The sequence below is a fragment of the Pristiophorus japonicus genome, unplaced genomic scaffold, assembly GCF_044704955.1.
Source record: "Pristiophorus japonicus isolate sPriJap1 unplaced genomic scaffold, sPriJap1.hap1 HAP1_SCAFFOLD_715, whole genome shotgun sequence".
Lineage (NCBI taxonomy): Eukaryota > Metazoa > Chordata > Chondrichthyes > Pristiophoridae > Pristiophorus > Pristiophorus japonicus.
The window spans coordinates 37733-109006 of record NW_027254630.1 but is presented as its reverse complement, the minus strand read 5'-3'; the positions used below and the strand labels follow the sequence as shown (position 1 = coordinate 109006).

General features: G+C 49.3%; 2 protein-coding genes across 2 annotated transcripts; both read right to left on the bottom strand.

The window, feature by feature from the left end:
- Positions 1-125: 125 nt before the first annotated feature.
- LOC139256367 (small ribosomal subunit protein eS17) lies at positions 126-8988 on the bottom strand. The gene is made up of 5 exons (XM_070874209.1): positions 8889-8988; positions 7263-7414; positions 5477-5582; positions 2449-2514; positions 126-252 (listed from the first exon to the last, which is right to left on the bottom strand). The coding sequence occupies exons 1-5, from the start codon at positions 8889-8891 to the stop codon at positions 178-180; spliced, it is 402 nt and encodes a 133-aa protein (XP_070730310.1). The 5' UTR covers positions 8892-8988; the 3' UTR covers positions 126-177.
- Positions 8989-27478: 18490 nt separating this feature from the next.
- On the bottom strand, positions 27479-43655 carry LOC139256369 (uncharacterized protein CFAP97D2). The gene is made up of 5 exons (XM_070874210.1): positions 43563-43655; positions 40336-40416; positions 37471-37589; positions 34327-34510; positions 27479-29204 (listed from the first exon to the last, which is right to left on the bottom strand). Exons 1-5 carry the CDS (start codon positions 43653-43655, stop codon positions 29109-29111), a joined length of 573 nt encoding a protein of 190 aa, XP_070730311.1. The 3' UTR covers positions 27479-29108.
- Between the last annotated feature and the right edge of the window lie 27619 nt (positions 43656-71274).

Here is a 71274-nt window from a genome sequence, read left to right as displayed (position 1 = left end):
ACCATTTTAATGCCATCTGTGGAGAATCTCCATTAATTACTTTGCAGGTCACCCATGCTGTCCCCAAACTGCAGCAAGGTGGAAACTGCAGACGTTCAATGCAATGGAACCTAAACAGGCACGCAAACCAGCAACTTCCTTTGTCTTTATTATTAGAACAATGTGGTACAAATAATTTTAGATTCTTGGGGTCCTGAAGGCCATTCCTACCGAAGGCTGTGTCACCTGCAGATTGGACAAGCTGCCAAAGTCCTGCAAAAGAGAGGGAGAAAATCCATTAAACTCAAAGACAGGTAAAATCCATACAACATACTGCTCGATCAGCAAGGCAGGGATCTTGCATCTAACAAGGCTATATGGCAGGGGCTTGAATTCAATAACTGCCCTGTTAGTGAAGAGTTACAAAACAGGCAAGTTATAGTTATAACTGAGTTAATAGGAGTTTTAACTTTGTTAAAACTCCAATTAACTCAGTTCACTCCATGAATCCCAGGGAATTCCAAGACGCCCGACAGTGGTGAGTTTTCATCTCATGCTTTTCACGTCTCCCCTTAAATGTGGTCCTTTTCATCCTACTTTCCACCATCCGTTTGAGGTAGCAACTTAACCGACTGAAAATAGATCCTAAAAATCTATTGTGCAGTCATAGCCCAGAATTAAGGGGATGCTTGACAATGTAAAATCCAAAAAAAGCACTTTTGCAGGATGACATCGCGACTTGCTGAGTTGAGATCTGATCTGCAGCACACTGAACTAAATCTACAGGGCAACAAATTAACCCAGGACAACCACGGTCTTGACTGCAATGCAACCTGGAGATCCTTGATGGGCAAATTACATTTTGCATGGAATGCCTCCATTTGAGACAGCGGGGATGAGACTAGACAGTAAAGCTTGTGGAACAGAATCCAGCCGCAGGAGGGAATGAATCAGTAAGCACTTCCTGCAGTCCAGGCACAAAAAACTAACAAGGTTCCCCATAGAGAAATTTACAGCACAGGAGGACATTCGGCCCATCGTGTCTGTGCCAGACGCTAATCCCACTTTCCAGCTGTTGGTCTGTAGCCCTGTAGGTTACAGCATTTCAAGTGCACATCCAAGTACTTTTTAAATGTGGTGAGGGTTTCTGCCTCTACCACCCTTTCAGGCAGTTCCAGATCCCCAGCACCCTTTGCATGAAGAAATTTCCCCTCAAATCCCCTCTAAACCTCCTACCAATTACTTTAAAGCAATCTTCACAATGTTCAAACCTAGACAAGTACTTGAACATTTAACACGACTACATTTATTTATTATTTACACATAGTGCATCAACTCAATTTTAAACATGAATGACTGTTTCCACACTGCTTAAAATTGAAGTCATTACAAGTTAAAAATGGGCTGGGCCCCTGACTTTGAAGAAATTCTTCCCAGTGGTGCAACAGGCCATGTGCCCCACAGCAAAGGGCAGCAACTGGTTACGTTCCTGCCTACGTGAAGCAAGCGGAGAGCCAAGTGATATTTGTACTAAGTTTATAGTACAGGTGTAATGCCTAAAATCTGGAACCCCTGGCACCGAGGCCGTTCTGGATTCCAGGCTTTCGATTTGCTTCGACGTCACAAATCCGGAAACACCTGGGTTCGGGCAATTCCGGAACGTCAGAAGGCGGGGCGGTGGAGATTTCCCGCCGAAGAGCTGTTCGGCCCAGCCGAGGAAGTTGCCGTCAGACGGGCCCCGCCAAAGTCGTTGTCGGGCTGGCGAGGAGGCCCCGAGGTAAGGGCAGCAGTGGCGAGGTGAGGCTGGAGGTCGGCAGGGTTTTCGTGTCCGGATTCCGGACAACCCTGCCACTGATAAGTCCGGACCTCTGGATTCTCGACGCTGCACCTGTATACCCCAAGCTCCAGTGTATACTTCGGATCCCCAGGATTCCAATGCACGTTGGATGGGTGGCAGGAGTCTGGAGCCACATGGGAATCACACAGACTAGGAGGAGAATCCAGCCATTGATTGGAATCTCGACCCAACCTGTCCCACTTCACTGCGTATCTGGACTCCATCCCAGGACCACTTGCTCTCTACTGCGCTACACCACAGAACGACGCTCAGAAATATAGCCAGCATCGCCCCCTTTACGCTGCGCAGTCACGCAGCGCTCCACCAGGGATCCCACGCAGCTGGCTGCTCAATGTAAAAACCACACGTGCGCCGTATTCGGAATGGCCCGCCCAACCCATTTCAGGAACATGTACGTCCGTCCGTCCGTCTTTCTTTCTTTCTCCCTTCCCCTCTTTCTCCCCCAGGACACTTCACGTGTACACCTGGTAGATCAGACAAGGCATTCACTTCACAAGACTGATGCAGCCGTTGGCACGTCAAGAAGCCGCATCTTCTGGAGGGATTTGAGTCACCAAGACTAGACGAATGACATTCTTAACATGGTGAAGCAGCAAGCTCCCATTACTCACCAGCAACTTCAGCATCTCCTTGGTATCTGGGTCCACCTCAATCATCTCCTGGTCCAGAGCAGAGACCTGAAAGACACAGAAACAAAAAATCAGGAAATGGGCCAGACACTTCTCCCAGTCACACCAAAGAACACTATTTTCTCAAATTATTCCTCATCAGTCCACTGGGCTTGACTGCTGGGATCAGGCCCCACCACTGACTTGAGCACACAATCTAGGCCAGCACTCCAGTTCAGTCTTTTGGATGAGACGTTAAACTCAAGCACAGATAGACGCAAAGGTCCCATGGCACTAGACAAAAGCAGGGAAGTTCTCCTAACCAGCATTCACTCCCTCAACTACAAACAGATTATTTAGCCATTCATTTCTTGTTTCTGGGACCTCCCTGTAGCTGCTAGATTTGCCTACACAACTGTAGCTGCCGACAAAAGGAAACCATTGAATGCAAGGCGTGAATATACAAATACTTCTCTCAAAAGGAAACCTGGTTTGCAATGTTACCTCATTCACTGGAGACACCAGATGCACTGTTCCCATCAGTGTACTGCGCCAGGGAACTACAGGTACCAACTAAAATTGATTACATCACTAGCCATTGTTGGCAGGTCAATCAAAGGATATAACCCCAGCCATGCTTTCACCCATTACATACAGCCCCCATTACATACAGGCTCAACAACTCCAAACCACTGCAAGATGAGCACTTCAGTGCAAATTTCCATCTTCAAAAACAATCTACATTTCCGTTTACTCTGATCATTTGACAAGAAAGTATACACGGAACATAATCAATCAGGCCAATAAAATTTGAAATACTAAACAGGAACAGTTAGTTTGTTAATTACAAATCATCAATGTATTAGGTACAATGCCCAGAGAGAAAAATGAGTGCATTATTTCTAGGATTTAATAACTATATATTGTATAACTAATATATTAACTATCAGCTTCTTCACCACAGCCCATACTTAAAGAATTTTGCAGGGATCCACCAGGAAGTGTGGTGGTTGGGAGGGGGGGTGGGGGCATTAGGTTTGCTTAATAAGATATAATATAACAAACTGAGTGCAACAGGCAGTGGGAATTGAGCTATAGATCGGGATGCATCACTCTTGATACAGGGTAGACCATCAGAGTCCATAAATCCTGTAACAGTGCTAAAGATCTAATCAATGGTTTCCTAGCAGGAAAAATTTGATAGGCTAGGACTGTTTTCTTTGAAACAGAGGAGGCTGATTGAGGTGTATAAAATTATGAGGGGCCTAGATTGAGTGGAGAGGAAGGACATATTTTCCCTAGCAGAGGGGTCAATAACCAGAGGGCATAGATTTAAAGCAATTGGTAGATAGAATAGAGGGGAGTTGGAGAGAGCTTTTTTCACCCAGAGGGTGGTGGGGGTCTGGAGCTCACTGCCTGAAAGTGTGGTAGAGGCAGAAACCCTCACCACATTTAAAAAGTACTCGATATGCACTTGAAGTGCCGTAACCTATAGGGCTACGGACACGATGGGCTGAATGGCCTCCTTCTGTGCTGTAAATTTCTATGATTCTATAACTTTTAATTGAGTAGCACTGTGTTTTGCTATTCCAGCTATAAGATATGGACAGTGCCTGTACTGGAAGTGTCTACAGGGCTGGGAAACCAAGCTCAGCATAACAAAGCAAGATATGTATTGTACGATTGAGACACAAATGCAGACGAAATATTTGGGTTCAGATACTCTGTCACGTCGATATAGTATCTGTATTTAATTTGAGGAGTTTGTATGCACTTTACCAACAAGCCAATACCAGCTCCACATAGGAAAAATCTTAACACTAGGGATGCGCCGATAGACAGAACAGTCAGCCTCCACTGACCAACCTCGAAACGCAATAAAGAGAAGACAGCCCAAAGGTACCACAAATTGGAGGAGAGAGAGGACAGAGTAGCAATGTGACGTTGTCTCATTAATTCTCCATGCTACAACTCACAGCAAGAAAGTAGGGCAGGTAATCTGGAAGGGTGAGCTTAAATTGGGCTGAAGGGCCTTCTACATCCAAATCTAACCTATGATTCACCTTATTCCAAATAAATAGAAATCTTGAACACTACCCAGTAATTTATAGGCAAGTTGAAGTATTTTGCCTAAAGACTTCCTGTTTCCTTCATCTTGTTACTTAAATACAAAACCCAACTTCTAAACATTCCCAAGCAAGTATACAGATGCAGCAGCAGATAGTACAACATGTATGTATATAGCACCTTTAATATAGTAAAACATCACATGGCGCTTCACGGCAGATAAATTTGACACCAAGCCACACAAGAAGAAATAGGGGCAGGCGACCAAAAGCTTGGTCAAAGACGTAGGTTTTAAGGAGCATCTTAAAAGGAGGAAAGAGAGGCGGAGGTTTAGGGAGGGAGTTCCAGAGCTTGGGGCCCAGGCAGCTGAAGGCACGGCCACCAATGGTGGGCCAATAGATAGTGGGGATGCACAAGAGGCCAGAGTTGGAGGAAGACAGGGATCTCTGAGGGTTATCAGGCTGGAGGAGATTACAGAGTTGGAGCCGAGCATTTGAACTCGAGGAAGAGAATTTTAAATTTGAGACATTACTGGACGGGGAGCCAATGTTGGTCAGCGAGCACAGGGGTGGTGGGTGACCAGGACTTGGTGCACGTTAAGAAGCTAGCAAAAACATGGACGAGGGTTTCACAACAAAAACAGAGTGGAATTTGGTGAAAATGTCCTTCTGTCAGGAACTGACACCAAACCACACAAGGATGACCAAAAGTTTGGTCAAAGAGGCAAGTTTTAAGGAGCATCTTAAAAGTGGAGAGCGAGAGAGAGAGAGAGGCGGAGAGGTTTAGGCAATGAGTTCCAGAGCTTGGGGGCCCAGGCAGCTGAAGGCATGGCCACCGACGGTGGAGCGATTATATTCAGGGATGCTCAAGTGGACAGAACTGGAGGAGGGCAGTTGGGGTTGTGGGGCTGAAGGAGATCAGAGATCAGAGATAGGGAGTCAATCATAAACCAAGGTAGACGCACCTCTGGGACATAGTTGTCCCTCCTCTCTCGCTCCTCTTCCTGCAGTTTGATGGAGATGCCCCGGACAGGCCCCCGCTGGATACGCTTCATTAAATGTGTCACATACCTAGGGAAATGACACACCAGTTATTGGACATCTTAAAATCGCTATATCAACTGCTGTGCCTGCACAGGACGAGGCGGCAAAACGTCACAAAAGGGGTTTGACAATAGCTCTCAACCAAGACAGTGTAATTATAATTTGAGGACATTTCAAGTTAACTATTAAGCTGACTGAATTGGAAGTTATTGCCTCTTCCAGATAGCAACCAAACTGGAAATTTCCAGCACTTTATAAATGCCAGATTTTTCAAACTCTCATTTAGTTTTTACCTCAGTGTTAATTTAAATCAATAGATGGTGAAAATTCCTCAAATATAATTAATACCAACATACTGCAAGTTTTCCCCCGTACCACTGAAGATGGGCAGTGCATGGAAACCAAAATGATTCCACTCAACGTATTGCTCCTGTAAGGAAGCAGGATCACCTCATTTTTCCTTGGATATTCCGATGCAGTAGGTGGGATCATTAAATGGGGATTAGGACCAGTGTACAAGACCCACTGTTCAACGAAGATTGGGCAATACAGTGGATGGAGTCGTATCATGAGACATGGTCACAGTGTGACTACAAGGACAGGGAGGAAGAGAACACCAAATGAAAATCCAGGCCATTGCTTCGACCGAGTACTTCCCTCCAATTTGGAGAGGTTGACTCAAAGAATGAGCAAGTCCCTCATCCGATCCTGGGCTTGCTTTGAGTTAGCTGAACTCAATAAGATAGAACATGATGCTGCTACAATTGGCCTTAATGCTTTCTCTCAGCCCCATTAAAGGGGGCGGGGAACTAGCCAGGATCGTACAGGTTTAAAAGTCGAGTGAGGACCAGATTAGGAGTAATCTCTTTCTCTGCTCTTGCAGAACATAAGAATTAGGAGCAGGAGTAGGCCATACGGCCCCTCGAGCCTGCTCCGCCATTCAGTATCATGGCTGATCATCGACCTCAACTTTACTTTCCCACCCGATCTCCATATCCCGATTTCCCTAGACCCCAAAAATCTATCTATCGCAGCCTTGAATACACTCGAGATTCAGCAGCCACAGCCCAACACAGTACAGCAGAGAATTCCAAAGATTCACAACCCTGAGAGAAGAAATTTCTTTTCATCTGTCATAAATGACCAACCCCTTATCCTGAAGCTGCTTCCTAGTTCTAGACTCTCCAGCCAGGGGAAACAACCTCTCTGCATCTACCCTGTCAATCCCCTTCAGTATCTTATGTTTCAATGACATTACCTCTCATTTTTCTAAACTCCAGAGAATATAGGCCCATTCTACACAATCTCATCCCAGGAATCAATCTAGTAAACCTCCATTGCACCACCTCCAAGGCAGGTATATCCATCCTTAGATAAGGATGCCAAAACTGTGCGCAGTACTCCAGGTGTGGTCTCACCAATACCCTGTAGCAATTGCAGCAAGACTTCCTTACTCTTGTACTCCAACCCCCTGTCCCCACCTGATGTGTGGCCCACAGGTGAATATAGTCTGCCAACACTCACTACCAAGGCTCACGCATGAATGGCAGCCATTTTGCGCAAGATGACAGAGGGCACTGGTGGAACTGTGCATGCAGGGACATGAGTAGGCCATTCAGCCCCTCGAGCCTGTCCCGCTATTCAACTGGATCCAGCTAGGGACCAACCTGCTCCTAGGAGTGTATGAGGAGGGCCAACATTCCTTACCCTGCAATCTTGTTGCGGAGTTTCTTGCTGGGGATGATGGCGATTTCCTCGCAAACTCTTTTGTTTGTGTGGAAGTCATTGCCGAGGCGGGTGTAGTATTTCTCAATGATCACGCGAGCGGCTTTCTTGACCGTCTTAGTCCTGACACGACCCTGACCGAACAGAAATGCACAAAGTCATACTAGGCCTCCACATTCTGCAACCCTTTTCATCCGACGACCAAAGGACAGCATTTGAAGCAGTTCATTACAGTTCAAGGAATCAATCATTTAACATAACATTACAGCTCTGGGCTAATGGGTGCAGTTATAACATCGCAAGATGAGCCAGGTAAACATACTAATTTGTTTCAGATTTCCAGGTTTTCCCACAGACTAACAGCTATTGAGCGATAATTCAAAGATAAGAGGACATTTACTGGCTTCATCAAATGAGCCCTGAAATACATAATTCTTTGATAATCTACTGTACATTCATTTTCACACTGAATACTTTCAGTTAAGAGTACTGCAGACAGCCTGATGCCGACTAAGAGGTTAAATTGAGAACAAACCCAAACTGTCGTATAGAATCATACAGCACACAATGAGGCCATTCGACACATCTAGCCTGTGCCCGCTCTCCAAGAACCATCCAATTAGTTCCATTCCTCATAGCTGCAAATGTCTCCACTTCAAGTACATATCCAATTCCCTTTTGAAAGTTACTATTGAATCTGCTTCCACCCTTTCAGGCAGCGTGTTCCAGATCCTAATATCTCACCACGTTAAATAAATTCTCATCTTCCCTCTGGTTCTTTTGCCAATTATCTTAAAATCTGTGCCCTCTGGTTACCGACCCTCCTGTCACTGCAAACAGTTTCCTCCTGATTTACTCTAACAGAAACCCACATGATTGGAAACGCCTCTATTAAATCGCAGAAATTTACAGCACGGAAGGAGGCCATTTCAGCCCATTGTGTCCGTGCCGGCCAACCAAGAGCTACCCAGCCTAATTCCACTTTCCAGCTCTCAGTCCGTAGCCCTGTAGGTTATGGCACTAGTGCACATCCAAGTATTTTTTAAATGCGGTGAGGGTTTCTGCCTCTACCACCCTTTCAGGCAGTGAGTTTCAGACACCCACCACCCTCTGGGTGAAGACATTTCCCCTCAAATCCCCTCTAAACCCACCAATTACTTTAAATCTATGCCCCCTGGTTGTTGGCCCCTCTGCTAAGGGAAATAGTTCCTTTAATTGTCCTCATCTTGAACTGTCTCTGCTCTAAAAAGGAGAATTCCAGCTTCTCCACAGAACTGATGGACATTTGGGGTTCAGACTTTCCCCGCCCGAGTTCTCCATCCGCCCAGGACCGAATGAAGCCTCTTCCCGGCCGAGAAACAGAGCCCAGGCCCCGGACTACATCCGCAACATCAAAACCGCTCAGCACCCAGGAAAGCCCGAGGCCTCGTCACATTAAAGCTCGGCCGCTCTCGGGGGAACACGGGCCCCCCCACTCAGCAAATAACGGCGGGTAAAGCCAGCTGGGCGGCTGGGGGATGTGCGCCGACCGGCGCGGGGAGCCGGGCTGTCCGGTTAGCGAGCGGATGGCGGCCGATTATCCCTCGGCCCCGGCACTTTCATACCCACCATCTTGGATTCCGGTGGAGAGAAGAGAGCGAGAGCTGCTGGGAGTAGCGCTATAAGGACCCCAGCGTACGGCTGGCTAGCGCGCTGCCTGAATCACCCTGCAATAATTCCCCCGCACACTGCAGCGCCCCCCACTGCTCACAGTGCAATATCATCATCATTCATCATCATAGGCAGTCCCGAGGAATGGAGAAAGACTTGCTTCCACTCTAAAAGTGAGTTCTCAGGTGGCTGAACAGTCCAATACGAGAACCACAGTCTCTGTCACAGGTGAGACAGATAGTGGTTGAAAGAAAAGGTGGGTGGGACTGGTTTGCCACACGCTCCTTCCGCTGCCTGCGCTTGTTTTCTGCACACTCTCTGCGATGAGACTCGAGGTGCTCAGCGCCCTCATGGATGCTCTTCCTCCACTTAGGGTGGTCTTTGGCCAGGGACTCCCAGGTGTCAGTGGGGATGTTGCACTTTAGCAAGGAGGCTTTGAAGGTGTCCTTGAAACGTTTCCTCTGCCCACCCTGGGCTCGCTTGCTGTGTAGTCACCCCTAAACACTGCAGCCTCCCTGCACTGCTCACTCAGTGCAATTATTCCCCCGCCCCTCCTGCTCACTCAGTGCATAGGAGCAGCACCAATCAGGTAAGCATCTGCCCCCTTTCCTAAATGTAGCTTAGTGAATATATTACTGGACTAGTAATCCAGAGGCCTGGACTTAATGATTTAATACAATTCAAATCCCTCCACTGTCTCATTTGTTAAGTTTGCTTTAAACCTTCATTTGTTAATTTACAGGTTTCATTGGTGTGTCCAAAAAGGGGGCACATGCTTGACTGTTAATTGGCAATTGCCAGTATTTCAAAGTATCAGCAGCTGGGGAATTTAAAATCAGTTAATTAAATAATTTTCAAATTAAAAAAAAGCTAGTATCTGTAATGGTGACCATGGCAGCAGCTACCAACTTGTCATTAAAAACTCATCTAGTCCTGGGCCAATATTTATCCCTCCAACAGCATAACAAAAAAAATATTATCTGGTCATTATCACATTGCTGTTTGTGGGAGTTTGCTGTGCGCAAATTGGCTGTGACATTACAACAGTGCCTAATTCATTGGCTGCAAAGTGCTTTGGGACGTCCAGTGATTGTGAAAGGTGCTATATAAATGCAAGTATTTCTTTTGAGGAAAGAAATTTGCCACTCTTACTTGATCTGGCCTATATGTGACTCCAAAAAGAAAGAAAGACTTGGATTTATATAGCACCTTTCACGACCACCGGACATTCCAAAGCACTTTACAGCCAATGAAGCACTTTTTTGGAGTGTAGTCACTGTTGTAATGTGGGAAACGCAGCAGCCAATTTGCACACAGCAAGCTCCCACAAACAGAGCAATGTGATAAAACCAGATAATCTGCTTTTGTTATGTCGGTTGAGGGATAAATATTGGCCCAGGACACCAGGGATAAGTCTTCTTCAAAATAGTGCCATGGGATCTTTTGCATCCACTTGGTTTAACGTCTAATCGAAAGACAGCACCTCCGACAGTGCAGCGCTCCCTCAGCACTGCACTGGAGAGTCAGCCTAGATTTATGTGCTCAAGTCCCTGGAGTGGGACTTGAACCCACAACCTTCTGACCTAGAGGCGAGAGTGCTGCCCACTGAGCCACAGCAATGTGGTTGACTCTTAACTGCTCTCTGAAATGGCCTCGCAAGTCACTTATTCATGTAGGTGGCTCACCGCCACCTTCTCGAGGAAATTAGGGAAGGGCAATAAATGCTGACCTGGCCGGCAACGCCCGCAGTCCATGAATGAATTAATAAAAAAGACTGTAACTTAACTAAGAATTAAAGGGAAGCTTAATGAATTAAATTAGAATTTTATTTCCCTGAGGTGATGATGCACTCCAGTCCCACTGGTCACGGAAGGCCTCGAGCGTGCCAATGGACACTATGTTCCCCATGGGCACCCGGGTGCAAATATAGCCGTGGACAAGAGGCAGGAGTTGGGCTGAATGGTTCCCTTGACCGCCCGCTGTCGGTCCTGTTAATGGCACCTTGGCCGGCTGCAGACTCTTGCTTTATCTGATTGAACTCGAAGCTTGCAGTACAAGGAATAATGACTATTAAAAATAACCTATAACTATTTTACCCTCCACAGCAGAGTTTCAAAATAAGATAAACAAGATAAATCTTTTTTAAAAATCAGTAGTTGTGAATGTGCAAATCAAAATGTACTTTCTAATGACATGGAAAAGTGAAATTTTTTATGCACAATATAATTTTATACAGGAAGACCTTCTTTAATCTGTGATGAACTTCAAATTTATGCACTAAATATAGGTGTGCGCATTGCATAACAGCACTGGCCTGTCACTTCTGGGATCTGATTTTAAATCTAATCCAGTTTAATGGATTGAACTCTGTCTGCTTCTAGCTGTAAGGGTCCGATGTTAAATGGGTTAAAGCAGTCTGTATCCAGTTATTACTGCATATACTATGAGCCTACAACTCTTTTGATAGGAGACAAAATTAACCAGTTAAGTCAAGTGCCCCCCAATCCGGGGGACACTCCAAACATTTTTCGAGGCCCTTTTTTGTGTGTTTTTTTTTGTATTCTATGAGCCTACAGTAAAAAAAAACAGCCTATAACCTGGCACTAATTTTTCCATTAGCCAATCACATTACAGAGAATCTACAGCACAGAACATTGTCATTCAGCTCAACTGGTCTAAGCCGGTGTTTATACTTCACACAATTCTTCTGCAAATGGCAATTGAAGCTAGATCAATTGTTAATTTTAAATCGGAGATTGATCGTTTTTTGTTAACCAAAGGTCTTAGGGATATGGGCCAAAGGTGGGTATGTGGAGTTAGGTCATAGATCAGCCATGATCTCATCGAATGGCGGAACAGACTCGAGGGGCTGAATGGCCTAATCCTGTTCCTATGTTTCCACTCCAATTCCTTTTTCTCGTCACTCTATTCCTTTCCTCATGTATGCAATCAAACCTCCCCTTAAATGCATCAACGCTATTTGCTTTAACAAATCCAAATGGCATGGAGTTCCACATTCTCACACCATTCTCTTTCAAAAGAAATTCCTCCAAAATTCTATATTTGATCACATATTTATGCCCCTTGTTCTGGAGTCGCCAACAAGTGGAAATGGTTTCTCCGCACCCATCCTAAGTATGTGGCCTCCTCATTCCTCCTACTGAAATAAACCACCTCACACTTTACTGGACTGCATTTCATTGGCTACACATCCACCCATTCTGTAAGCGTATTTAAGTCTGCCTGTATTTCGGTGCAATCCTCCACATTATTAGCCACACTCTCCCAATTTGGTGTCATTTGCAAATTTCGATAACACACCTCCAATTTCTGAGCCTAAATGATTTTCATATGGTGAACAGCAGTGGTCCCAGCTCAGAAACCTGTGGCACACCACTTCCCACTTGTTGCCACTCCTTCCACTGTTTTCTGTTTGTAACCATCTTTCAATCCATTCTACTCTCTGGCCCCTGACTCCACCTTTGTCATAAGTCTCTCGTGTGGCACCTCATTTGAAGGCCTTCTGAAAGTCTACATATACCACATCCACTACATTGTCCTGTCTACTCTGTCTGTTACTTCTTCAAATAATGGAGTAAGTTTGGATAAACATGACCTTTCTTTTAAGAAATCCGTGCGCACTGTTTAATTACATACTCTCAGTCTCTGGATGCTTTGTTAACTGATCTTTTGAGAGTTGATGTGGCAGACAGAAGATTCTAACACTGGTAAGTACGCAGCAGAACTTGTCCTTCTGAGGTTAGTGCTGAGGCATTTTGTTGGGGCAGAATAGAGGAATACTCTCTGCATCTGTCATGGAGCGATTAGGGACATACATGGACCAAGTATAGTAGACACCACAAGTCGCTGGAGAAATACCACCAACGATGTCTCTGCAAGATCCTGCAAATCCTCTGGGAGGACAGACGCACCAACGTTAGTATCCTCGACCAGGCCAATATCCCCAGCATTGAAGCACTGACCACACTCGATCAGCTCCGCTGAGCAAGCCACATTGTTTGCATGCCTGACACGAGACTCCCAAGCAAGCGCTCTACTCGGAACTCCTTCACGGCAAATGAGCCAAAGGTGGGCAGAGGAAATGTTTCAAGGACACCTTCAAAGCCTCTCTGATAAAGTGCAACATCCCCACCGACACCTGGGAGTCCCTGGCCAAAGACCTCCCTAAGTGGAGGAAGTGCATCCGGGAGGGCGCTGAGCACCTCGAGTCTCGTCACCGAGAGCGTGCAGAAAACAAGCGCAGGCAGCGGAAGGAGCGTGCGGCAAACCAGTCCCACCCACCCTTTCCTTCAACGACTGTCTGTCCCTCCTGTGATAGGGACTGTGGTTCTCGTATTGGACTGTCCAGCCACCCAAGAACTCATTTTTAGAGTGGAAGAAAGTCTTCCTCGATTCCGAGGGACTGCATATGATGATGATGATGATGGCGAGAAATTCAGTTGAATTGCGCCAATTGTTGGTGCCCGAAAGAGGCGCTAAGCGCATACCAGCTGTGCACTTATCAGCGCCTCTGGGGAACCTGAGTGCAGGTGTAGCGGTGGCACAAACAGTTAGCGCTGATACAAGATTCCCGAAACAAGCGCTCTATTCCGAGCTACGACACGGCAAACGAGTTGCAGGAGGGCAGAGAAAACGCTTCAAGGACGTCCTCAAATCCTCCTTGAAAAAGTTTAACATTCCCACCGACTCTTGGGAATCCCTGGCCCAAGGCCGCTCAAAGTGGAGGAGAAGCATTCAAGAAGGCGCCGAACACCTCGAGCCTCTTCGCCGGAAGCACGCGGAAACCAAGCGCAAACAGTGGAAGGAGCGCACGACAAACCAAACACCCCACCCACCCGTCCCTCCAACCACTGTCTGCCCCACCTGTGGCAGAGTCTGTAGATCCTGCAATTGTCTCATCAGTCACCTGAGAACTCGTGTTAGTGTGGAAGCAAGTCATCCCCGACTCCAGGGGACTGCCAAAGAAGAGGAAGAAGCGCCACCAACTTGGTGAGTGTGCAACGCCCCGTTAGCACCCAGAAGTGAACTTCACCTGCCTTACCGCCTGGCGCTAATCACGGCAGCAAAAGCAGGCTTTCCTAACTGTTAGAGAAGCTCCCCGGAGGGCTAATTAAAGGGATGAGCAGTTCGGTCACAATCAGGTAAGAATCGGAGATGTGATTAGACTTTCTCTCCATTAATTTCACTTTCTTTGCTGTCTAACACTCTTCCTGATGTTCAAATTAGCTCCCTTGCATTTTTTTCTAAGTGTTCAGGTCCTCCAGCTAACCTCCCCTTTAAGCGCTAGGATGCAGGTATTACAGCCCCGGAATTTCATTAGCATTTAGCGCCCTGAGAGGGATCGCTTCCCTTAGTGCTCCACTCCCCTCTTGGGCGCTAAAAATCAATATCCCGGTTGAAGGCGCTAAACACCATGGCGCACCACCTTGCCGTCGGAGGAGGCGGGGGTCCCCAATGGAGTGCTCTCTACGCGGGAGTCCTCCCTTTATTTATTGGGGACTTGGCCTGGAGGGTGGTGCATGGAGCAGTCCCATGCAATCGGTTTTTAAGTCGGTTCACGGGCTCCCAGGCCGCCTGCAATTTTTGCCGTCTGGAGGAGTCCGCGTTTCACGTGTATGTAGAGTGTGCGAGGTTGCATTCCCTGTTCCATTATTTAAAGGGGCTGCTCCTCAAATTCTCGTTGCACTTCAGTCCCACACTCCTGATCTTTGGGCACCCTGTGAGGAAGGGAGCGGGCAGGTCGGAAGGCCTCCTCGTAGGACTGCTCCTGGACATGGCCAAGGTGGCCATTAACCAGTCCAGGCAGCGGGCGGTCAAGGGGTTCGTTCAGTCTGACTGCCTGCCTCTCTTCCACGGTTACATCCAGAGTGTCCCTGGAGATGGAGCACGCGATGTCCACTGGTACGCTCGTGGCCTTCCGTGAGAGGTGGGCACCGGAGGGACTGGAGTGATCATCACCCCCGGCAACCAAATTTTAATTTGATTATAGGTTTTCGCTACAGTTTTAAATTGTTAATTTGTGGGTTCTAATTCCAAAAGGGGGCATTTGATTACGTTTCTACTAAAATAGTTGGAGGTATTAAACATTGCCCGGTGCTAAAGTTAGTGACCAGATGGTGTCACTGTCTCAAACCGGGCTATGCCGAATTTTTAGCCCAAAGACGTTCTCTTATGAATCCATATCCAATAGATATTCTGCGTTGTGTCTCAATATTCTATAAAGGGTAGATAGAAAGAAACTATATTCTCTGGAGCTGGAGTCCAAACCAAAGAGGAATAACCTTAATATTAGAGCCAGCCCATTCAGAGGTGATGTGAAGAGGGACTTCTGCAAAGGGTATTGGAAATCTGGAACTCTCTCCCCCAAAAAGCTATTGTGACTAGGGCGTCAATTGAAAATTTCAAAACTGAGATTGCTAGGTTTTTGTTCGGCAAGGATAAACATAGAAACATAGAAAATAGGTGCAGGAGTAGGCCATTTGGCCCCTCAAGCCCGCACCGCCATCCAACAAGATCATGGCTGATCACTCCCTCAGCACCCACCTCCCGCTTTCTCTCCATACCCCTTGATCCTTTTAGCCATAAGGGCCACATCTAACTCCCTCTTGAATATATCCAATGAACTGGCATTAACAACTCTCTGTGGCAGGGAATTCCACAGGTTAATGCCTCCAGCTCCTGACGGTCCGTGTTGCGGAATTGGAGCTGAGGGTGGATTCACTCTGGAGCATCCACGATGCTGAGAATGACGTGAGTAGCACGTGTAGCGAGCTGGTCTTACCACAGGTGAAGGGTCCACAGCCAGCTAGGGAATGGAAGACCAGCAGGAAGAGTAGTGCAAGGAAGGTAGTGCAGGGGTCCCCTGCGGTCATTCCCCTACTAAACAGATACACCGCTTTGAGTACTGTTGAGGGGGATGACTCATCAGGGGAGGGCAGCAGCAGCCAAGTTCATGGCACCGTGGCTGGCTCTGCTGCACAGGAGGGCAGGAAAAAGAGTGGGAGAGCGATAGTGATAGGGGATTCGATTGTAAGGGGAATAAATAGGCGTTTCTGCGGCCGCAACCGAGACTCCAGGATGGTATGTTGCCTCCCTGGTGCAAGGGTCAAGGATGTCTCGGAGCGGGTGCAGGACATTCTAAAAAGGGAGGGTGAACAGCCAGTTGTCGTGGTGCACATTGGTACCAACGATATAGGTCCAACAAGACGAATTTAAGGAGGTAGGAGCTAAATTAAAACGTAGGACCTCAAAAGTAGTAATCTCAGGATTGCTACCAGTGCCACGTGCGAGTCAGAGTACCAATCGCAGGATAGCTCAGATGAAAACGTGGCTTGAGTAGTGGTGCAGCAGGGAGGGATTCAAATTCCTGGGACATTGGAACCGGTTCTGGGGGAGGTGGGACCAGTACAAACCAGACGGTCTGCACCTGGGCAGGACCGGAACCAATGTCCTAGGGGGAGTGTTTGCTAGTGCTGTTGGGGAGGAGTTAAACTAATATGGCAGGGGGATGGGAACCAATGCAGGGAGACAGAGGGAAGCAAAAAGGAGACAAAAGCAAAAGACAGAAAGGAGATGAGTAAAAGTGGAGGGCAGAGAAACCCAAGGCAAAAAACAAAAAGGGCCACTGAATGTAAAGGGGCTGCAGGAGGGATCAAAACGAAAATGCATGGTTTAAAAACGAGTATTAAAACACTTTACCTAAACGCACGCAGCATTCGAAATAAAGTAAATGAGTTGACGGCACAAATCATTACAAATGGGTATGATTTGGTGGCCATTACTGAAACATGGTTGCAGGGGGGCCAAGACTGGGAATTAAACATACAGGGGTATCTGACGATTCGGAAAGATAGACAAGAAGGGAAAGGAGGTGGGGTAGCTCTGTTAATAAAGGATGATATCAGGGCAGTTGTGAGAGACGATATTGGCTCTAATGAACAAAATGTTGAATCATTGTGGATGGAGATTAGAGATAGTAAGGGGAAAAAGTCACTGGTGGATGTAGTTTATAGGCCCCCAAATAATAACTTCATGGTGGGGAGGGCAATAATCAAGGGAATAATGGAGGCATGTGAAAAAGGAACGGCAGTAATCATGGGGGATTTTAACCTACATATCGATTGGTCAAATCAAATCGCACGGGGTAGCCTGGAGGAGGAATTCATAGAATGCATACGGGATTGTTTCTTAGAACAGTATGTTACAGAACTTACAAGGGAGCAAGCTATCTTAGAACTGGTCCTGTGTAATGAGGCAGGAATAATAAACAATCTCCTAGTAAAAGATCCTCTTGGAATGAGTGATCACAGTATGGTTGAATTTGTAATACAGATTGAGGATGAGGAAGTAGTGTCTCAAACGAGCGTACTATGCTTAAACAAAGGGGACTACAGTGGGATGAGGGCAGAGTTGGCTAAAGTAGACTGGAAACACAGACTAAACGGTGGCACAATTGAGGAACAGTGGAGGACTTTTAAGGAGCTCTTTCGTAGTGCTCAACAAAAATATATTCCAGTGAAAAAGAAGGGCGGTAAGAGAAGGGATAACCAGCCGTGGATAACCAAGGAAATAAAGGAGAGTATCAAATTAAAAACCAATGCGTATAAGGTGGCCAAGTGGGAAAATAGAAGATTGGGAAAATTTTAAACGACAGCAAAGAATGACTAAGAAAGCAATTAAGAAAGTAAAGATAGATTACGAAGGTAAACTTGCGCAACACATAAAAACTGATAGTAAAAGCTTTTACAGATATATAAAACGGAAAAGAGTGACTAAAGTAAATGTTGGTCCCTTAAAAGATGAGAAGGGGGATTTAATAATGGGAAATGTGGAAATGGCTGAGACCTTAAACAGTGGAAGACACAAAACCCATGCCAAAAATTGCTGGTCACAAGAATGTGGGAAGGGAGGACCTTGAGACAATCACTATCACTAGGGGGGTAGTGCTGGACAGGCTAATGGGACTCAAGGTAGACAAGTCCCCTGGTCCTGATGAAATGCATCCCAGGGTATTAAAAGAGATGGCGGAAGTTATAGAAGATGCATTCGTTATAATCTACCAAAAGTCTCTGGACTCTGGGGAGGTACCAGCGGATTGGAAAACAGCTAATGTAACGCCTCTGTTTAAAAAAGGGGGCAGACAAAAGGCAGGTAACTATAGGCCGGTTAGTTTAACATCTGTAGTGGGGAAAATGCTTGAAACTATCATTAAGGAAGAAATAGCGGGACTTCGAGATAGGAATAGTGCAATCAAGCAGATGCAGCATGGATTCATGAAGGGGAAATCATGTTTAACTAATTTACTGGAATTCTTTGAGGATATAACAAGCATGGTGGATAGAGGTGTACCGATGGATGTGGTGTATTTAGATTTTCAAAAGGCATTCGATAAGGTGCCACACAAAAGGTTACTGCAGAAGATAAGGGTACGCGGAGTCAGAGAAAATGTATTAGCATGGATAGAGAATTGGCTGGTGAACAGAAAGCAGAGAGTCGGGATAAATGGGTCCTTTTCGGGTTGGAAATCGGTGGTTAGTGGTGTGCCACAGGGATCGGTGCTGGGACCACAACTGTTTACAATATACATAGATGACCTGGAAGAGGGGACAGAGTGTAGTGTAACAAAATTTGAAGATGACACAAAGATTAGTGGGATTAGTATAGAGGACACAGAAAGGCTGCAAAGAGATTTAGATAGGTTAAGCGAATGGGCTAAGGTTTGGCAGATGGAATACAATGTCAGAAAGTGTGAGGTCATCCACCTTGGGAAAAAAAACAGTGAAAGGGAATATTATTTGAATGGGGAGAAATTACAACATGCTGCGGTGCAGAGGGACCTGGGGATCCTTGTGCATGAAACTCTTTTGGAGTTTACCTGTAAAACATAAAACATTAAACCGTGCCACCCGCCCTGGATGACACAGCAGACATTTACAAGGCCCTTTTTTTCTTTTTTGTGGTTTTTTTTTGTGTTTTTCTTTTTTTTTCTTTTTTTTTGGGCGCTAAAATCACATTTTTTCCAGTGCCCCCTATAAAAGGGGAGGGGGACACTAAAACAAATTAAACTTTAAAACGTAAAATCAAATTAAAATTTGGTTGCCGGGCGTGATGATGCACTCCAGTCCCTCCGGTGCCCACCTCTCGCGGAAGGCCGCGAGCGTACCGGTGGACACCGCGTGCTCCATCTCCAAGGACACCCTGGACCGGATGTAAGAGCGGAAGAGAGGCAGGCAGTCAGGTTGAACGACCCCCTCGACCGCCCGCTGCCTGGACCGGCTGATGGCACCCTTGGCCGTGCCCAGGAGCAGTCCTACGAGGAGGCCCTCGGACCTACCCGCTCCCCTCCGCACAGGGTGCCCAAAGATCAGGAGAGTGGGACTGAAGTGCAGCCAGAATTTCAGGAGCAGCCCCTTTAGATAATGAAACAGGGGCTGCAACCTCGTGCACTCAGTAAAAACATGGAACACGGACTCCTCCTTGAGCATGAATCCCAAAAAGTTAGTTTGCAGGTGCAGCAGGTAATTAGGAAGGCGAATGGAATGTTGGCCTTCATTGCGAGAGGGATGGAGTACAAAAGCAGCAGGGAGGTCCTTCTGCAACTGTATAGGGTATTGGTGAGGCCGCACCTGGAGTACTGCATGCAGTTTTGGTCACCTTACTTAAGGAAGGATATACTGGCTTTGGAGGGGGTACAGAGACGATTCACGAGGCTGATTCCGGAGATGAGGTAGTTACCTTATGATGATAGATTGAGTAGACTGGGTCTTTACTCGTTGGAGTTCAGAAGGATGAGGGGGGATCTTATAGAAACATTTAAAATAATGAAAGGGATAGACAAGATAGAGGCAGAGAGGTTGTTTCCACTGGTCGGGGAGACTAGAACTAGGGGGCACAACCTCAAAATACGGGGGAGCCAATTTAAAACCGAGTTGAGAAGGAATTTCTTCTCCCAGAGGGTTGTGAATCTGTGGAATTCTCTGCCCAAGGAAGCAGTTGAGGCTAGCTCATTGAATGTATTCAAGTCACAGATAGATAGATTTTTAACCAATAAGGGAATTAAGGGTTACGGTGAGCGGGCGGGTAAGTGGAGCTGAGTCCACGACCAGATCAGCCATGATCTTGTTGAATGGCGGAGCAGGCTCGAGGGGCTAGATGGCCTACTCCTGTTCCTAATTCTTATGTTCTTATGTTCTTAACAACTCTCTGAGTGAAGAATTTTCTCCTCATCTCAGTCCTAAATGGCCTACCTCTTATCCTAAGACTATGTCTCCTGGTTCTGGACTTCCCCAACATCGGGAGCATTCTTCCCGCATCTAACCTGTCCAGTCCCGTCAAAATCTTATAGTTTCTATGAGATCCCCTCTCATCCTTTTAAACGCCAGTGTATAAAGGCCCAGTTGATCCAGTATCTCCTCATTTGCCAGCCCAGCCATCCCTGGAATCAGTCTGGTGAACCTTCGCTGCACTCCCTCAATAGCAAGAACGTCCTTCCTCAGACTAGGAGACCAAAACTAAACACAATATTCCAGGTGAGGCCTCACTAAGGCCCTGTACAGCTGCATTAAGACCTCCCTGCTCCTATATTCAAATCCCCTAGCTATGAAGGCCAACATACCATTTGCCTTCTTTACCGCCTGCTGTACCTGTGTGCCCACTTTCAGTAACTGATGAACCATGACACCCAGGTCTCGTTGCACCTCCCCTTTTCCTAATCTGCCGCCATTCAGATAATATTCTGCTTTTGTGTTTTTGCCCTCAAAATGGATAACCTCACATTTATACTGCATCTGCCATGCATTTGCCCACTCACCTAACCTGTCCAAGTCACCTTGCAGCCTCTTAACGTCCTCCTCACAGCTCACACCATCACCCAGCTTAGTGTCATCCGCAAACTTGGAGATATTACACTCTATTCCTTCATCCAAATTGTTAATGTATATTGTAAAGAGCTGGGGTCCCAGCACTGAGCCCTGCAGCACTCCACTAGTCACTGCCTGCCATCCTGAAAAGAACCCGTTTATCCCGACTCTCTGCTTCCTGTCTGTCAACCAGTTCTCCATCCACACCATTACATTACCCTCAATGCCATGCGCTTTGATTTTGCACATCAATCTCTTGTGCGGGACCTTGTCAAAAGCCTTTTGAAAGTCCAAATACACCACATCCACTGGTTCTCCCTTGTCCACTCTGCTAGTTACATCCTCAAAAAATTCCAGAAGATTCGTCAAGCATGATTTCCCTTTCATAAATCCATGCTGACTTGGTCCGATCATGTCACTGCTTTCCAAATGCGCTGCTATTTCATCCTTAATGATTGATTCCAACATTTTCCCCACTACTGATGTTAGGCTAACCGGTCTATAATTACCCGTTTTCTCTCCCTCCTTTTTTAAAAAGTGGTGTTACATTAGCTACCCTCCATTCCATAGGAACTGATCCAGAGTCGATAGACTGTTGGAAAATGATCACCAATGCATCCAATATTTCTAGGGCCACTTCCTTAAGTAATCTGGGATGCAGACTATCAGGCCCCGGGGATTTATTGACCTTTAATCCCATCAATTTCCCAAACACAATTTCCTGCCGAATAAGAACATCTTTCAGTTCCTCCTTCTCACTAGACCCACTGTCCCCTAGTACATTCGGAAGGTTATTTGTATCTTCCTTTGTGAAGACAGAACCGAATTATTGGTTCAGTTGGTCCGCCATTTCTTTGTTCCCCATTATAAATTCATCTGAATCCAACTGCAAGGGACCTACGTTTGTCTTTACTAATCTCTTTCTCTTCACATATTGATAGAAGCTTTTGCAGTCAGTTTTTATGTTCCCTGCAAGCTTCCTCTCGTACTCTATTTTCCCCCTCTTAATTAAACCCTTAGTCCTCCTCTGTTGAATTCTAAATTTATCCCAGTCCTCAGGTTTGTTGCTTTTTCTAGCCAATTTATATGCTTCTTCCTTGGTTTTAACACTGTCCTTAATTTCCCTTGTTAGCCATGGTTGAGCCACCTTCCCAGTTTTATTTTTACTCCAGACAGGGATATACAATTGCTGAAGTTCATCCATGTGATCTTTAAATGTTTGCCATTGCTTATCCACCATCAACCCTTTAAGTATCCTGTGCCAGTCTATTCTAGCCAATTCACGCCTCATACCATCGAAGTTACCTTTCCTTAAATTCAGGACCCTAGTTTCCAAATTAACTTTGTCACTCTCCGTCTAAATAAGGAGTTCTACCATATTATGGTCACTTTTCCCCAAGGGGCCTCGCACAACAAGATTGCCAATTAGTCCCTTCTCAATACACATCACCCAGTCCAGGATGGCCTGGTTGGTTCCTCAACATATTGGTCTAGAAAACCATCCCTAATACACTCCAGGACATCCTCCTCCACCGCATTGCTACCAGTTAGGTTAGCCCAATCAATATGAAGATTAAAGTCGCCCATGATTACTGCTGTACCTTTATTGCACACATCCCTTATTTCTTGTTTGATGCTGTCCCCAACCTCACTACTACTATTTGGTGGTCTATACGCAACTCCCACTAGCGTTTTCTGCCCTTTGGAATTCCACAGCTCCACCCATACCGATTCCACATCATCCAAGCTAATGTCCTTCCTTACAATTGCATTGATTTCCTCTTTAACCAGCAATGCCACCCCACCTCCTTTCCCTTTCTGTCTATCCTTCCTAAATGCTGAATACCCTTGGATGTTGAGTTCCCAGCCTTGGTCACCCTGGAGCCATGACTCCTTGATGCCAATCACATCGTATCCGTTAACTGCTATCTGCGCAGTTAATTCATCCACCTTATTCTGAAAATGCCTCGCACTGAGGCACAGAGCTTGTCTTTTTAACACACTTTGCCCCTTTTGAATCTTGATGTAATGTGGCCATTTTTGCTTTTTGCCTTGGGTTTCTCTGCCCTCCACTTTTACTATTCTCCTTTCTATCTTTTGCTTCTGCCCCCCTTCTATTTCCCTCTGTCTCCCTGCATAGGTTCCCATCCCCCTGCCATATTAGTTTAACTCCTCCCCAACAGCACTAGCAAACACTACCCCTAGGACATTGGTTCCGATCCTGCCCAGGTGCAGACCATCCGGTTTGTACTGGTCCCACCTCCTCCAGAACCGGTTCCAATGTCCCAGGAATTCGAATCCCTCCCTTCTGCACCACTCCTCAAGCCACGTATTCCTCTGAGCTATCCTGCGATACCTACTCTGACTAGCACATGGCACTGGTAGCAATCCTGAGATTACTACTTTTGAGGTCCTATGTTTTAATTTAATTCCTAGCTCCCTAAATTCATCTCGTAGGACCTCATGCCGTTTTTTACCTATGTCGTTGGTACCTATATGCATCACGACAACTGGCTGTTCACCCTCCCTTTTCAGAATGTCCTGCACCCGCTCCGAGACATCCTTGACCCTTGCACCAGGGAGGCAACATACCATTCTGGAGTCTCGGTTGCGGCCGCAGAAACATCTATCTATTCCCCTTACAATTGAATCCCCTATCACTATCGCTCTCCCACTCTTTTTCCTGCCCTCCTGTACAGCAGAGCCAGCCACGGTGCCATGAACTTGGCTGCTGCTACTCTCCTCTGATGAGTCATCCCCCTCAACAGTACCCAAAGCGGTGTATCTGTTTTGCAGGGGGATGACAGCAAGAGACCCCTGCACTACCTTCCTTGCACTGCTCTTCCTGTTGGTCTTCCATTCCCTATCTGGCTGTGGACCCTTTACCTGCGGTAAGACCAACTCGCTAAACGTGCTATTCATGTCATTCTTAGCATCGTGGACACTCCAGAGTGAATCCACCCGCAGCTCCAGTTCCGTAACGCGGCCCGTCAGGAGCTGGAGGCGGACACACTTCCCGCACACGTAGTCGTCAGGGACACCGGAAGCGTCCCTGACTTCCCACATAGTACAGAAGGAGCATAGCTCTCCTGCCATGACTTAACCCTTAGATACACTTAAATTGTCAACAACAATGCTAAAGGTTACTTACTGATAAAAGAAAAAGAAAAACTACTCACCAATCACCAGCCAATCACTTACCACCATGGCTGTGACATCACCTTTTGATTTCTCCAATTCTTTTTTGCCTCCCTGCTGCAGCTGTACAAGCCCCGACCCTCCGACCCTGGACTCGTACTGTCCAACTGCCCGAACTCCTCCTCCTCCGACGAGCCTTTATAGGCCTCACCGACCCCGGACTCACGCTGCCCAACTGCCCGAACTCCTCCTCCGACGAGCCTTTATAGGCCTTACCGACCCCGGACTTGCGCTGCCCAACTGCCCGATCTCCTCCTCCGATGAGCCTTCATAGGCCTCACTGGATATTAAGGATTATGGAACCAAGGCGGGTAGATGGCGTTAAGATACAGATCAGCCATGATCTAACTGAATGGCAGAAAAGTCTCGAGGGCTGAATGGCCTCCTCCTGTTCCTATGTTCCCAATATTCATTACCTTCATTCCTCTATGCTCTCTCTCTCGCTCCCTATTTCAATTAGTTACAGGGTTATTTTGGTCGAAAAAACACTTTTATTTACCCCTGAAGTCAGTTAGTAGTGTTGATCACTGCTCATTGCAAAAAGACTTCTTAACCAGACTGAGTCTCATATGGTCTGAAACCTGCATCTTTATTCATGCCATGGGTGGGAGAACATGTGCAAAATTAACATCCACCTCCTGATATTGGTATTATCCACTGGAGGTCATGTAGATGCCTACCATATTCCCCTGAGTCTAACAGAAGGTGGAAAATACTACGCCATCACACCAATGTGTGCAGGGGAAACTAAGAGGCATGTTTCAAATTATAGTACATAGGAGCAATAAGACACAGCACGATAGTGACAGTGCAATCCTGAAACACAATAAGGATAGTGTCAATCCACAGCGGGTTAAATCTTTTGAGGAAGGGTATCATGTCCAAAATCTTACAATCAGCCTTTGCTTCCCACATTACAACAGTGACCACTCCAAAAGCACTTCATTGGCTGTAAAGCACTTTAGGATGTCCTGAGGTTATGAAAGGTGCTATATAAATGCAAGTCTTTCTTTTCTCTTTACAGGTGCTGAATGACCTGGTGCATATGTACCAACATCTTGTTTTCAGTTTGGGAGATAAATAGCCTTTTTCATAAATTCTTTTGCACTGTTTAGTAACTTTTGGATGCAAGTTTTTTCGTAGAACTTCATGATGCAAAATTGTGCATGGCTGAGGTGAATTTCCAATTCATGGAGTTTGAATCTCGAGCCAGAACTAAAGAGGTGAGAGCACGTTTTGTATTTAAACAATCCAGTTGGCAGTACACAGAGGTTTATCTTTTTTCTATCTGTTACAACAGCTTGGCTCAGTTAGTACCATTGAGCACATAATCTTGCCTGACACTTCAACAACAACAACAACAACTTGTATGTATAAAGCGCCTTTAACGTAGTAAAATGTCCCAAGGCGCTTCACAGCAGTGTTATAAGAGAAAACAAATACATTTGACACCGAGCCACATAAGAAGAAATTATGACGCTTGGTCAAAGAGGTAGGTTTTAAGGAGCATCTTAAAGGAGGAAAGGTTTAGTGAGGGAATTCCAGAGCTTGGGGCCGAGGCAACAGAAGGTACGGCCACTGATGGTGAGGCGATTATAATCAGGGATGCTCAAGGGAGCAGAAATTGAGGAGTGCAGATATCTCGGGGTGGGGGGGGGGGGGGCGGGGTGGTGGGAGGGGATTATGGGGCTGGAGGAGATTACAGAGATAGAGAGGGGCAAGGCCGTGGACATGATATGTCCACCTGAGCCACTGGACAAGGCAAATGGGGCACGGTTTCATGGCTTGTCCAAAGGAAGGCACCTTTGACCTGTCGTAATCCCTCAATATTGAGCTGTGTCCTAAAACTCGCACCAAGTCCCGCTCACCCATCACCCCTGTGCTCGCTGCCCGTGTCCTAACTTGATTTGAAAATAAGGATGAGAATTTTGAAATCGAGGCTTTGCTTAACCGGGAGCCAATATGTAGGTCAGCGAGCACAGGGGTGATAGGTGAGCAGGACTTGGTACAAGTTAGGACATGGGCAGCGAGCCCAGGGGGAGATGGGTGAGCGGGACTCGGTGCGAGTTAGGACACGGGCAGCGAACACAGGGGGTGATGGGTGAGCGGGACTTGGTGCAAGTTAGGACATGGGCAGCGAGCACAGGGGGTGATGGGTGAGCGGGACTTGGTGCAAGTTAGGACACGGGCAGCGAGCATAGGGGGTGATGGGTGAGCGGGACTTGGTGCGAGTTAGGACACGGGCAGCGAACACAGGGGGTGATGGATGAGCGGGACTCGGTGCAAGTTAGGACACGGGCAGCGAGCACAGGGGTGATGGGTGAGCGGGACTTGGTGTGAGTTAGGACAGGGGCAGTGAGCACAGGGGGTGATGGGTGAGCAGGACTCGGTGCAAGTTAGGATACGGGCAGCGAGCACAGGGGGTGATGGATGAGCGGGACTTGGTGCGAGTTAGGACACAGCTCAATATTGAGGGATTACGACAGGTCAAAGGTGCCTTCCTTTGGATGAGCCATGAAACCGTGGCCTCATTTGCCTTGTCCAGTGGCTCAAGTGGACTTGTCATGTTGGGAAAATCAGATGTCTTTTCTGACAGCAGCAAGAGAAAGAGCTGGGAAATACTCAGCAGGTCAGGAATCAACTGTGGAAAAACAAAAGTTAAGTCAGGCCAACTTTCAAGACTAAGACCCTTCGCCAATCCCGAGGAAGGATCTTTAGTTCTGAAACACCGATTGACTGACCAGTTTCTGCACAGCTGCTGCCTGACCTGCTGAGTATTTCCAGCTTTTTTTCCCGGTTTTGTTATCGGAGTTTCAGAGCCCATAATTTGCTTTGTGTCCATATTATTGATTAACAGGTACGATGGAAAATCTCAGTGAGCTGGTTAAACATGGGCGGAAACTGCAGAGATGGCAAGGCTAGGCTTTCCTTTGAATGTTCCCCTCTAGTTATAAAATTTAAATCTGTCAGGCCAACAACTTGCATTTATACAGCACCTTCAATGTAGTAGGACATCCCAAGGTGCTTCACAGGAGCGTAATCAGACAAGAAAAATTGAGCCAAGAAGGAGATATTAGGAGAGTTGACCAAATGCTTGGTCAAAGAAGTAGGTTTTAAGAAGCATCTTAAAGGAGGAAAGAGTGGGGTGGAGTGGGGGGGGGGGGGAGAAGCAGAGAAGTTCAAGGAGAGACCTAGACAGCTGAAGGCACGGCCATCAATGGTGGTGCGAAGAAAGTCAGGGATGCACAAGATGCCAGAATTGGAGGAGCGCAGAGTTCTCAGAGGGTTGTAGTGCTGGAGGAGGTCACAGAGATAGGGATGGACGAGGCCTTGGAGGGATTTAAACACAGGATGAGAATTTTCAATTTGAGGAGTTGGTGGGCCGAGAACTAATGTAGGTCAGCCTGCACAGTGGCAATGGGTGAACGGGACTTGGTGTGAGTTAGATTACAGGCAGCATATCACACAGTATTTCAGGTTGTGCCTATTTTTAATTGAACATGAAACATCTGACTGTCCAGTTAACATTTGGTCTGATAGTGCCTGCGCTATTAACACAATGCTGACCTTACCCTTGTATCATAAAAATAACTTCTGTACAGTGGACGGCAAACCCCTCACACACGGCCCCTTGGCTACGCCTGCTCTGGGCATTTCTCAAGCAACGCTCCCAACCTTGCTTCATTGACAAGGTGTCTGCACATAGAAGAGGTGGCCTACATGCTGAGGGGAATGCGGAGGCAGACAGGTCAGCCAAAGACACCTTTGTTCTTGGGGACTATGTGTGCGCGCTCGGTCCGTGCAGCAGAGCTGGTCTCCAGTCGTCTTGGGTAATCCTTGCCACTGGACCAAGACCTAGCTCTGTCAAGCCCGTGTGGTGGCTGGTGTGCAACGGCCACCACACGTTAAAAAAATCCAAGCGCAGGCATCTTCCACCCTTCAAGATGTAGTTCGGGATCTGGAATATTAGGTCCTTCGTTGAAACACCTGTGAACTCATTCCTTTTTGGCGTGGAAGCAAGTCATCCTCGCTTTGAGGGACTGCCTATGATGCTGATGATGTTCCTGGGGATCCAGAGGATTCAATAAAGGTGTTACAGCAATGTCACTAACTGGAAAAACAGCCCTACAAGTGTCCCCTCCTCTGAAGAGGCAGAACGTAACGTCCAATCAAAACTAAAGAAGCTTAAAACTAAATCATAATATTGTGATCACTGTCAATTGAACAATGTATGTCCTAAGGTTAAGGAGTGATTTGATCGAAGTTTTCAAGATAGTAAGGGGAACTGATAGGGTAGACCGAGAGAAACTCTTTCTGCTGGTTGGGAAATCTAGGATTAGGGGCTATAGTCTAAAAATTAGAGCCAGACCTTTCAGAAGTGAAATTAGGAAACACTTCTACAAAGGGTAGTAGAAATTTCGAACTCTTCCGCAAATGGCAACTGATGCTAGATCAACTGTTAATTTTAAATCTGAGATTGATAGATTTTTGTTAACCAAAGGTATTAAGGGATATGGGCCAAAGGCGGGTATACAGAGTTAGGTCGCAGATCAGCCTTGATCTCATTGAATGGCATAACAGGCTCGAGGGGCTGAATGGCCTCCTCCTGTTCCTATGTAAGGTGCCCACGGTCGGACAAGGGCTTGTATGTACCACATGTTCCCTCACCAATGCCACCCAGGCACAGACAACATGGCAGAAGAGAGGCGGGCAGCCAAAGTGAAGCATTTTAGGTTGTGTGCAGGGAGGGATTTGATGACCATTTTTGGCCCTACAAAACGTCAAACCTTTAGGAAATATGAGAGCAGTCCAATGGGATGGTGCCACTGCTGCAGCCCAATCCACAGCAGACTCATCCATCCACTGTTGGGTTGAATGTAGATTGACATCGGTCAATGGGGAGCCGCCTGTGGTGCTCAGTGCCCCCCTCAACCCAACGCAGGATGAAATGCAGAGAGAGAAAACAAGAATGTCTGAGAGACTTAACTAAGAATGTGTGGTAACAACAGGATAGGCTTGGGCAAATAGCAGGTGATATATCTGGATGGAGAAGGGCCTGGAGTTGCTTCTTAACTGGGCGCCCTGTTGTTGACCTCTCTCCTCACTGCTGCAATCTTCTCTGTTCTTGGATTTCATCAGAAGTATCATCACTCATCGAGCCTCCGACTTCTCTGATGGGTGCTTTCTTCCCACTTTTCTGTGGAAAATAATAAAGATTTCTCTTTAATAATACATTCATACCGATTTTTGTAACGACATTGTATGCCAGGTGGCTGTGCATTTCATTACTGGAGTAATTACCTAGTGTAACATATGGAGATATCTATGTTATCATATCATAGAATCATACAATGACACAGCACAGAAGGAGGCCACTTGGCCCATTGTGCCTGTGCCGGCTCTTTGAAAGAGCTATTCAATTAATCCCATTCTCCTGCTCTTTCCCCATAGCCCCGCCAATAGGTGATTACATTGTCAATTGTGATTATAAAAGTAACATTCCAAATTGTATATAAAATATGTGAAATGTATCTTTTCGAAAGCTTGCTACAAAACGCCATGCGCTGGCCTAACTGTTTGCAGCACCCTTGTCTCTTGAGTCATAAGGGTCATAGGCTTACGTCCGCTTGAACACTCGGCTGACACTCCAGTGCTGCAGTGTCAGAGATGCCTCTTTCGGATGAGACGTTAAACCCGTCTACCTGTTTGTCAAAGATCCAGTGGCTCCATTCATTGACGAACTTCCTCAGCCTCAACTAGCTCACCCAAAACAGGTTTACTGCTCAGTGTTCAGTTCCACTCTTCTCTCTGCCATCTGTAACTCACTGCCACTTCTCTTCTAGGAATGCTCACCTTGAAGAAATTCTGCTCTTCTCTCACATGGCTGTAACGCTTTACACCTCATCTGAACTCGGATTGCTAGCTCTGGTTGAATGTATTCTTGGGTTCAAGTCCAACTCCAGGGACTTGAGCACATAAATAAGAACATAGAACATAAGAAATAGGAACAGGAGTAGGCCATACGGCCCCTCGAGCCTGCTCCGCCATTCAATAAGATCATGGCTGATCTGATCATGGACTCAGCTCCACTTCCCTGCCCGCTCCCCATAACTCCTTATTCCCTTATCGTTTAAGAAACTGTCTATTTCTATCTTAAATTTATTCAATGTCCCAGCTTCCACAGCTCTCTGAGGCAGCGAATTCCACAGATTTACAACCCTCTGAGAAAAGAAATTTCTCCTCATCTCTGTGTTAAATGGGAGGCCCCTTATTCTAAGATCATGCCCTCTAGTTTTAGTCTCCCCCATCAGTGGAAACATCCTCTCTGCATCTACTTGTCAAGCCCCCTCATAATCTTATATGTTTTGATAAGATCACCTCTCATTCTTCTGAATTCCAATGAGTAGAGGCCCAACCTATTCAACCTTTCCTCATAAGTCAACCCCCTCATCCCCGGAATCAACCTAGTACACCTTCTCTGAACTGCCTCCAAAGCAAGTATATCCTTTCGTGAATATGGAAACCAAAACTGCACGCAGTATTCCAGGTGTGGTCTCACCAATACCTTATATAGCTGTAGCAAGATTTCCCTGCTTTTATATTCCATCCCCTTTGCAGTAAAGGCCAAGATACCATTGGCCTTCCTGATCACTTGCTGTACCTGCATACTATCCTTTTGTGTTTCAGCATAAGTACCCCCAGGTCCCACTGTACTGCAGCACTTTGCAATCCTTCTCCATTTAAATAATAACTTGCTCTTTGATTTTTTTTCTGCCAAAGTGCATAACCTCACACTTTCCAACATTATACTCCATCTGCCAACTTTTTGCCCACTCACTTAGCCTGTCTATGTCCTTTTGCAGATTTTTTGTGTCCTCCTCACACATTGCTTTTCCTCCCATCTTTGTATCATCAGCAAACTTGGCTATGTTACACTCAGTCCCTTCTTCCAAGTCGTTAATATAGATTGTAAATAGTTGAGGTCCCAGCACTGATCCCTGTGGAGCCCCACTAGTTACTGGTTGCCAACCAGAGAATGAACCATTTATCCCAACTCTCTGTTAGTTAGCCAATCCTCTATCCATGCTAATATACTACCCCCAACCCCGTGAACTTTTACCTTGCAGTAACCTTTTATGTGGCATCTTGTCAAATGCCTTCTGGAAGTCCAAATACACCACATCCACTGGTTCCCCTTTATCCACCCTGTTCGTTACATCCTCAAAGAACTCCAGCAAATTTGTCAAACATGACTTACCCTTCATAAATCCATGCTGACTCTGCCTGACTGAATTTTGCTTTTCCAAATGTCCTGCTATTGCTTCTTTAATAATGGACTCCAACATTTTCCCAAAGATGTTAGGCTAACTGGTCTGTTGTTTCCTGCTTTTTGTTTACCTCCTTTTTTAAATAGGGGCGTTACATTTGAAGTTTTCCAATCTGCTGGGACCTCCCCAGAATCCAGAGAATTTTGGTAAATTACAACCAATCTAGGGTGACACTCCAGTGCAGAGCTGAGGGAGTGCTGCACTGTCGGAGGTGCCGTCTTTTGGATGAGACATTAAACCGAGGCCCTGTCTGCTCTCCCAGGTGGACATAAAAGATCCTATGGCACTATTTCGAAGAAGAGCAGGAGAGTTATCCCCGGTGTCCTGGCCAATATTTATCCCTCAATCAACATAACAAAACCTGGTTATCTGGTCATTATCACATTGTTGTTAGTGGGAGCTTGCTTGTGCGCAAATTGGCTGGTGGTCATGAAAGGCGCTATATAAATCCCAGTCTTTCTTTCATAAACAAAAGCATAGAGACCAGTTGGGCCGAATGGAATGTGTCTGTGCTGTAATTTCTATGTAAAATTGGACTTGTTTGTTTACAAAATAGACTGATTGCACTTTAAATGTAATGCCTGAGTTGTCAAGGGCTCTGGCGCCACCTGATAAGGCGCTTATCACCAATGCAAGTTTCTACAGAAAGTTCATCATGTGCTGTGCACAGATAATGGGCTGTATCATTCCATCAAGATTATCTCAGGCATAACACAACCGCCTGGTGGTTTTTGGGCTCTGTAACCCGTGGAGCTGCTGTCGTTCCCGGTGCGGTCCCTCCCGCTGCGCTGCTCCCATGTCCTGGCTCCAGCACTGGCGGAGAACTCTGCAAACTTTGCCTGTACTTTCTCTGGCTGCGTGGACACTTGCACGCATGCTTTTCCTACAAGGCAGAGCGGCCCGTGGAATCGCGGGGCACTTTCTGCTTCGCTGTGCACTGTGGGAAATACAGCTGCCATTACCAGGGGAGAGCAAACCACATCCTGAAGGAGAACAGTTGGTATACGTGAAGATGATAAAATGAGTGAATAAAAATGTGCATCATTTGAATTGTTCCCTTGTAGGTAGAGCAAATGTGGTGACAGTTTCTATGCACTTGAAATGTCTTGATGTAATTATCTCTGATAAGAAAGACTTGTATTTATATAGAACCTTTCACGACTGTAGACGTCCCAAACTGCTTTACAGCCAGTGAAGTACTTTTCAAGTGTAGTCACTGTTGCAATGTAAGAAACACGGCAGCCAATTTGCGCACAGCAAGCTCCCACAAACAGCAATGTGATAATAACCAGATAATCTGCCTTAGTGATGTTGATTGAGGGATAAATATTGGCTAGGACACTGGGGATAACTCCCCTGATCTTCGAAATAGCGCCATGGGATTTTTTACATCCATCTGAGAGGGAAGACGGGGCCTCGGTTTAACGCCTCATCTAAAAGATGGCACCTCCGACAGTGCAGCACTCCCTCAGCCTAGATTTTTGTTCTCACGTCTCTGGAGCAGAACTTGAACCCACGATCTTCTGACTCAGAGGTGAGGGTGCTGCACACTGAGCCACAGCTGACACAAAGTAGAAGCCATTGTATGGGAATATATTTTTTTTCTTGATCGTTCCTGTTGAGTGTTATCATTGTTAAAGGCCCGTACTCTATTCCTGACCAGGGCTGACATTATTGCCTATCTCTAAAATAAAGTTTGTAGTGTTAAGAGGAGATAACAGAATTGCATGCAGGTACAGCATAGAAACAGGCTACACAAGCCTCTCTCACTTTCCCTTCCCATCCCATCCCTATGTCCCTCTATTTCCTTCTCCCTCATGTCGGCATCAAGCCTCCCCTTAAATGCATCAATGGTCTCTGCTTCAACCAGGAATAAACGGGTCATTTTGAGATGGCAGGGTATTACTAGTGGGGTGCCGCAAGGGTTGGTGCTGGAGCCTCAGCTATTTCCAATCTATATCAATGGCTTAGATGAGGGGACCGAGTGTAATGTATCCAAGTTTACTGATGATACAATGCTAGGTGGGAAAGTAAGTTGTGAGGAGAATGCAAAGTGGCTGCAAAGAAAGAAAGACTTGCATTTATATAGTGTAACTTTCACCGGATGCCTCAAAGCGTTTTACAGCCAATGAAGTACTTTTGTATTGTCGTCAGTGTTACAAGACAAAAAAATAAATTTGACATCGCGCCACATAAGAAGATATTATGGCAGATGAAGAGATAGGTTTTAAGGAGCGTCTTGAAGGAAAGAGAGGGAGAGAGGTGGAGAGGTTTAGGCAGGGAGTTCCAGAGCTTGGGGCCCAGGCAACAGAAGGCACGGCCACCGATGCTTGAGTGATTATAATCAGGGATGCTCAAGAGGGCAGAATTAGAGGAGTGCAGACATCTCGGTGGGGTTGGAGGAGATTACAGAGCTAGGAAGGGGTGAGGCCATGGAGGGATTTGAAAACAAGGATGAGAATGTTGAAATCGAGGCATTGCTTAACTGAGAACCAATGTCGGTCAGCGAGCACAGGGGTGATGGGTGAACGGGACTTGAGTGCGAGTTAGGACACGGGCAGCCGAGTTTTGGATGATCTCAAGTTTACGTAGGGTAGAATGTGGGAGGCCAGCCAGGAGTGTGTTGGAATCGTCAAGTCTCATCATTATAGGCAGTCCCTCGAAATTGAGGAAGACTTGCTTCCACTCCAAAAGTGAGTTCTCAGGTGACTGAACAGTCCAATATGGGATTTACAGTCTCTGTTGCAGGTGGGACAGACAGTCGTTGGAGGAGAGGATGGGTGGGGAGTGGTTTGCCGCATGCACCTTCCGCTGCTAGAGCCTAGAGCCAAGTAGAGTCAAGACCCTACTTTAACTAACCCTATCAGCAGATCCTTCCATTGCTTCCTCCCTCATGTATCTATCTAGCTTCCTTTTAATGTATCTATGCTATTCGCATTAACTGTTCCTTGTGGTAGAAAATTCCACATTCTAACCCAGTGTCTTTCTTACCTGCTCAGTGTTTAGCCCACGTGGATAACGTGTAATATCTTTTTGCACTCTCTCTGCTTTCTCCCATTCCTCTTTCAGTCTGCTCCGGTTATATTCCGATTCACAATGCGTGATGCGGTGAAGAATGGCTTGGTTCTCATGTGATATCTGCATGAGTTCCCTCTGACGCTTCTCTGCATTCAGACTGTGTGGAAGGATACTAGAAAATATCGGTTAAGGGATAGAATCATAGAATGGTTACAGCACAGAAGGAGGCCATTTGGCCCGTCGAACTCATGCCGGCTCTCTGCAAGAGCATTTCAGCTAGTCCCACTCCCCTGCCCTTTCCCTGTAGCCCTGCAAATTTGTTCCCTTCAGGTACTTATCCAATTCCCTTTTGAAAGCCTCGATTGAGTCTGCCTCCACCACTCTTTCAGGCAGTGCATTTCAGATCCTAACCACTCACTGTGTAAAAACATTTTTCCTCATGTCGCCTTACCTTCTTCTGCCAATCACCTTAAATCTGTGTCATCAACAGAGTAAAAGGAAACAATAAAATAAGTAAGAAGGTAGTAACATACAGGATGTACTGCAGAAACTCACAAAAGCTTCTTCGCGCGACCCCTACCACCTAGAAGGACAAGGGTAGCAGGCGCATGGGAGCACCATCACCTCCACGTTCCCTATCAAGTAACACACCTGACTTGGAATATCAGCTGTTCCTTCATCGTCACTGGGTCAAAATCCTGGAATTCCATCCCCAACAGCACTGTGGGAGCACTTTCACCACACGGACTGCAGCGGTTCAAGAAGAAGGCCCACCACCATCTTCTCAAGGGCAACTAGGGATGGGCAATAAATGCTGGTCTTGCCAATGACGCCCATATCCAGACAATTAATTAAGAAAAACAAGAAAAGTAATTTCAGACCATCCAGCTGGTCTTGTCATTCAGACTGGTTTTTTAGGGCCCACATCGACAGTTTTGCCATCATGCTATTGGAGTTTATTCAGTATCTTATGTCACACACTATAACCACCACATGGTGGTATTAATTGGTGAAAGCTGACAGGAACTTGTTCACAGAATCACAGAATGATGCAACTATTTTGTGTGACACAATAATCAAGTACCCCCTTATTAAAGGGGCACTAAAACCGACAAATTAACCAATAAAACTTTTTAACAATAAATGGTCAAATTAAAATTTGGTTGCCGGGGACGATGATGCACTCCAGTCCCTCTGGCGCCCACCTCTCGCGGAAGGCCGCGAGCATACCGGTGGACACCGTATGCTCCATCTACAGAATGATACAGCACAGAAGGAGGCCATTAGGCCCATCGTGCCTGTGCCGTCTCTCTGAAATAGCTCCCAATTAGTCTCACTATCCCTGCTCTTTCCTCATAGAAGGAAAAGACTTGGATTTATATAGTGCCTTTCACGACCACCAGACATCTCAAAGCGCTTTACAGCCAATGAAGAACATTTTTGGAGTGTAGTCACTGTTGTAATGTGGGAAACACAGCAGCCAATATGCACACAGCAAACTCCCACAAACAGCAATGTGATAATGACGAGATAATCTGTGTTTCTTTTTGTTATGTTGATTGAGGGATAACTATTGGCCAGGCCACCGGGGAGAACGCCCCTGCTCTTCTTCGAAATAGTGCCATGGGATCTTTTATGTCCACTTGAGAGAGCAGACGGGGCCTTGGTTTAACGTCTCAACCGAAAGATGGCACCTTCGACAATGTAGCACTCCCTCAGCACTGCACCGGAGTATCAAGCCTAGATTTTCTGTGTTCAAGTTCCTGGAGTGGGACTTGGAACACACAACTTTTTGACTCAGAGGTGAGTGTGCTACCCACTGAGCCACAGCTGCAACACTAAAGCTTAGCCCTGCAAAGTTTTTTTAAGTAGTGATCCAATTCCCTTTTGAAAGTTACTATTGAAACTGTTGCCGCCACCATTTCAGATTGTGTATTCCAGATTATTGGTTTAAATGATCTTTAGTGAGTTAAAGCAACCCGCTGTGTTTAATCTAGTTCTATAAATGTGTTGCATCTAGCATGTGTCCTTGAGACATTAGTTCTCACTGACCAATATTTATCCCTCAACCAACATCACTGAAACAGATTATCTGGTTATTATCACATTGCTGTTTATGGGAGCTTGTTGTGCGCAAATTAGCTGCTGCATTACCTACATCACAACAGTGACAACACTTCAAATGTATTTAATTGGCTGTAAAGCGCTTTGGGACATCCTGAGGTCGTGCAAGGTGCAATATAAATGGAAGTTTCTCTCTTCATTTGGGGCTTTAATCCAGGTGGAACGGTCATTTTAGTGATTTCTAAAAATTTGCGCCCTCCGCCCAGAAGTTCGTCAGAATCGGTCGAAGAGCTGACAGGGGCATTAAATCAGCTGTTGCACATCAGAGCTGGGGGGGTGGGCGCTAATGAAAACACCTGCACTAAATTTAACTGAGTCATTGCGCATATGCCGAACTCCGATTCAGATCCCGGGAAAAGCCGAGTCTTAAAGGCGCGGCATAGTAATGTACAAATAAAGTTTTCAAAATCACTTTTTCTCAAGCTGAACTTTTATGTCTGTTTGTCGCTGCAAACTCGGAGGCTCCCGCACCGTGCTGTGTGTAAACGTTGCACTGACTGTGACCTCCGAGGGAAGCGATTCCTCATCCTTTTAAGTAGCCGCCAGTTAACAACTCTGCAAGCCTGGACCCACTGTTTTTCCAGACGTTGTTCTTGGCGGGCGCTCAATGAGGTGGTTGTAGCTAATTTTCCGACCGGGGCAAAAGCGTGTGTATAGTGCCAGGAATACGACATGATCGGAATGATCGACAGCAGTCAGGCGCTACTGGTTTGCGCCCCCGGGGAACTGCTAATGAATTTTCCGTCGGGGCGCTAAACGCTGCACGCCTGGTCAGTAACCTCTAACGCTCCCATTAACGCCCCCTCTGGGCGCTAACTGAGGCGTTAGACAACCGAAAATCCAGCCCTTTCTTTTTTTTTAAGTGTAATGAATTGGGCATTGAGGTTTGTCAATGCACACCACTCACCGCAACGCATGTTGGCAGAAATTTTCCGATTGCCTCAATAAGAACCCAAATATTAAGCCTTCTCTGCCTCCCGCTAATTTCCGTACCTTTTATATGTGTAGTTATTCCAATTCTCCACCGTCCCATTTGATCTCATGATGTCAGCTAATTTGGAGGAAAGGATCTGATTGTCTCTTGTGATAACGGCCAAACGCTCTTTCTGTATCTGAAGAAAGGACAGTCAGTCATCAGTTACAATCAACGCATCTGATTTCTCTGCAGACATTTGGGCTAATTATCGCTGAATTCATCAACAAAATCTAACACTCATAAGAAGAACATAAGAAATAGGAGCAGGAGTGGGCCATTCGGCCCCTCGAGCCTGCTCCGCCATTCAATAAGATCATGGCTGATCTTCTACCTCAACTCGACTTTCCTGCACTATCCCCATATCCCTTGATTCCCTTAATATTCAAAAACCTATCGATCTCTGTCTTGAATATACTCAACGACTGAGCCTCCACAGCCCTCTTGGATAGAGAATTCCAAAGATTCACAAACCTCTGCGTGAAGAAGTTTCTCCTCACATCAGTCCTAAATGGCCAACCCCTTATTCTGAGACTGTGATCCCTGGTTTTAGACTCCCCAGCCAGGGGGAAACATCCTCCCTGCATTTACCCTGTCAAGCCCTGTAAGAATTTTGTATGTTTCAATGAGAGCACCTCTCATTCTTCTAAACTCTAGAGAATATAGGCCTAGTCTACTCAATCTCTCCTCATAGGACAATCCCCCCATCCCAGCAACCAGTCTGGTGAACCTTCGTTGCACTCTCTCAATGGCCAGTATATCCTTCCTTAGGTAAGGAGACCAAAACTGTACACAATACTCCAGGTGCTGTCTCACGAGGGCCCTATATAATTGCAGTAAGATATCTTTACTCTTATACTCAAAACCTCTTGTAATAAAGGCCAATATACCATTTGTTTTCTTAATTGCTTGCTGTACCTGCACGTTAACTTTCAGTGATTCGTGTACAAGGACACCCAGGTGCCTCTAAACACCAACATTTCCCAATCTCTTACCGTTTATAACATACTCATTCTGTAGCACTGGCTCAATGAGACTTTACCTCTATGTGTGGAACTTGTTTCCGCCCCTTTTCGAGTCTCCCTCATACCGACCATGTGATCGAATGAAGAGCCGGACAACCAGCTCCCAAGTGTCCGGCTTCTCTTTGCTGTCTCCATTCGACAGCACAGTGAAGGACAGGAGTTCAATGTTTACAATGGGGGCTTTGGGCGTGCACCTGGGCATCTTCACTCCACGGCACAGCGTGTTGGTGCTGAGGTTCACTGTTCTGTCGATGTTCATATTGAACTTTGCCTGACTCTTGATTTCGTCAACCACAGTCGAAAAAAACTGCCCAAGTTCCCAATTGGTCCACTCCGTGGGGGCATCTTGAAGAACTGAACCCGCAGATCACCTGATCATGTATTTGGTCAATGGAGTGAGTAGTTGAGCCATGTAATAACAACTTGCATTTATATAGTGTCAGCTGTGGATCAGTGGGTAGCACACTCACCTCTAAGTCAGAAGGTTGTGGGTTCAAGACCAACTCCAGAGACTTGAGCACAAATCTAGGCTGACACTCCAGTGCAGTGCTGAGGGAGTGCTGCACTGTCGGAGGTGCTGTCTTTCGGATGAGATGTTAAACCGACGCCCCGTTTGCTCTCTCAGGGAGACATAAAAGATCCCATGGCACTATTTCGAAGAGGAGCAGGGGAGTTATCCCCGGTGTCCTGACCAATATTTATCTCTCAATCAACAAAACAAAAACAGATTATCTGGTCATTATCACATTGCTGTTTGTGGGAGCTTGTTGTGTGCAAGTTGGCTGCCGCGTTTCCCACATTACAACAGTGACTACACTCTAAAAGTACTTCATTGGCTGTAAAGCATTTTGAGACGTCCGGTGGTTGTCAAAGGCGCTATATAAATTCAAGTTTTTCTTTCTCTAACATAAGGAGCTTTCAGGACAAGTGACCAAAAGCTTGGTCAAAGAGGTAGGTTTTAAGGAATGTCTCAAAAGGAGATGGAGAGATTTAGGGAGGTAATTCCAGAATTTAGGGTCTAGGCAGCTGAAGGCACGGCTGCTGATGATAAACCAAAGAAAATCAGGGAAATGCAAGAGTCCAGAATTGGAGGAGCCCAGAGATCACGGAATGGTTGCAGGGCTGAAGGAGGTTATACAGATAGGGAGGGTTTAGTCCGCGGAGGCAATTGAAAACAAGGATGAGAATTTTAAAACTGTTCAGGAAGATCCCTGTTTCAATCCCTGGTGTGTGCTGGGACAGTTAATCTCAGTCAGGATGACAACAGCAATGCTAATATTGACCACGGTGTCCTTGGATTGGGAAAGGGAACATCTTCAGCCAGTGCGGAACTTCACCAGATGGCAGCACATGTCACAGCGTTCCCTGGAATGGCTCCACATTGGGAGCAGAGCCTTTAGAAATACTTCCTGATCTGTTGTCTGTGACATTTTGAATCTGCACTGGAGCTGGGACATAGTGACATAGTGGTTACGTTACTGGACTAGTAATGCAGAGAACGTGAGTTCAAATCCCACCATGGCAGTTTGAGAATTTGAATTCCGTTTAAAAAAAAATGTGGGGCAAATAACAAAAAGCTGGTTTCAGTAAAAGTGACCATAAAGCTGTTGGATTATGGTAAAATCTCACCTGATGTCCCTTGGGGAAGGAAACCTACCGTCCTTACCCTGTCTGGGCTTATATGTGACTCCAGTCCCACACCAACATTGTTGACGTGATAACGGCCCTCTGAAGTTGGCTCGCAGGCCTCTCAGTTGTATCACGCCTCAGGGCAACTGGGGATGGGCAATAAATGCCGGCCTTGCCAGCGACGCCCACAACTCGGGAATGAATTTTTTAAAAAGATGTCACACGTTATACCTGCAGCGTCTTTAGCTTGATTTGAAGATGTACAGGGGTCTGAGGTCCTTTGGTGTCCACAACTGCGGAGGCCCTTTGCACCTGTGGATGGCAGATACTTATAACATGGTGTCAAACATTTCACATAGAAGAAAGCTTCACCTACAGCATTGATGTGGTGAATGTTCCTGCAGCTGAATTTGTTTGAGCGGAAGAGTAAGGCTATCCCCTTCCAACACTAGAGACATTGTAATGTATGCACCGGTGAGTATGCTCACAGGTTTGCAGAGATGTTGAGTTGGGAGGGGCTTAGCTAGTCACATGATGTTCAAAAGTCTCAATAAAACCCCAGCCAGTTGGGTTCAGGGGATTCACGATGAGGCAGGTGGTTGTGAGCCTGGTGGATGAACTGGTAATGTGTAGTGTGATTGTTAAACCTTTGCTAATAAACCAACTAGTTCTTAATTGCAATGTGTTGCATTGAATTCTTAAGCAAAGAACCCATGAAGCAAATACGTTACAGACAATCGGCCATAAATTGCGGCCTCTCCGGGCGGGTACGATGTGCACATGCACCCGAAGAGGCCCCGCAAGTTCCGGGTTTAGGTGCACGATGCGCATAAACCCAGCACTTGCGATCTGACAAATCTCCACCCGCTGGGAGAAGGGTCTTCGCGGGTGGAGACGTAAGGCCTGCTTTTACCAGCGTAGGAGTTTTAAAAAACAGAAAATTACATGTTATCACTAATTTTTACACTAAAAACCCTGTCCATTAAGGTAAGTTTATTTTAACCCTATTAAAACACAATAAAAAAAACATTTAATTTAATTCAATTTCAATTAATTTTAAATATGTGAGGTGTTTTTTTCATTTATGTATTGTGTTTCTGAGTTTTTGGGGCTATTCTCATTGATAGTAATGGGAGCTCTGTACAAATGGAACTCACCATTACTATGAATGAGAATACTCCATGTTCATTGATGGTGCAGGCCCACGTGATCCCAGGTTGCACTTACGCTCCTGGGATGCGTGGGTCTCTGCTCTGGGCTGCACATCTAGATCGCGGACGGGAAGTATTTGTTCCTCCGGGACCACCAGGTACTTGTGTAAAAAAAATTTCGGTCGGAGGCATCCGCCTGTGGGAAGCCTCCGACAGCAATTTTTGCCCATTATAACTCTCTACTGTTCTCAAAATTTGGAGATTCACTGCCTCTTGCAAACATTTTTAGCTTGTAATTTAAAGAGCAGGCTTGGCACGGCTGGGAGGAGCCGGGGGAGGCTCTGCTGAGACGAGTAGTGGCAGCAAGGAAGAAGCCACCGGGTTTTCCCCTTAAACCCTTGTCAGCGAATGTTTGAGCTGTCATGATCTGACATCATGCCTGTAGATGCCAGCGTCAATAGAATCATAGGGCTAGACTTTCCATTGTTATCGCTATCGCCCCAAAATGGGCGATGTTTCCAGCATTAGTGGTTGTCTCACTTTTCAGAACCGCCAGAATATCGGCCATTTAAAAAAAATGCTAGTTTCATCTTTTTAATTTGGGCAATAGCCATAGCGATGTGAAATAGGCGATAGCGATGTATTCAATCATGCAAGGCCGGCGTCCATAGCAATGGCCATTCTGCGCATGCGCTTTTTTTTCCAGGCAATTAACTTTTCCAGCAACCTAGGAGGTCAGGCGTCATCCGCGCATGCTCAGAAGACAAAGGGAGCGAGAGACCGCATTTGTCTTTGGAGCTGAGCAGGAAGGTTTGATCGAGGCTACTGCTGAATATCGCATAGAATGGTTACAGCACAGAAGGTATCGAGCCCATGCCGGCTCTCTGCAAGAGCATTTCAGCTAGTCCCACTCCCCCGCCCTTTCCCCGTAGCCCTGCAAATATTTTTCCTTCAGGTACTTATCAAATTCCCTTTTTAAAGCCACAATTGAGTCTGCCTCCACCACCCTTTCAGGCAGTGCATTCCAGATCCTAATCACTCGCTGCATTTATTTTAAAAGTCTTTCCTCCAGTTGCCTTTGGTTCTTTTGCCAATCACCTTAAATCTGTGTCCTCTGGCTCTCAACCCCTCCGCCAATGGGAACAGTTTCTCGCTATCTATTCTGTCCAGACCCCTCATGATTTTGAACACCTCGATCAAATCTCCTCTCAACCCTCTCTGCTCTAAGGAGAACAGCCCTAGCTTCTACAGTGTATTCATGTAACTTAAGTCCCACATCCCTGGAACCATTCTTGTAAATCTTTTTTGCACCCTCTCTAAGGCCTTCACATCCTTCCTAAAGTGCGGTGCCCAGAATTGGACACAACACTATAGTTGAGGCCGAACCCGTGTTTTATAAAGATTCATCATAACGTCCTTAAGAGGTATTTGTTCATACGAGTTTTCCTATATCTATATATTAGTACGAGTCTGTCTACACTCTAACTCATGTCTAGGCATCATTCTCTGTCTCTGTGTGTGCCTGTTTTGTCCCAAGGTGCTTCACAGCAGCGTTATCAAACAAAATTCTACATTGAGCCACGTCAGGAGAGATGACCAAAACTTGGTCAAAAAGGTAGCTTTTAAGGAGCATCTTAGGAGGAGAGAGAGATAGAGAGGCAGAAAGATTTAGGGAGGGAATTCGAGAACTTAGAACCCAGGCAGCTGAAGGTTAAGCTGACAATAGTGGAGCGATTAAAATCGGAGATGCGCAAGAGGCCAGAGGCCAGAATTGGAGGAGCGCAGAGTTCTTAAGAAGAATGGTACCAGGGAGTCTAAAAACACACTCCCTCACAAACTTTTAGATGAAACAACAACAACTTGTATTTATATAGCATTTTTAATGTAGTGAAATGTCCCAAGGCACTTCACAGGAGTGTGAGAAAACAAAAAAAATTGACACCGAGCCACATAAAGTAGAAATTAGCATAGGTGACTAAAACCTTGGTCAAAGAGGTAGGTTTTAAGGAGTGTTTTAAAGGAAAAAGAAAGATAGAGAGGCGGAGAGGTTTAGGGAGGGAGCTCCAAGCTTGGGGCCCAGGCAACAGAAGGCACGGCCACCGATGGTTCAGCGATTAGAATCTGGGATGCTCAAGAGGGCAGAATTAGAGGAGCGCAGATATCGCGGAGAGGGGGGGGGGGGGGGAGGGGGTGGTTTATGGGGCTGGAAAAGATTACAGAGATAGGAAGAGGCGAGGCCATGGAAGAATTTGAAACATATTTTTAATTAGACATTCAGATTTTTTACTATGTTCGACACCACCTGACCTTTGTCCTATGCTTTTGGTAATCATTCTTGTCCCATTTCTGCTGCAGATACTTATTGCTGGTTGGCATGATAGGTTGATAAGCTCGGTGCATTTTGCTTCCAATGTCCAGAGAGGTGAATGTGATCCTGGAGTGTTGAGTTACTTAAATAGTTCTGAATAGATGTGCTGCCCAGTGAGTCAGAACGTTACCGCTCATGCAGCCACTTCTCCTGGGTCCTAGTGCCTCACTGTGCCAAATTTAACATGCAGGTGGATAACAAATTCAGGTGCCACCATTGTGCCCGCACAACAACATCTTGGAGCAGCATCCCACCACTCCGAGAAGGGGAGTCAGGACGAAGAGGGTAAGTAGAATAAAGCCGTGGAATAAAGGTTGAGCAGGTTGGACTTATACTCATTGGAGTTTAGAAGAATGAGACGTGATCTTATTGAATGTGTAAGATTTTGAGGGGGCTTGACAGGGTAGATGCAGAGAGGATGTTTCCCCTCGCGGGTGAATCTAGAACTAAGGGGCATAGTTTCAGAATAAGGGGTCCCCACTTAAAACGGAGATGAGGAGGAATTTCTTCTCTCAAGAGGGTCATGAATCTTTGGAATTCTCTGCTCTAGAGAGCTGTGGAGGCTGGGTCATTGAATAGATTTAAGGTGGAGATAGACAGATTTTTGAACGACATGGGTGTCAAGGGTTATGGGGAGCAGGCAGGGAAGTGGAGTTGAGGCCAAGACCAGATCAGCCATGATCTTATTAAATGATGGAGCAGGCTCGAGGGGCCTGCCCCTATTTCTTATGCTCTTACGTTATTTTCTTTGGATCCAATGCCAACAATGCAATGTCTATAGATTTCCCCAGGAATGAATTGCCGTTTCTGGATGTCACTGTGGTACCACTGGGTCTATCAGAAGCCTATCCAGCAGGATTCGTGGGTAGCCCGTGAACTCCCCCACCCGCCCAAATTGTAATATGCTATACGTGCTGTCAAATGTTCAGAGCTGAGTTCTACCCCAGCTTTTGTTACGTCTGCTGATTCTTCACTAGAATCCCGCCCCAGAAGGGCACAGAGTTTCTGGTCTTGGATCTGTGCAAAGTTCAATCACTACAACAACAACACCACCAACTTGTATAGCAAGTTTCTATAGGTATATAAAAAAGAAAAGAGTGTCTAAAGTAAATGTTGGTCCCTTAGAGGATGAGACCAGGGAATTAGTAATGCGGAACATGGAGATGGCAGAAACTCTGAACAAATATTTTGTATCAGTCTTTACGGTAGAGGATATTAATAATATTCCAACAGTGGATAGTCAAGGGGCTATGGGGGAGGGAGGAACTTAACACAATCACAATCACTAAGGAGGTGATACTCAGTAAGATAATGGGACTAAAGGCAGATAAATGCCCTGGACCTGATGGCTTGCATCCTAGGGTCTTAAGAGAAGTAGCAGCAGGGATAGTGGATGCATTTGTCAGGGTTAGGGTTAGGGTTACCAAAATTCCCTGGATTCTGGGGAGGTCCCAGCAGATTAGAAAACTGCAAATGTAATGCCCCTATTTAAAAAAGGAGGCAGACAAAAAGCAGGAAACTGTAGACCAGTTAGCCTAACATCTGTGGTTGGGAAGATGTTGGAGTCCATTATTAAAGAAGCGGTAGCAGGACATTTGGAAAAGCAAAATTCAGTCAGGCAGAGTCAGCATGGATTTATGAAGGGAAAGTCATGTTTGACAAATTTGCTAGAATTCTTTGAGGATGTAACATAGAGAATGGATAAAGGGGAACCAGTGGATGTGGTGTATTTGGACTTCCAGAAAGCATTTGACAAGGTTACTGCACAAGATAAAAGTTCACAGGGTTGGGGGTAATATATTAGCATGGATAGAGGATTGGCTAACAAACAGAAAACAGAGAGTAGGGATAAATGGTTCATTCTTGGGTTGGCAATCAGTAACTAGTGGGGTGCTGCAGGGATCGGTGCTGGGATCCCAACTATTTACAATCTATATTAATGACTTGGAAGAAGAGACTGAATGTAAAGTAGCCAAGTTTGCTGACGATACAAAGATGGGTGGAAAAGCAATATGTGAGGAGGATACACAAAATCTGCAAAAGGACATAGACAGGCTAAGTGAGTGGGCAAAGATTTGGCAGATGGAATATAATGTTGGAAAGTGTGAGGTCATGCACTTTGGCAGAAAAAAAAAATCAAAGAGCAAGTTATTATTTAAATGGACAAAGATTGCAAAGTGCTGCAGTACAGCGGGACCTGGGGTTACTTGTGTATGAAACACTAAAGGTTAGTATGCAGGTACAGCAAGTGATCAGGAAGGCCAATGGAATCTTGGCCTTTATTGTAAAGGGGATGGAGTATAAAAGTAGGGAAGTCTTGCTACAGTTGTACAGGATATTGGTGAGGCCACACCTGGAATATTGCGTGCAGTTTTGGTTTCCATATTTACGAAAGGATATACTTGTTTTGGAGGCAGTTCAGAGAAGGTTCACAAGGTTGATTCCAGAGATGAGGGGGTTGACTTATGAGGAAAGGTTGAGTAGGTTGGGCCTCTACTCATTGAAGTTCAGAAGGATGAGAGGTGTTCTTATCAAAACGTATAAGATTATGAGGGGGCTTGACAAGGTGGATACAGAGAGGATGTTTCCACTGATAGGGGAGACTAGAACTAGAGGGCATAATCTTAGAATAAGGGTCTGCCTATTTAAAACTGAGATGAGGAGAAATTTCTTCTCTCAGAGGGTTGTAAATCTGTGGAATTCGCTGCCTCAGAGAACTGTGGAAGCTGAGACATTGAATAAATTTAAGACATAAATAGACAGTTTCTTAAACGATAAGGGAATAAGGTGTTATGGGGAGCTGGTGGGGAAGTGGACCTGAGTCCATGATCGGATCAGCCATGATTGTATTAAATGGCGGAGCAGGCTCGAGGGGTCGTATGGCCTACTCCTGCTCTTATTAGTTATGTTCTTATTTATTTATAGAACACCTTTAACGTAGTGAAACGTCCAAAGGCGCTTCACAGGAGTGTTATAAGATTTTTAAAAATTGACACCGAGCCACAGAAGGAGATATTAGGGCAGGTGACCAAAAGCTTGGTCAAAGAGGTAGGTTTTAAGGAACGTCTTGAAGGAGGAAAGAGAGGTAGAGAGGTGGAGAGGTTTAGGCAGGGAGTTCTAGATCTTTGGGCCTAGGCACCAGAAGGCATAGTCACCAATGGTTGAGCGATTGTTACCAGGGATGCTCAAGAGGGCAGAATTAGAGGAGCACAGACATCTCGGGGGGTTGTGGGGCTGGAGAAGATTACAGAGCTAGGGAGGGGCGAGGCCATGGAGGGATTTGAAAATAAGGTTGAGAATTTTGAAATCGAGTCGTTGCTTAACTGGAAGCCAATGTAGGTCAGCAAGCACAGGAGTGATGGGTGAGTGGGACTTGTTGCGAGTTAGGACATGGGCAGCTGAGTTTTAGATCACCTCGAGTTTATGTAAGGTAGAATGTGGGAGACCAGCCAGGAGTGTGTTGGAATAGTCAAGTCTAGAGGTAACAAAGGCATGGATGAGGGCTTCAGCAGCGGATGAGCTGAGGCAAGGGTGGAGATGGATGATGTGGAAATAGGCGGTCTTAGTTATGCTGCGGATATGTGGACAAAAGCTAATTTCAGGGTCAAAGACGACACCAAGGTTGCGAACAGTCCGTTTCAGCCTCAGACAGAAGTTGGGGAGAGGGATAGAGTCACTTTTAGACACCAGACCTTAGTAAAGCCTTGGATGGCTAAAGAATTGCATGGCAGATTCACGGAATGATACCAGGGCCTAGAGGGTTAAATTATGAGGACAGGTTGTATAAACTTGGCTTGTATTCTCTTGAGTTTATATGGTTGAGGGGTGATCAAATTGAGGTATTTCTCACACGATTAAATGATTCGATAGTTACGGAGGGAAATCCAGACAAGAGGGTGTACTCTTAAAATTAGAGCAGGGCCATTTAGGAGTGAAATCAAGAAGCACTTTTTCACACAAAGGGTAGTGGAAATCTATAACTTACTTTCCCAAAAGGCTGTGAATGGTGGGGGCCAATTGAAATTGTTAAGGCTGAGATCAATAGATTTTTGTTGAGTAAGGGTTATGAAACAAAAGCGGGTAAATGATGGAGGTGAGGTACAGATCAGCCATGAGCCAATTGAATGGTGGAACCGGCTTGTTGAGCTGAATGGCCTCTTCCTGTTCCTGTGCTTCACAAACACTGGGGTTCTGCCATAAACCTTGCTCATCGGTAAATCCAACCTTAAGCTACATCAGTCTCAGGAATTGCGTCAGTGTTTAGCAGTCTTGATAGCTGAAAGGTCATATAAAGAAATCCCTCTCAGGCAAAGGGAAAGGAGGAAGAAAAGCTGACACCCCATTGGACCTGAAATGCTAACTCGGTTTCTCTCTCCCCAGATGCTGCCTGCCCTGCTGAGAATTTCCAGCATGTTCTGGTTTTATCCCATTCACTCTGATGTGCCCTGCGGTTAGTCATGAAAAAAAATGACTGGCTTCCCTGGAGAGGTCTGTTGTCTGTTCTCCCCACGTAGAGGATAATTAGTGACCAGTGCAAAACGGAGAGAACAAAGTCCATTGACTGTAAAGTGGCAGGGTGACACAGAACATGGTTGTTATAGTATGTGTGAGACCACGTAGTAGGGCATGGAAATGGCGGCATCTAAGTCCAGGAGAGATGTGGAGGGGAGACTGGGATACTGGATAGAAATGACAATCAAATGCTGTATTGCCTAAGTCTTGTGTAATGTATGCACTTGTGAGTATGCTCGCAGGCTTGTAGATGGAGCACGTGATGTCCACCATCATAGGCAGTCCCTTGAAATCGAGGAAGACTTGCTTCCACTCTAAAAGTGAGTTCTCAAGTGATGGTACAGTCCAATGCAGGAATTACAGTCTCTGTCACCGGTGGGCCAGACTGTGGTTGAAGGAAAGGGTGAGTGGGGAACCTGGTCTGCCCCACACTCCTACCGCTGCCTGCGCTTGATTGCTGCTCTCAGCGACGAGACTCGAGGTGCTCAGCGCCCTCCCGGATGCTCTTCCTCCACTTAGGGTGGTCTTGGGCCAGGGATTCCCATGTGCCGGTGGGGATGTTGCACTTTATCAAGGAGGCTTTCAGGGTATCCTTGAAACGTTTCCTCTGCCCACCTTGGGCTCGCTTGCCGTGTAGTTCTGAGTAAGAGTGCTTGCTTAGGGAGTCTTGTGTCGGGCATGCGGGGACGATGTGTCCCGCTCAACGGAGCTGGTCGAGTGTGGTCAGTGCTTCGATGCTATGGGGGTGTCCACCGGTACGCTTGCGGCCTTCCTCGAGAGGTGGGCACCGGAGGAACTGGAGTGCATCATTACCCCTGGCAACCAAATTTTAATTTGACCGTTTAAGGTGGATCATGGCTGATCTTCTACCTCAACTCCACTTTCCTGTACTATCCCCATATCCCTTGATTCCCTTAACATCTCAAAATCTATCAATCTCTGTCTTGAATATACTCAAAGACTGAGCCTCCACAGCCCTCAGGGGTAGAGATTTCCAAAGATTTACCACCCTCTGAGTGAAGAAGTTTCTCCACATCTCAGTCCTAAATGGCTGAACCCTTATTCTGAGACTGTGACCCCTGGTTCCAGACTCCCCAGCCAGAGGAAACATGCTCCCTTCATCTACCCTGTCAAGCCCTGTAAGAATGTTGTATGTTTCAATGAGATCACCTCTCATTTTTATAAACTCTAGAGAATATAGGCCTAGGCCTAGTAAAAATGTCCTTCTATCAGGAGCTTTCTGCCTTTATAGTAACATCTATTCAATTGTCCGTGACATTGCACATAGGAGTCAAGATCAAGTATAGTCTTCAGCTGAAGGGGACGTCAGGTGGTGGGGAATAATTGGGCCAGGGCTTGCAAGCATAATTCAATCCTGGATTGTCGTAAAAATTCATCTGGTTCACTAATGGCTTTTAAGGAAGGAAATCTGTCGTCCTTACCTGGGTTGGCCACTATGTGACTCCAGACCCACAGCAATGTGGTTGACTCTTAACTGCCCTCTGAAATGGTCACTCAGTTGTATTCAAGAAGGCAAATGGCAACTTCTGCTCCTATTTCTTATGTTCTTATACAGGGTAGATGCAGAGAGGATGTTTCCCCTCGTGGGGGAATCTAGAACTAGTGAGCAGTTTCAGAATAAAGGGGTCGCCCATTTAAAATGGAAATGAGCAGGAATTTCTTCTCTCAGAGGGTCGTGAATCTATGGAATTCTCTGCCCCAGAGAGCTGTGGAGGCTGGGTCATTGAATATATTTAAGGTGGAGATAGACAGATTATTGAACGATAAGGGAGTCAAGGGTTATGGGGAGCGGGCGGGAAGTGGAGTTGAGGCTAGGATCAGATCAGCCATGATCTTATAGAATGGCGGAGCAGGCTCGAGGGGCTAAATGGCCTACTCCTATTTCCTATATAAGGCGGCTCACCACCACCTTTTCGAGGGCAAGTAGGGATGGGCAATAAATGCAGGCCTTGCCGGCGATGCCCACATCCCAGGAATGAGTATTAAAAAAGTTATTGTTTTATTCCAGATTTTCCAATGTTCACAATATCTGTTTTCACTCGTGCTGTTTACGATACCCAGACTCCGCAGCATTGTCTCGAGGCTGCACTCAGCAAGCACTAGGACACAGAGATCTTCATCTGTCACTGCTGGAGGGATGATCGAGCCACTGAATTGGATCAAGTGTCTGTTTCCATGGCACCAGTTGTACATTTTTGCAATGTTTGCTAGTCTATTAAAATATTTCCTGGTTTTAGAATATCACTATAGCAACCAAGGACCTCCAAGGAACTACAAGTCAACATGGCATTGACCCGTGACAAGAAGAATATCTATGGAATGATTGGAATCACGGACCTCTTTGTGCTTTATTATTTGTTTCAGGATGCGGGTGACATTGGCAAGACTGCATTTATTCTCTGTTCTTACTGGCTCTTTGGTAGTGGATGTTATTCGTGAGTGTTTTCTAACTGTGCGGTTTGCTGGGCCATCTCAGAGGGTATTAAGAGTCAACTATAAGGAAATAAAGATTTGCATTTATATAGCGCCTTTCACGACCTCAGGGCATCCCAAAGCACGTTACAACGCATACCTACGTTTGAAGTGTACTCACTGTTGCACTGAAGGAAACACAGCAGCCAACGTTAGCACAGCAAGATCCCACAAACAGATAATCTGTTTTTGGTGATGTTGGTTGAGGGATAAATCATTCGGAATGCAGCATCTCCAAAAGTGCAGCACTCCTTCCGTATTGCACTGGGAGTATTGGTAAGTCATCCTCGACTCTGAGGGACTGCCTAAGAAGATTTTATGTTCAAGTCTGTGGAGTGGGACTTGAACTCACAACCTTCTGACTGAAAGGCGAGAGTGCGACCCACGGACCCATGGTCGACACCATATAATGTGGGATTGCCAGACAAGGGAGGGGTGGCAGGTTCCCTTCCCTGAAGGAACTTAGGGAACTAGTTGTCTTTCATACAATTGCCAATTTTTCTGGTAAATACTTTTTCTAGTGCCAACTCACAAATGACCAGATTTATTGAATTTAGTTTCACATGACAAACTCAACAAGCTGTGTGGGTTGCTAGTCCAATACCATAACCACAACACCACTGTATCCCTGGCCACATTGTCTCCCTCGTATATCGCAGTCAGTGCAACGTTTACACACAGCACGGTGCGTGAGCCTTCGAGTTTGCAGCGGCAGACATAAGATTTCATCTTGAGAAAAAGTGATTTTGAAAACTGTAATGGGTGCATTACTATGCCGCACATACGCATCGGCTCGATTAAATTTAACACCAGCATTTTTGATAGCCCCCCCCCCCCGTTCTGGTGTGCATCGGCTGATTTAGTGCCTCTGTCAGCTCTTTGACAGATTCGAACAAAGGCGGGAGGGCGCAAACTTTGTCAAAGTACCGCTCCGCCTCGATTAACGCCACAACAGAGGTGCGACCGAATTTCTCTCCCCGCAGGACTTTAACCTGCATGGAAGAAAGGAACACCAGAGGATGACAAATTTTACATAGTTCCTATCAGCTACCTCAGTCCCCATCTGCCTTGGTCAGACCTGGTCTGGAGTACTGTTCAGTTTTGGGCGCCACATCTCAGGAAGGATATATTGGCCTTGGAGGCAGCACAGTGCAGATTCACCAGAATGATACCAGGGCTTAAAAAGTTAAATTATGAGGACAGATTGCATAAACATGGTTTGGAGATATAGGAGATTGAGGGGTGATCTGATCGATGTGTTTAAAAGAACATAAAAGGATTTGGTAGGGCAGATATGGAGAAACGATTTCCTCTCACCACATTACAGGAAATATGTGATTGCACTAGAGAGGGCACAGAGGAGATTTATGAGGATATTGCCTGATCTGGAAAATTTTAGCGATGAGGAAAGATTGGATAGGCTAGGGTTGTTTTCTTTGGAACAAAGGAGGCTGTGCGGGGGAGACCTTATTGAGGTGCATAAAATTATGAGCGGTCTATATAGTGGATAGGAAGGACCTACATAAGAACATAAGAAATAGGAGCAGGAGTAGGCCATACGGGCCCCTCGAGCCTGCTGCGCCATTCAATAAGATCATGGCTGATCTGATTATGGACTCAGCTCCACTTCTCTGCCCGCTCCCCATAACCCTTTACTCCCTTATCACTCAAAAATCTGTCTATTTCTACATTAAATATATTCAATGTCCCAGCCTCCACAGCTCTCTGGGTCAGAGAATTCCATAGATTTACAACCCTCTGAGAGAAGAAATTTCTCCTCATCTCAGTTTTAAATGGACGGCCCCCTATTCTAAGACTATGTCTTCTAGTTTTAGTTTCCCCTACGATTAGAAATATCCTCTCTGCATCCACCTTGTCAAGCCCCCTCATTATCTTACAAGTTTCAATACAATCACCTCTCATTCTTCTGAACTCCAATGTGTATAGGCCCAATCTACTCAACCTATCCTCTTAAGTCAACCCCCTCAGCTCCAGAATCATTTCCAGACCTATTTCCCTTCATAGAGGGGTCAACAACCAGGGGGCATAGATTTAAACTAATTGGTCGGAGGTTCAGAGGGGATATGAGGGGAACATTTTTCACCCAATGGTTGTTGGGTGTCTGGAACTCACTGCCTGAAAGGGTGGTAGAGGCAGAAGCACTCACCACATTTAAAAAGTACTTGGATATGCACTTGAATCTACAGGGCTACGGATGTAGGGCTGGAAAGTGGGATTAGGCTGGATAGCTCTTTGTCAGCCAGCACGAACACGATGGGCCGAATGGCCTCCTTCCATGCTGTAAATTTCTATGATTCTATGGTGCGGGATTCAAGATCAAGAAGACATAATTATAAAATCAGAGCTACGGAAATCAGGAAGCACTTTTTTCACAAAAAGGATGGTAGTAATTTAGAACACCGCCCCAAAAGGCTTTGGATGCAGTGAAACAATTGCAAGACTGAGATCGACAGATTTTTGTTGGTATAATGTATGCTCACAGGTTTGTAGAGCTGTTGATGGCTCTCCATCCTGTGTGGGGCGGAGCAAGCAGGTCGGAAGGCCTCCAAGGTGGTCCAGGTTGTGGGCGGTCGATCGAGGGGGTCGTTCAGCCCGACTGCCTGTCTCTCTTCCGCAGTTACGTTCGAGCCAGGGTGTCCCTGGAAATGGAGCACGTGGTATCCACCGGTATGCTCGCGGCCTTCCGCGAAAGGTGGATGCCAGAGCGATTGGAGTGCATCATCACCCCCGGCAACCAAATTTTAATTTAATCCGTTTAAAGTTAAAAGTTTAATTTGTTTATTTGTCGGTTTTAGTGCCCCTTTAATAAGGGGGCACTTGATTTATAGGTTCAACTTAAAATAGTTGTAGAGCTGTTGATGACTCTCTCCGGGGGAGTCCTCCCTTTATTTATTGGGGACTTGGCCTGGAGAGTGTTGCACGGTGCAATTGGTTCTTAAGTTGGTTCACAGACTCCCAGGCCGCCTATAATTCCTGCAGTCTGGAAGAGTCTGAGTTCAATATTTATGTGAAGTGTGTCAGGTTGCAGCCCCTGTTCTAATATTTTAAGGGGCTGCTCCTCAAATTCTGGTTGCACTTCAGTCCCACGCTCCTGATCTTTGGGCATCCTGTGCGGAGGGGAGCGGGCAGGTCGGAGGGCCTTCTCGTGGGACTGCTCTTGGGCATGGCCAAGGTGGCCATTAACCGGTCCAGACAGCGGGCGGTCGAGGGGGTCATTCAGCCTGACTGCTTGCCTCTCTTCGAGCCAAGGTGTCCCTGGAGATGGAGCACGAGGTGTCCATCGGTAAGCTCGTGGCCTTCCGCGAGAGGTGGGCGCCGGAAGGACTGGAGTGCATCATCATCCCCGGCAACCAAATTTTAATTTGAACCATTATTGCAAAAAGTTAATTTGTTTAATTTGTTGGTTTTAGTGTCCCCTTAATAGGGATGCTCTTGATTTATTGTTTCAACCAAAATAGTTGTAGAGCTGTTGGTGGCTCTCTACGTGGGAATGCTCCCTTTATTTATTGGGGACTTGGTCTGGTGGGTGTTGCATGGGGCGATCCCGTGCCGTAATTTTTCAAGTCGGTTCATGGACTAAATTTCTGTGGTCTGGAAGAGTCCGTGTTCCATGTCTATGTTGAATGTGTGAGGTTGCAGCCCCTATTCCATTATTTGAAGTGGCTGCTCCTCGATTTCTGATCGCACTTCAGTCCCACCCTCGTGATCTTTGGGTACCCGGTGCGGAGGGAAGTGGGCAGGTTGGATAGCCTCCTCGTAGGACTGCTCCTGGGACTGGCCTAGGTGGCCATTAACCAGTCCAGGCAGAGGGCAGTCGAGAGGGTCATTCAGCCCGACTGCCTGCCTCTCTTCCGTGGCTATGTTCGCGCCAGGATGTCCGTAGAGATGGAGCACGCGGTGTCTACTGGTATGCTTGCGGCCTTCCGAGAGAGGTGGGCACCGGGCGGACTGGAGTGCATCATCACCCCCGGCAACCAAATTTTAATTTGACCGTTTAAAGTTTTATTTGTTCATTTGTCAGTTTTAGTGCCTCTTTAATAAGGGGGCACTCAGCTTTATCGTTTCATTAAAACAGTTGTAGAGCTGTTGAGTTGGGAGTGGCTTAGCCAGTCACGTGATGGTCACAAGACTCAATAAAACCCTAGACAGTTGGGTTTAGGGGATCCATGATGAGGCAGGTGGTTGTGAACCTGGTAATGTGTAGTGTGATTGCTAAACCGTTGCTAATAAACCAACTCGTTCTTAAAAGCAATGTGTGGCTATGAATTCTTAAGCAAAGAACCCATGAAGCAAATACATTACAAAGGGTATCAAGGCATATTAAGCATCAGCAGAAAAATGGAGTTGAGGTGCAGATCAGCCACGATCTATTTGAAAGGCAGGACAGGCTCGAAGGGCTGAATGGCCTCCTCCTGGTCCTAATGCTCCTAAAAGCCAAGGGAGAAGCTTGGGAGCAGGTTTACTGCCATGGGCCCAGCTTGGAGATGGTGCGTAGTTTAGGGAGAAATAATAGGAGGTGCAGTGAGTTAGCCTTTCACCTTGGAAACATTGATTAAATCCAGTCCTTTATTTGCTGACTGTACGGGTCCTTAATGAAATGAGTTTTGGGCAATTTCAATCCCATTCCCAATGAGCATAGGCCCACAGCACAAAAATGTCCTTAATTCTGCACTAATTAGCAATCTCAATTAGAGAGGCCACAGGATGAGTGGCTGGTGCGGAAACTATGTCCTTGGAGTGATGGGATTTGATACAAAAGCAAAATACTGTGGATGCTGGAATCTGAAATAAAAACAGAAAATGCTGGAAATCTCAGTTGGTCAGGCAGCATCTGTGGAGAGAAAAACAGAGTTAACGTTTCGGGTCAATGACCCTTCATCAGAACTGCCGAATGTTCGAAAAGAGCACATTCTTATGCACTGAAAGGGGGAGGGGAAGAAAGAACAAAAGGGAAGGTCTGTGATAGGGTGGAAGGCAGGAGAGATTAGAGAGACAAAAGGGCTGATGGGCCAAATTGAAATGATAATGACAGAAGTTAGAAAAAGATTAATCTGGATAGGGTGAATGACATAGTAATGACCAGTTGCCATCATAGACAAAGAGAAAAAAAAGAGAAGAAAAAAACAGAAGATGGGGGGAGGAAAAGGGAGCCAAGGATGGCTGGAGGTTATGCACTGAAATTGTTGAACTCGATGTTGAGTCCAGAAGGCTGTAAAGTACCTAAATGAAAGATGAGGTGCTGTTCCTCGAGTTTGCATTGAGCTTCATTGGAACAGTGGAGCAGTCCGAGGACAGAGATATCAGAGTGGGAGTGGAGAATTAAAGTGACAGGCGACCGGAAGCTCAGAGTCACACTTATGGACTGAATGGAGGTGTTCAGCAAAGCGGTCACCCAATCTACGCTTAGTCTCCCCAATGTAGAGGAGATCACATCGTGAGCAGCGAATACAGTATACTAAATTGAAATAAGTACAAGTAAATCACTGTTTCACCTGGAAGGAGTATTTGGGTCCCTGATAGTGGGAAGTGAGGAGGTAAAAAGGCAGACGTTGCACCTCCTGCGCTTGCACGGGAAGGTGCCGTGAGGAGGGGAGGGGGTGCCGGGGGTGACTGCGGAAAGGACCAGGGTATCACGGAGGGAGCGGTCCTTTTGGAACGCTGAGAGGGGAGGGGAAGATACGATTGTGGTTATATCTGATGTTGCGGTGGAGGAATTTGGTGAGGGTAGAGTAGAAGTAACTTTACTTTCCATTCAGCTGTGCTGTCCCTGAGTGTATCTGCTGTACCAGTTCCAATAATGCTCACATAAGAACATAAGAACATAAGAATTAGGAACAGGAGTAGGCCATCTAGCCCCTCGAGCCTGCTCCGCCATTCAATAAGATCATGGCTGATCTGGTCGTGGACTCAGCTCCACTTACCCGCCCTCTCCCCGTAACCCTTAATTACCTTATTGGTTAAAAATCTATCTATCTTTGACTTGAAAACATTCAATGAGCTAGCCTCAACTACTTCCTTGGGCAGAGAATTCCACAGATTCACAACCCTCTGGGAGAAGAAATTCTTTCTCAACTCGGTTTTAAATTGGCTCCTCCGTATTTTCAGGCTGTGCCCCCTAGTTCTAGTCTCCCCTACCAGTGGAAACAACCTCTCTGCCTCTATCTTGTCTATCCCTTTCATGATTTTAAATGTTTCTATAAGATCACCTCTCATCCTTCTGAACTCCAACGAGTAAAGACCCAGTCTACTCAATCTATCATCATAAGGTAACCCCCTCATTTCTGGAATCAGCCTAGTGAATCGTCTCTGTACCCCTTCCAAAGCTAGTATATCCTTCCTTAAGTAAGGTGACCAAAACTGCACGCAGTACTCCAGGTGCGACCTTACCAATACCTTATACAGTTGCAGCAAGACCTCCCTGCTTTTGTACTCCATCCCTCTCGCAATGAAGGCCAACATTCCATTCGCCTTCCTGATTACCTGCTGCACCTGTAAACTAACCTTTTGGGATTCATGCACAAGGGTTTCATGCACAAGGACCAATTGTGCAGCAGTGGAGGCGTGTCCTGCTCAGTTGGAGCTGTGAGCAGTGAGTGGAGCAGCTTGCAACTTGAGCTCCTGCCTGGAGAGCCCTGAGACCAGCCCAGGAAGAGAAGGAAGGAAGGGGCTTCACTACAACTTTATCCAGAGGGAGAGGAGGAGAACAGAAAACTTTAACCATCTTTATTACCATTTCTGCAAGGAGTTGGAGAGAGGGGGAACAACCAACAACATCCAGTGTGGAAGGAGGGAGACTCTACACTTTCTACAGGTGGGTGTGGGTGCATTTCCCAAACAGACTTTGTTGTATCGGTGGGGGGAGGAAAGAAGACCACTGAGGGCCGGAACATCGTGGGGGGTGTGTGTGTGTGTGGAAGTGTGCGTGGGGGCCTTGCTTACAACTAGGCCCCCCCCACAATTGGAACCCCCCCCACCCCCCACATTTGCCTAGCCTGGGATAGCTGGAGCTACCAGGCTGAAGATTTTCATTAATCACCCAATTAAGGATCGTTAGGAGTGCCTGGTGGCTCCAGCTACCCCAGGTGAAGACATCTTCTCCCCCCACCTGAAAACCACCCCAAAGACTTTTGTGTTTTGCCATCTGGGGAGTGCACCCACCCACAGCTGCGAGGGGAGACCTGCCCTCGCAGTCCCCCCCTTCCCACCCCCCCTCTCTCTTTCTCTGTTACTCTGTTTCTCCCCTCTCTCTCTGAGAGCCTCTTTCTTCCAAATTTAATTAAAAAAAAAAACATTTAAGACAACTGAGCAGAGGGAGCAAGGCCCCTCCCCAATTGCCAACTAGGGGAGAGGTACCTCATTAAGGGCTCCTCTGCTCAGTCAATCTACAAGAGGCCTAATAAAGACCATTAAGGCCTGTGACTTTGGGGTGGGTGTAGCCCTTAAAGGGACCCCGTGATGGCGACCCCATCCACGCCGGTGGCAGGGCCAGCAAGGTCGTATGCGCAGGCGGTGTCCACATCCACGGCACCTCCTGCGCCAGCCGCTGCCCTGCCACCTTTCAGACTAATAACAAAAAAACACGGGGTCAAGAGCTACACTCACCCCACAATGAGCATCGAGGAGTGCGTGCGGGCGATGGCTGGGGTAGTCGGCCCCTCGGCCATTGTCGCAGCCTCCAAGATGTCTGGGAAGGCCGTGTTCTTCCTGGGGTCGGAGCGGGCGGTGTCCCTGGCCCTTGAAAAGGGGCTCACGGTGGGCGGGACGTTCCTGCCGGTGGACCCTCTCGAGGCCACCGCGCAGAGGGTCATCATTTCAAACGTCCCGCCCTTTGTTCCCGCTGAGCTCCTCCTCCCTCACCTACAACAACTGGGGGAGGTAAGGTCGGGGATCAACCCCATACCGCTCGGCCTCAGGGAGAACAGCCTGCGCCACGTGTTCTCCTTCCGCCGCCAGCTCTTTGTCCGGCTGGCGCGGGAGGACACGACGGAGGGAGATTTTAATGTGGTGCACGAGGGGACTGCCTACCGCGTCTTCTGGACGTCGGACGGCGTGCGGTGCCATGCCTGCAGGGAGGTGGGGCACGTTCGCAAGAACTGCCCCGCCTCCAAGGCCGCCAAACCATCGAAGGCGGCCAAGGCTGGCGCCGCCGCCACCCCTCCCCCTAGTTGCGTCCGCGTGCCGGGAGCCGTAGGTGCGCGGGCATCGTCGGAGGCCTTTGTTTTCAGGGCCTCCGGCGGGGGGGAGGGAGAGCGTCCGAGCGGAAAGAAGGCGCGGAACAAGAAGAAACATCTAGAGGCGGGTCCCCTCAGTGCGCCAGAAGGATTGACCACCGCGCTCGGCCCAACCCAGCCACCGGCGAGCGCGGGGTGCCCCGAGCCCGTGCCCGAGCCCTTGACCAATACCGCAGAGGGGCCCGGGCGCGGGCAAGAAAAGGAAAAGGGGGGGGCGGAGCGGGAGGCCTCGGCAGACATGGAGGTCTCCCTGACTCCGCGCGCCCCCAGGAACAAAAAGAGGCACCGCCCCAATGACGCGGAGGGGGAACAACATCCCTCCGCGGAGGAGTCGGTGCCCGCCGCGTGTCCCGCGTCCCCCACCAGCGCCCCCAAATTGCGCTGCAGGCGCGAGGAGTCTTTCCCCGGGGAGGGTGAGACAGTTGAGGCTGCCCAGCCTCTGCCTCCCGGGGATGGAGTGGAAGATCTGCCTGTCGTGGGGGGCGTGGGGACCGCGGAGGAATGCGTAGCCGCCGGGCCGGGCGTCCCGGGGACTGAGGCGGGCGAGGCCGAAAAGGCCGAACCTGAGCCCGCCCAGCCAATACCCAACTTCCCCCGGGAGACGCTCGACCCGGCAGAAACACAATTTACTGTTTTTAATGAAACTGTAGATGCTGGGCCGGGGGGTGGCAGCGGGGAGGGGGAGGAACACCCACCCTCGCCCCTTACTTTGGAGCTGGAGCACTTGGAGGGCCTGGGGATTTCCTATGGCCGGGTCTCTCCTTGTTCTCCGGTTCCTGGGGCGGAGGGGGAACCCCTTCCGCTGTCATTTCCCGACCCAGCACCATTTTTAAAAGAGCCCAGTGGGGACTCCTCTGCCGACGATCCTGGGGGTGGGATCGGGGCAGTGCCAGGGCCGGTTGGAGCGGCCGGTTCATTTGCCGTACCTTGTGCGGTCGATGGGCCGGCTGCTGGCGGCCACCTCCCGGAGGAGGACGGGGACTCGGTGGGGGACGCGGGTGAAGACCTAGAGACCACCGCCAGGGAGGCGGTGGATCTGCTCGCGGCCGCCGCTGAGGCCCTCCTCGTTCCTGCAAAGGAACTCCGGGACTTTTTGGCCCAGAGCCGGGGTCGCCGCGACCAAGCCCGACTGGCCCTGGAAAAATGGTCCGAGCCGGAGCTGATCAAGGGGTCCGTCCGCGTCGCCGTTAAAACCTTGGCCGCGGGCGGGCCCTTGACAAAGGAGCAGCACCTTGAGCTGCGCGAGCTCGAGGGACTCCTCGCTGGGCTGCGGAGGGAGCGGAGTTCAACAAAAGACTCCGCTCCCTCCCCCACAATAGGTTAAGGTAGAGGTTGCACTATGCTTTTGTCATGAAGATAACCATAGCCAGCCTCAACATCAACGGCGGCAGAGGGGCACGCCGTAGATTTGACAATTTTTCGCTCCTGCGGGAGGGGAAATATGCGGTGTGCTTCCTGCAAGAAACCCACACCGTTCCGGGAGACGAAGCCACGTGGCTCCTGGAATGGCAAGGAGAGGTCCGCATGAGCCACCTCACCGCCATTTCTAGTGGGGTGGCCATCTTGCTGGGCCCGCATTTTCAGCCGGAGATCTTGGGGGTCGAGGAGCCCGTGCCAGGCCGCTTGCTGCACGTAACGGTTCGCCTGGGGGACGTGCCGCTCCATCTCGTGAACGTGTACGCCCCTCATCCCGGCCCGCAGCAAACGCGCTTCTTTGAAGAGGTGTCCGCTCTTCTTGGCTCCGTCGACGTCGGCGACTGCATTGTCCTCGGGGGGGATTTTAACTGCACCCTCGAGGCGAGGGACCGCTCCGGTGCCCCGCAGTGCATGACGGCGATGGAGAAGTTGAGGGACCTGGTCGGGTCCTTCGACTTGGTGGACGTCTGGCGAAATCTCCACCCCGACTCCAGCGCCTTTACTTGGGTGAGGCCTGGAGTTGGATGGTCTAGAGTCGACCGCCTTTACGTGTCTCGGGCGTACGTTTCCTGCGTCCCGGCGGCCTCCATGCGGCCGGTGCCGTGTTCGGACCACCACCTGGTGTGGGCGGAGCTCGCTTCGCTCCGCGCGAGGACGGGGTCCGCGTACTGGCACTTTAACAACCGGCTGCTGGAGGACGTGCGGTTCCAGGACTCGTTCCGTCGATTCTGGTCCGACTGGAGAAGGAAGCAGGGGGGCTTCCCCTCCTTGAGGCTATGGTGGGACGTGGGCAAGGCTCACGTCCGCGTCTTCTGTCAAGAGTACGCGAGGGGGTCGACCAAGAGGCGGGCGGCCAGAGTCGGGCGCCTAGAAAAAGAGGTGCTCGACCTGGAAGCCCGTCTCGGTCAAGTCGTCCAGGACCCGGCCCTGCGGACGGTGTACGAAGCGAAGAAGGCCGCGCTGAAGGACCTGCAGCTCGTCGGGTCCCGAGGCGCGTTCGTGAGGTCGCGGATCCGGTTCCTGCGGGATCTGGACCGCGGCTCCCCCTTCTTCTACTCGCTGGAAAAAAGGCAGAGTGTCCGTAAGCAGCTCTTGACGCTGCTGGCCGACGACGGCTCTCTCGTCTCGGATCCGGAGGGCGTCAACAACAGGGTCCGTGAATATTACGGGGCTCTGTTCTCTCCGGATCCGTCCAGCGAGGAAGCGCGTAGAGTTTTGTGGGAGGACCTGCCGAAGGTCAGCCCGGAGGGCGCCGAAAATCTGGAAGCTCCGCTAAGCCTGGCGGAGCTGACCGGTGCCCTCGCCCGGCTCTCGAGGGGAAAATCCCCGGGGCTGGACGGGCTGACCGTGGAGTTCCACAGGGCGTTCTGGGACGTCCTGGGGAGCGACTACGCGCGGGTCCTGGGGGAAAGTCTGGCGACCGGGGAGATGCCCCTCTCTTGGCGCAGGGCAGTCATCGTCCTGCTGCCTAAGAAGGGCGATCTCCGCCTCCTTAAGAACTGGCGCCCGGTCTCCCTCCTCAGCACGGACTACAAAATCTTCGCCAGGGCGATGTCTGCTCGCCTTGGTGCCGTGCTGGACCACATGATCCACCCCGACCAGTCCTACACGGTCCCGGGCCGGACAATCCACGACAACATCCATCTGGTCCGGGACCTCATCCATTGCTCCCAGGAGGCTGGTCTGTCGGTCGCCTTCCTATCCCTCGACCAAGAGAAGGCGTTCGACAGGGTGGATCACGACTATCTGCTCGGAACTCTGCGCGCTTTCGGGTTCGGGACGCATTTCGTCGCCCGGATCCGACTTTTGTACGCCGCCGCGGAGTGTCTGATTAAGGTTAACGGGTCCTTGACGGCGCCCCTTCGCTTTAGGAGAGGGGTGCGCCAGGGATGCCCCATGTCCGGCCAGTTATACGCCGTTTGCGTGGAGCCTTTCCTGCGCCTCTTGCGGACGAGGTTGACGGGACTGGCTCTGCAAGGGCCGGGCGTGGAGGTCGTCCTCTCGGCTTACGCCGATGACGTGCTCCTCGCGGTAGAGGATCCCGCTGACCTGCGGAGGATGCGTGAGTGCCAGGAGATTTACTCGGCCGCGTCCTCCGCCAGGATCAACTGGGAGAAATGTTCCGGACTCCTGGTGGGTCAGTGGCGGGTGGACTCCCTGCCGGAGGAGCTCAGGCCTTTTGCCTGGAGCACGACCCATCTCCTCTATCTGGGAGTCTACCTTAGCCCCGACGAGGAAGCCTGGCCGGCGAACTGGCAGGAGCTGGAGGCCAAGGTCACCGCTCGCCTAGGGCGCTGGACAGGACTGCTCCGAGTGCTGTCCTACAGGGGTCGAGCGCTAGTCATAAACCAGCTGGTGGCCGCAATGCTGTGGTACCGGCTGGTCACTTTGACCCCTCCCCCTGCGTTTGTCGCCAAGATACAGAAGAAGCTGGTGGACTTCTTCTGGAACAACAGGAAGCACTGGGTCTCTGTCGCGGTCTTGAGTCTCCCGCTTGAGGAGGGCGGTCAGTCGTTGGTGTGCGTCAGCGCCCAGCTCGCGACTTTCCGTCTTCAGACCCTGCAGAGATACCTTTACGTCGAGCCCCCTCCTAGGTGGTGTGCTCTGGCGAGGTATTTCTTCCGCCAGCAGCTCGACCTCAATTATGACACGCAGCTCCTGTTTGTGAACTTGGGGGGTGCCAGGACCGCCCTCCGGGAGCTGCCTGTCTTTTACAGGGAACTCATCAGGGTCTGGAACAAAGTCTCCACCAAGCGCAGCTCTCCACCGGCTGGAGTGGCGGCCGTCCTGCAGGAGCCGCTGCTCGGGAATCCGTACCTCCACGGCCGAGGTTTTATGTGGCGGTCGGAAGAGAGGGCTGTGGCTGGTGAGGTGACCAGGGTCAGGGACCTGCTCGATGGCGGAGGAGCGGGCTGGATGGCGCCAGTCACGCTGGCGCGGCGCCTAAATTCTGCCAACGTCCGCCGCGCGGCCGATGCCATCGAGTCGCTAAAAACAGCTCTGGGCCCTGACTCCGTTAGGTGTATCGAGGAGGCTCAAGCACGTGGGGAGATCCCGTCCGAACTGACCCCCGTCCGGACGGAATTCCTCATCGGCGCCAAACCCCGGAACCTCCCTCGGGGGCCGGCGCCTCACAACTTGAGCCGCCTCGGGGAAATCCCCTCCGTGCCCTTCAGTTCCGCGCGGAGGGGTTTCCTGTACGGGCTGCTCCTGCACACCCTCAACTTTGCCATCCTCGCCGGCCGTCCGGACACGCCATGGCGTACCATCTTGCCGTCCGGAGGAGGCGGGGGTCCCCGATGGAGGGCACTCTACGCAGGGGTCCTCCCACTATTCATCGGGGACTTGGCCTGGAGGGTGGTGCACGGAGCAGTGCCGTGCAACAAATTTTTAAGCCGGTTCACGGACTCCCAGGCCGCCTGCAATTTCTGCGGTCTGGAGGAGTCCGTGTTCCATGTTTTTATTGAGTGCACAAGGTTGCAGCCCCTGTTCCATTATTTGAAGGGGCTGCTCCTGAAATTCTGGCTGCACTTCAGTCCCACCCTCCTGATCTTTGGGCACCCTGTGCGGAGGGGAGCGGGTAGGTCCGAAGGCCTCCTCGTAGGACTGCTCCTGGGCACGGCCAAGGGTGCCATCAGCCGGTCCAGGCAGCGGGCGGTCGAGGGGGTCGTTCAACCTGACTGCCTGCCTCTCTTCCGCTCTTACATCCGGTCCAGGGTGTCCTTGGAGATGGAGCACGCGGTGTCCACCGGTACGCTCGCGGCCTTCCGCGAGAGGTGGGCACCGGAGGGACTGGAGTGCATCATCACGCCCGGCAACCAAATTTTAATTTGATTTTACGTTTTAAAGTTAATTTGTTTTAATTGCCGGTGCTTTTAGTGTCCCCTTCCCTTTTATAGGGGGCACTGGGGAAAAATTGTGATTTTAGTGCCCAAAAAAAAACCAAAAAAAGAAAAACACAAAAAAAAAAAAAAAAAAAAAGGGGGGGGGGAAAAAAAGGGCCTTGTAAATGTCTGGAGTGTCACCCAGGTTGGGTGGCACCGTTATTGTTTTATGTTTTCACAGGTAGACTCTAAAAGAGTTTCATGCACAAGGGTTTCATGCACAAGGACCAATTGTGCAGCAGTGGAGGCGTGTCCTGCTCAGTTGGAGCTGTGAGCAGTGAGTGGAGCAGCTTGCAACTTGAGCTCCTGCCTGGAGAGCCCTGAGACCAGCCCAGGAAGAGAAGGAAGGAAGGGGCTTCACTACAACTTCTAACCAGAGGGAGAGGAGGAGAAAGCAGAAAACATTTAAACATCCTTACCATTCTGCAAGGAGTTGGAGAGAGGGGGAAAAACCACAACAACATCCAGTGTGGAAGGAGGGAGACTCTACATTTCAACAGGTGGGTGTGGGTGCATTTCCCCAAACAGACTTTGTTGTTTCGGTGGGGGGAGGAAAGAAGACCACTGAGGGCCGGAACATCGCGGGGGGTGTGTGTGTGTGTGTGTGGTAGTGTGCGTGGGGGCCGTGCTTACAACTGGGCCCCCCCCACAATTGGAACCCCCCCCACCCCCCCACATTTGCCTAGCCTGGGATAGCTGGAGCTACCAGGCTGAAGATTGTCATCAATCACCCAATTAAAGATCGTTAGGAGTGCCTGGTGGCTCCAGCTACCCCAGGTGAAGACATCTTCTCCCCCCACCTGAAGACCACCCCAAAGACTTTTGTGTTTTGCCATCTGGGGAGTGCACCCACCCACAGCTGCGAGGGGAGACCTGCCCTCGCAGCCCCCCCCCCTTCCCACCCCCCTCTCTCTTTCTCCGTTACCCTCTGTTTCTCCCCTCTCTCTCTGAGAACCCTTTCCTTCCAAATTAATAAAAAAAAACCAATTAAGACAACTGAGCAGAGGGAGCAAGGCCTCTCCCCAATTGTCAACGAGGGGAGAGGTGCCTCGTTAAGGGCTCCTCTGCTCAGTTAACATAAGAGGCCATTAAAGACCATTAAGGCCTGTGACTTTGGGGTGGGTGTAGCCCTTAAAGGGACCCCGTGATGGCGACCCCATCCACGCCGGTGGCAGGGCCAGCAAGGACGTATGCGCAGGCGGTGTCCACATCCACGGCACCTCCTGCGCCACCCGCTGCCCTGCCACCGTTCAGATTTATAACCAGGAAACACGGGGTCAAGAGCTACACTCACCCCACAATGAGCATTGAGGAGTGCGTGCGGGCGATGGCTGGGGTAGTCGGCCCCTCGGCCATTGTCGCAGCCTCCAAGATGTCTGGGAAGGCCGTGTTCTTCCTGGGGTCGGAGCGGGCGGTGTCCCTGGCCCTTGAAAAGGGGCTCACGGTGGGCGGGACGTTCCTGCCGGTGGACCCTCTCGAGGCCACCGCGCAGAGGGTCATCATTTCAAACGTCCCGCCCTTTGTTCCCGCTGAGCTCCTCCTCCCTCACCTACACCAACTGGGGGAGGTAAGGTCGGGGATCAACCCCATACCGCTCGGCCTCAGGGAGAACAGCCTGCGCCACGTGTTCTCCTTCCGCCGCCAGCTCTTTGTCCGGCTGGCGCGGGAGGACACGACGGAGGGGAATTTTAATGTGGTGCACGAGGGGACTGCCTACCGCGTCTTCTGGACGTCGGACGGCGTGCGGTGCCATGCCTGCAGGGAGGTGGGGCATGTTCGTAAGAACTGCCCCGCCTCCAAGGCCGCCAAACCACCGAAGGCGGCCAAGGCTGGTGCCGCCGCCACCCCTCCCCCTAGTTGCGTCCGCGTGCCGGGAGCCGTAGGTGCGCGGGCATCGTCGGAGGCCTTTGTTTTCAGGGCCTCCGGCGGGGGGGAGGGAGAGCGTCCGACCGGAAAGAAGGCGCGGAAGAAGACAAAACATCAAGAGGCGGGTCCCCTCAGTGCGCCGGATAATTTGACCACCGCGCTCAGCCCAACCCCGTCACCGGCGAGCGCGGGGTGCCCCGAGCCCGTGCCCGAGCCCTTGAACAACACCACAGAGGGGCCCGGGCGCGGGCAAGAAAAGGAAAAGGGGGGGGCGGAGCGGGAGGCCTCGGCAGACATGGAGGTCTCCCTGACTCCGCGCGCCCCCAGGAACAAAAAGAGGCACCGTCCCAATGACGCGGAGGGGGAACAACATCCCTCCGCGGAGGAGTCGGTGCCCGCCGCGTGTCCCGCGTCCCCCACCAGCGCTCCCAAATTGCGCTGCAGGCGCGAAGAGTCTGTCCCCGGGGAGGGTGAGGTAGTCGAGGCTGCCCAGCCGCTGCCTCCTGGGGATGGAGTGGAAGATCTGCCTGTCGTGGGGGGCGTGGGGACCGCGGAGGAATGCGTAGCCGCCGGGCCGGGCGTCCCGGGGACTGAGGCGGGCGAGGCCGAAAAGGCCGAACCTGAGCCCGCCCGGCCAATACCCAACTTCCCCCGGGAGACGCTCGACCCGGCAGAAACACAATTTACTGTTTTTAATGAAACTGTAGATGCTGGGCCGGGGGGTGGCAGCGGGGAGGGGGAGGAACACCCACCCTCGCCCCTTACTTTGGAGCTGGAGCACTTGGGGGGCCTGGGGATTTCCTATGGCCGGGTCTCTCCTTGTTCTCCGGTTCCTGGGGCGGAGGGGGAACCCCTTCCGCTGTCATTTCCCGACCCAGCACCATTTTTAAAAGAGCCCAGTGGGGACTCCTCTGCCGACGATCCTGGGGGTGGGATCGGGGCAGTGCCAGGGCCGGTTGGAGCGGCCGGTTCATTTGCCGTACCTTGTGCGGTCGATGGGCCGGCTGCTGGCGGCCACCTCCCGGAGGAGGACGGGGACTCGGTGGGGGACGCGGGTGAAGACCTAGAGACCACCGCCAGTGAGGCGGTGGATCTGCTCGCGGCCGCCGCTGAGGCCCTCCTCGTTCCTGCAAAGGAACTCCGGGACTTTTTGGCCCAGAGCCGGGGTCGCCGCGACCAAGCCCGACTGGCCCTGGAAAAATGGTCCGAGCCAGAGCTGATCAAGGGGTCTGTCCGCGCCGCCGTTAAAACCTTGGCCGCGGGCGGGCCCTTGACAAAGGAGCAGCACCTTGAGCTGCGCGAGCTCGAGGGACTCCTCGCTGGGCTGCGGAGGGAGCGGAGTTCAACAAAAGACTCCGCTCCCTCCCCCACAATAGGTTAAGGTAGAGGTTGCACTATGCTTTTGCCATGAAGATAACCATAGCCAGCCTCAACATCAACGGCGGCAGAGGGGCACGCCGTAGATTTGACAATTTTTCGCTCCTGCGGGAGGGGAAATATGCGGTGTGCTTCCTGCAAGAAACCCACACCGTTCCGGGAGACGAAGCCACGTGGCTCCTGGAATGGCAAGGAGAGGTCCGCATGAGCCACCTCACCGCCATTTCTAGTGGGGTGGCCATCTTGCTGGGCCCGCATTTTCAGCCGGAGATCTTGGGGGTCGAGGAGCCCGTGCCAGGCCGCTTGCTGCACGTAACGGTTCGCCTGGGGGACGTGCCGCTCCATCTCGTGAACGTGTACGCCCCTCATCCCGGCCCGCAGCAAACGCGCTTCTTTGAAGAGGTGTCCGCTCTTCTTGGCTCCGTCGACGTCGGCGACTGCATTGTCCTCGGGGGGGATTTTAACTGCACCCTCGAGGCGAGGGACCGCTCCGGTGCCCCGCAGTGCATGACGGCGATGGAGAAGTTGAGGGACCTGGTCGGGTCCTTCGACTTGGTGGACGTCTGGCGAAATCTCCACCCCGACTCCAGCGCCTTTACTTGGGTGAGGCCTGGAGTTGGATGGTCTAGAGTCGACCGCCTTTACGTGTCTCGGGCGTACGTTTCCTGCGTCCCGGCGGCCTCCATGCGGCCGGTGCCGTGTTCGGACCACCACCTGGTGTGGGCGGAGCTCGCTTCGCTCCGCGCGAGGACGGGGTCCGCGTACTGGCACTTTAACAACCGGCTGCTGGAGGACGTGCGGTTCCAGGACTCGTTCCGTCGATTCTGGTCCGACTGGAGAAGGAAGCAGGGGGGCTTCCCCTCCTTGAGGCTATGGTGGGACGTGGGCAAGGCTCACGTCCGCGTCTTCTGTCAAGAGTACGCGAGGGGGTCGACCAAGAGGCGGGCGGCCAGAGTCGGGCGCCTAGAAAAAGAGGTGCTCGACCTGGAAGCCCGTCTCGGTCAAGTCGTCCAGGACCCGGCCCTGCGGACGGTGTACGAAGCGAAGAAGGCCGCGCTGAAGGACCTGCAGCTCGTCGGGTCCCGAGGCGCGTTCGTGAGGTCGCGGATCCGGTTCCTGCGGGATCTGGACCGCGGCTCCCCCTTCTTCTACTCGCTGGAAAAAAGGCAGAGTGTCCGTAAGCAGCTCTTGACGCTGCTGGCCGACGACGGCTCTCTCGTCTCGGATCCGGAGGGCGTCAACAACAGGGTCCGAGAATATTATGGGGCTCTGTTCTCTCCGGATCCGTCCAGCGAGGAAACGCGTAGAGTTTTGTGGGAGGACCTGCCGAAGGTCGGCCCGGAGGGCGCCGAAAATCTGGAAGCTCCGCTAAGCCTGGCGGAGCTGACCGGTGCCCTCGCCCGGCTCTCGAGGGGAAAATCCCCGGGGCTGGACGGGCTGACCGTGGAGTTCCACAGGGCGTTCTGGGACGTCCTGGGGAGCGACTACGCGCGGGTCCTGGGGGAAAGTCTGGCGACCGGGGAGATGCCCCTCTCTTGGCGCAGGGCAGTCATCGTCCTGCTGCCTAAGAAGGGCGATCTCCGCCTCCTTAAGAACTGGCGCCCGGTCTCCCTCCTCAGCACGGACTACAAAATCTTCGCCAGGGCGATGTCTGCTCGCCTTGGTGCCGTGCTGGACCACATGATTCACCCCGACCAGTCATACACGGTCCCGGGCCGGACGATCCACGACAACATCCATCTGGTCCGGGACCTCATCCATTGCTCCCAGGAGGCTGGTCTGTCGGTCGCCTTCCTATCCCTCGACCAAGAGAAGGCGTTCGACAGGGTGGATCACGACTATCTGCTCGGAACTCTGCGCGCTTTCGGGTTCGGGACGCATTTCGTCGCCCGGATCCGACTTTTGTACGCCGCCGCGGAGTGTCTGATTAAGGTTAACGGGTCCTTGACGGCGCCCCTTCGCTTTAGGAGAGGGGTGCGCCAGGGATGCCCCATGTCCGGCCAGTTATACGCCGTTTGCGTGGAGCCTTTCCTGCGCCTCTTGCGGACGAGGTTGACGGGACTGGCTCTGCAAGGGCCGGGCGTGGAGGTCGTCCTCTCGGCTTACGCCGATGACGTGCTCCTCGCGGTAGAGGATCCCGCTGACCTGCGGAGGATGCGTGAGTGCCAGGAGATTTACTCGGCCGCGTCCTCCGCCAGGATCAACTGGGAGAAATGTTCCGGACTCCTGGTGGGTCAGTGGCGGGTGGACTCCCTGCCGGAGGAGCTCAGGCCTTTTGCCTGGAGCACGACCCATCTCCTCTATCTGGGAGTCTACCTTAGCCCCGACGAGGAAGCCTGGCCGGCGAACTGGCAGGAGCTGGAGGCCAAGGTCGCCGCTCGCCTAGGGCGCTGGACAGGACTGCTCCGAGTGCTGTCCTACAGGGGTCGAGCGCTAGTCATAAACCAGCTGGTGGCCGCAATGCTGTGGTACCGGCTGGTCACTTTGACCCCTCCCCCTGCGTTTGTCGCCAAGATACAGAAGAAGCTGGTGGACTTCTTCTGGAACAACAGGAAGCACTGGGTCTCTGTCGCGGTCTTGAGTCTCCCGCTTGAGGAGGGCGGTCAGTCGTTGGTGTGCGTCAGCGCCCAGCTCGCGACTTTCCGTCTTCAGACCCTGCAGAGATACCTTTACGTCGAGCCCCCTCCTAGGTGGTGTGCTCTGGCGAGGTATTTCTTCCGCCAGCAGCTCGACCTCAATTATGACACGCAGCTCCTGTTTGTGAACTTGGGGGGTGCCAGGACCGCCCTCCGGGAGCTGCCTGTCTTTTACAGGGAACTCATCAGGGTCTGGAACAAAGTCTCCACCAAGCGCAGCTCTCCGCCGGCTGGAGTGGCGGCCGTCCTGCAGGAACCGCTGCTCGGGAATCCGTACCTCCACGGCCGAGGCTTCATGTGGCGGTCGGAAGAGAGGGCTGTGGCTGGTGAGGTGACCAGGGTCAGGGACCTGCTCGATGGCGGAGGAGCGGGCTGGATGGCGCCAGTCACGCTGGCGCGGCGCCTAAATTCTGCCAACGTCCGCCGCGCGGCCGATGCCATCGAGTCGCTAAAAACAGCTCTGGGCCCTGACTCCGTTAGGTGTATCGAGGAGGCTCAAGCACGTGGGGAGATCCCGTCCGAACTGACCCCCGTCCGGACGGAATTCCTCATCGGCGCCAAACCCCGGAACCTCCCTCGGGGGCCGGCGCCTCACAACTTGAGCCGCCTCGGGGAAATCCCCTCCGTGCCTTTCAGTTCCGCGCGGAGGGGTTTCCTGTACGGGCTGCTCCTGCACACCCTCAACTTTGCCATCCTCGCCGGCCGTCCGGACACGCCATGGCGTACCATCTTGCCGTCCGGAGGAGGCGGGGGTCCCCGATGGAGGGCACTCTACGCAGGGGTCCTCCCACTATTCATCGGGGACTTGGCCTGGAGGGTGGTGCACGGAGCAGTGCCGTGCAACAAATTTTTAAGCCGGTTCACGGACTCCCAGGCCGCCTGCAATTTCTGCGGTCTGGAGGAGTCCGTGTTCCATGTTTTTATTGAGTGCACAAGGTTGCAGCCCCTGTTCCACTATTTGAAGGGGCTGCTCCTGAAATTCTGGCTGCACTTCAGTCCCACTCTCCTGATCTTTGGGCACCCTGTGCGGAGGGGAGCGGGTAGGTCCGAGGGCCTCCTCGTAGGACTGCTCCTGGGCACGGCCAAGGGTGCCATCAGCCGGTCCAGGCAGCGGGCGGTCGAGGGGGTCGTTCAACCTGACTGCCTGCCTCTCTTCCGCTCTTACATCCGATCCAGGGTGTCCTTGGAGATGGAGCACGCGGTGTCCACCGGTAC

Coding starts and splice junctions, on each gene's coding strand:
- LOC139256369 (XM_070874210.1), bottom strand. CDS start 43,655: ATGCACCGAGCTTATCAACCTATCATGCCAACCAGCAATAAGTATCTG. Junction 40,417..43,562: donor ACCAAAAGCATAGGACAAAG/GTCAGGTGGTGT, acceptor TGCCATCCACAG/GTGCAAAGGGCCTCCGCAGT. Junction 34,511..37,470: donor AATAACTACACATATAAAAG/GTACGGAAATTA, acceptor CCTTCCACACAG/TCTGAATGCAGAGAAGCGTC.
- LOC139256367 (XM_070874209.1), bottom strand. Junction 5,583..7,262: donor CTCCGCAACAAGATTGCAGG/GTAAGGAATGTT, acceptor TCATTTCCCTAG/GTATGTGACACATTTAATGA. Junction 253..2,448: donor AGGAGATGCTGAAGTTGCTG/GTGAGTAATGGG, acceptor TCTCTTTTGCAG/GACTTTGGCAGCTTGTCCAA.